This window comes from Humulus lupulus, chromosome 8 (genome assembly GCF_963169125.1).
Source record: "Humulus lupulus chromosome 8, drHumLupu1.1, whole genome shotgun sequence".
NCBI lineage: Eukaryota > Viridiplantae > Streptophyta > Magnoliopsida > Rosales > Cannabaceae > Humulus > Humulus lupulus.
The window spans coordinates 112784946-112857034 of NC_084800.1; the positions used below are offsets into that span (position 1 = coordinate 112784946).

The window sequence follows — 72089 nt, forward strand, 5'->3', positions numbered from 1 at the left end:
TCCATGTACTGACTGATCAACCACTTAGGCAAGTCCTGTCTAAACCAGAAGCTTCAGGTTGACTTCTTAAATGGGCTGTTGAGCTCGAACAGTTCGAGATCACCTACCACCCGAGAACGACCATTAAGGCACAGGCATTGGCAGACTTTATAGTGGAATGTACTGGTATAGCCGACGACGAGGTAATAACCACGGCCCACGAGCTGTGGAAACTTTACGTCGACAGCTCGTCAAATGAAAATGGAGCGGGGGCAGGGGTCATTTTAGTTACCCCCGCGGGAAGCAGATTTCATTCTGCCCTAAGATTTGACTTCAAAGCGTCGAATAATGAGGCCGAATACGAGGCTTTACTCGCGGGACTTCGTATAGCTAAGGAGCTCAAAGCTAAAGCTATACATTGCTACAGTGATTCCCAGCTCGTGGTTAATCAAATCCTAGGAGAATACCAGGCTCGTGGTACTAAATGGCAGCCTATCTGGAGAAGGCAAAATCCGCATTGGAGTGTTTCGAATTCTATACAATCGAACGGGTTCCCCGCGAGCAGAATTCAAATGCAGATGCCTTAGCTCGACTCGCTACGTTCGCCGAAAATGAAGAGCTGAATGTCGTACCCATAGAACACCTATCAGCGCCAAGCATTAACGAGCCAGAAGAGGAAGATGTGTGTATGATCGAAACAGAGCCGACCTGGATGACCCCGATAGTTGATTATCTCGAAAATGGAGTTCTTCCAAAAGATCGGAACCAAGCTCGAAAGTTGATGTATCAACTTCCCCGTTACACAATCTTGGATGGAAGGCTGTACCGAAGGGGATATTCCATGCCGTTACTCAGGTGCGTAACCCCTCCCGAAGCTAAGAAAATCATTGAAGAAATTCATGAAGGGTTCTGCGGAGATCACACTGGGGGGCACAGCCTGTCCAAGAAGATCATACGCCAGGGATATTTCTGGCCAACCATTAAAGCGGATTCTTTCGAGTATGTGAAGAAATGCGACAAATGCCAGAGATTCGCCACGATACCTCGAGCCCCACCATCCGAGCTGACCATGTTGACATCCCCTTGGCCTTTCGCGGTATGGGGCATCGACCTCATAGGCTCTCTCCCGACTGGCAAAGGTGGAGTGAAATGTGTTGTGGTCGTCGTGGATTACTTCGCAAAATGGACGGAGGCTGAACCGTTGGCAACTATAACCTCAAAGACGATCCTTGATTTCGTTGTAAAGAGCATCGTGTGCCGATACGGAGTGCCGAGGAAGATCGTATCCGACAACGGAACCCAGTTCGATTGCGACCTATTCACCAATTTTTGTGAAAAGAACGGTATAATAAAGAGTTTTTCATCAGTGGCTCACCCTCAAGCGAATGGCCAGGTCGAAGCTGTGAACAAAACTCTCAAGAGTTCTCTAAAGAAAAAGTTGGAGGAAGCAAAGGGACGGTGGCCCGAACAATTGCCCCAAGTCCTTTGGGGATACAGGACAACGGCTCGAACCTCGACAGGACATACCCCGTTCTCTCTAGCATACGGCTGCGAGGCAATGTTTCCCATAGAAGTCAAAATCCCAACGATCCGAACTCAGATTTACGACCAAAGTTCAAACCATACTCAGCTCGAGGAAACCTTAGACTTGATTGAAGAAAAAAGAGAAGAGGCCCAGCTGAGAAACGCTGCCTACCAGCAACGAACTACCAGATATTTCAACAAGAGGGTTCGAGATCGAAAATTCGGAATGGGAGATCTGGTGTTAAGATGCGTATTCTTGGCAACTCGAGATCCGGCAGCTGGAGTGCTCGGGCCGAACTGGGAAGGACCATACCAGATAGAGTCAGTCATCCGACCTGGTGTGTACAAACTTATGAGATTGGACGGGAGCCTAGTACTGCGAGCATGGAATGGCGAACACCTTAGACCTTACTATCAGTAGTGTAGGAAAAGTGTTGCCTATAACCATGAGTTTCTATTTGTATTAGTTTATTTGTTTTTGAATGCCATAAAATAAAAGATCCATTTCGTTCAAATATGTTATTTCTTTTTATTTTTGCAATCTCTCTTAATTTAATAACCTATGGTCACACTCATAGGATATTAAGGGGGCATCATTGGTACATATACCATCAGCTTAAAAAATAAAATAACATATACAAAAAAAAATATAAAGTATTTGGATGTAATGTAACCAAATACGTGAGCCTAGATAGTTCGGACATAACCGAATTATCAAAAACATATAAAGTATTTGGATGTAACCAAATACGCAAGCTTAGATAGTTCGGACATAACCGAATTATCAAAAATATATAAAGTATTTGGATATAACCAAATACGCGAGCTGAGATAGTTCGAACATAACCGAATTATCAAAAACCGAAAACGTTTGGAGTTAACCAGATGTGCAAACTTAACAGGTTTGGAACAAACCAGCCAAAAGAAAAAAAAAACTAATCGATGGTAAGTAGGAACCTAAACCTATTTCGAAATCGAGGCTGGAATATCTTAAAGAAAATAGTTTCGAACTCTTAACCTTGGAGCAAAAACCGAGGATGAGAAAAAGTGACCAAGCAAAAAAAAGATATAACCAAACCATCCACATTACATACCATATAAGTACTTTTGGGTTCATGGTTGAAGTAATATCCGACTTTGAAGAATAACGAGGTCGGAAGCGGATAATTTGAACAAACTGTGCATGAATGCATTGAGCTTCGAACCTAAATCCACAATATGTTTGTATGACTAAATAAACATAACTGATTCATCAATATAAAACGTGCCAAATATTTCGAGCCAAGAAATGTAAAGCATATATAAGTAATATTTAAAGAAATTGTATCAGCCCCGAGGGCATAAATTAAAATAATTACAGAAATAAGGGGATGCAGCCCCAATAAATGGTTCCCCCGAGATCAGAGTCAAGGAAGAGGAGTCTCCTTGGCCTTCTCAGCATCTGCAGCACCGGATTCCTCGAGACGAATAGCATGGCTATCCTCCTGGGCTCCCTCCGAAACGGTGTCCCGAGCAGCCTTTTCCTTCTCGAGCTGATCAGCCTTCTCCTTCTCGAGCTGCTCAGCCTCTTCCTTCTCAAGCCGAGCATTCCACGTTTCAAGAAGCGGCACCTCGTGAGGACCTAAGAAGCTGGTGTCCAGATCTTCATTGTAGGCCCACATTCGGTACATAGCAGAGTCAACCGCTTGATCCTTCTTCTCTTTGTATTCAGCAAGGAGGCGAGCTTTTTCATCCTCCATGATGTTGAAGGTGGCAGCCTTTTCCTCTTCAAGCTTCTTGTTGGTCTCCTGAAGCTGGGTGATCTCCTTCTTATGCTCCTCGAGCTCGGCTTTCAGCTTCCCGAGCTCGGTGGCCATGTCCTCACGTTCCTTGGCTCCTGCCTCAAGCTTCGCATTCGCTGCCTTCAGATCATCGCATGCTTTGAGCTGGAGATCCTTCGCCTCCTGAGCATGAGACTTGCTCGAGTGGATCTCATTGTTCAGCTTATAGTTGAGCTGGGCAGTGAAGGCAAGAGCCTGAAAAAGGAAGAAACCACCATTAGCTCCAGGTCAGTGTGATTATAAGCAGAAAAGGAAGGACTATAGAAGGATACTCACCGCGGCAGTATGCTCGATACTCTTCTCGTAGAGAACAGTGCAGTCTCGGGTGTCATTTAAGCACTTCCATTGGGGAGCTTCGAGACTGCCATAGCTCTGGCCGATCCGGGACATAACATCCGAAACCAGCGTAGATCCGTGGGACCCAGCGGCATTATCGACCACATATGCATCCATGTGGGTGGAAATTGATAGCTTCTGAGCTCGAGAAGCAGAAGGCCTTCTAGAAGGCGGACCTAAGGATGACTGACCTACCACAGGAGGTTGGGACTCAGCCATAATGGAGGGACCAACCAGCGAAGTCGGCGCCACAGCAGAGGCGACGACCTGCGAGGACGGCGCCGTTGTGGAAGCACCGGCCTGGGAAGTCGCCGCAGCGATGGAGCTCGAAACCGGCGGAGCAAGGGGAGGTGTTTTCTTGGACCTCTTGGGGCCCTTGCCCGGCTGGTCAGTCTTAAACGACCCCGCTCTGGGACACTTGCTCCTCTTGGCGCCAGCACCATCGATGATGTTGTCGAGGTCGGAGTCCATCTTGCCTGCACAAGTCACAACACAGAGTGAGCCAGTAAAAGAGAAGCATACAAGTTGTTTCAGTATCACAGACATATAAAGTGATGATAGAAGAAACCTAACTGGAACTCTCCCCCGAGCTCGAGCTTGGGGACCATGAAATTCCCCCGTCTTCAGAGGAGGCGGGGGGAGTGCCTTCCCTATGTGTGGGCGATAACCTCGAAAGGTCCCTATAATCGTTGGTCCCATACTGAACAGCTATCCCGTTCCACACCTCGTCCGTGGTATACATGGTGTCGTATTTCCCGAGCCCACTATTAAACCTATGGACACAGTCATCTACCCAACTCCATATGTAGAAGTGGTATCTATCCTGTGGGCACGAGACTAACCTATTGGGCCTGTGTTTTAGTAAGGTGGGGGACCACATTCTCGAGGTAGGGAGGACTTTACCTTCATCCGAATCCGAGCTCGAGGCTTCATCATTAGCCTCATTCCCAGACGGCGGACTCCTCTGGCGAACTGGAAGTGGTGGCCTCGTTTCTCCCCTCGGAGGGAGGGCGCCTGTGGGCAGGGGCACCTGCTCCCAGTGTTCATATTTTATATTGGACCAGTCAAAGGTGGACTGGCCCTCCTCCAAAAGTCCGCACTTTCGGAGCTTATCCTCGTGTAAAAGGTATAGGAGAGACCTCCTGCCACGGGGGAGTTGGAGCAGGGTCTCTCTATGCTCCTTCATTGTATCGTCAGGAGTGGGACGCTGAAAATTGGCTGAAAGATAACATATTTCTACTAAGTACGGATCTAAGAGCTAAAATCTCGAGCATAGAAATAAAGATAACAAGAATACTTACGAATCCACCTGAACGAGTAGTGTCGAGACGGGGACAGACTGTCTGTCCAGAAGAAGGCCCTCTTGAAATCAGGCAGATGATTGGGAAGATCTCCAAAGACCTTCTTCTCCTTGGGATAGCTCGAGAGGTAATAAAAGCCATCCCCTCCCCGAGCTCGGGAGGGGTTACTTTTCAGACAAAAGAGATACAAGATCTCTTGAGGCGAAGGTCCTTTCCACCCCATCTCGTGGTATAAGGACCTCAGGGCAGACAGTACCCTGTAAGAGTTGGTGTTGAGTTGGAACGGGGCCAACCCAACGAAATCCGTGAAGTCCTTGAAAAAAGACTTCAAGGGCAACAGAGCTCCTACCCTCATATGTTCCTGGCTCCAGGTCGCGTATTTCACACTGGCGTCGCGGCCCCCAAGGGCGAAGCAGCTTCGTTCATGGTCGACCGGAGGTCGACACTTCAAGGAGCCTGACAGGCTAAGGCCGTGGAAAGCCAGGATGTCAGTTATCTGACTAGTTGTGGTAACCGAGCTCCAGTAGTGCTCGACCTCAAACATTTCTCTCCTCGGCTGCGAGGAAGAAGGTTCCCCCATTAGTGAAAATTTGAGCTCTCCTGGATGGTATGCGACAGTAACCTTTAATGCAGGATCGAGAGGAATCGGCCTAGGTCCTGAATAGGATTCCGGATAGAGGGCCTCCCGAAGAACTCTCCTCTTCCCCTCTATGACCTCGTCTATCTGGCGGCGGTAGTGAGCTCGAATGTCCTCTTGCTTGCGCGCAAGCTCGTATTCTCTTATCCGACGTTGATTCCAGGCGAACAACAATTCTAGGCTCAGAGATTTGGGCTCGTAAGGGATTGCCAGCAACGACCCCCACCGTCTTTCCAGATTCTATGACATCTAGCGAGAAAGAAAAAATGGTGAGGGCCATGCATGCAAGAGTTTCGAGCTCGAACTTACGAGCTCGGGGTTAAGAAGCAAAGCAAGCTATATATTAAGACCATTATTAAAGAGTCAGGACGTGCGTTCCACGGGAAAGGAAGGAGAGTGGAAATTTTTTTGAAAATCCCGAAAATCAAAGGAAAAGAGAGTGGCGGTTAACCAGGAAAGGCAGCCTTGGGTTTCGTGCATTTGTCAAGGCCCATGTTTTTTACCCGAAAACTTAGTGTACAAGAAACATCGCCTAAAAAAATTTCAAAACCCAGAAAATAGGAACCTCACTCAAATATGAAAACTGGGTATAAGCCAGTGATGTAAATCCAGTATGGAAGTCTAAAAAGCATAAGAGCCCATCGGATCAAAACCTCCTATCATATTATGCTAAGGATGTAAACTAGCATATACACATACACAGCAAGAACAGCATGAATAAAAACTGACAAAATGGAAAACAAAGGTTGCATACTTACACAATAATGGCGATTGCAGAGAGATTGTCGATTGAAGAAGAGGTTGCAAATAAGAACTCACGGACTCGAACAGACCAGGGTTTCTTTGTTTCTTTGGCCGAGAAAACATGCACAGAATAGAAACTTTATAAAGAGGTCTCTGGTTTCGTTTTTCTTCTTTTCTTGCTTTTGGTGAACAAAGGTAAAAATGAAGATGAAGAGTGGGGTCTCGTATATATAGATGGAAAAAGGGGGATTAATCCGGGGCGTTGAATGAAATCCTTGCTAGATCGGACGGATGGGAATCAATGACAAGATGGCACCGAAAAGGTGGCAGACGGATGATCGTGGGCATGTTTCCAAGGTACTCAAGTACCAAAAATGAGCAGTACCCAGCTGACGCGTGTCCATTTTCAAAAGTGTGACGGTACAGTTCTCAAAGAAAGTAGTTCAAAAGTTTCCTTCTCTTAGGATTCGAACAAATACTTTTGAGGGGGCAAGATGTTACACCCAGATTTCGAGCTATGTTAAATATGACCTCGAAATTTGGATTCGCAAACAAGTGGACTCATAAGGTTGGAAATATGCTCCAGGATTAAATATCGAGCCTGCAGGACATAGATGACCTCGAATATGGTGACCTCGGAGTGTTCATGATCTCGAAAAGGTAGCTCCGGAGACGCATCCATCTTCAGGGATGACCCCGGATCAGAGGTCCCGAGCTCGACGCACATACGATCTCGAAAGATGACGGGAAACCTGGGAAGTTAAAGCCTTGGAGATACCTGATAACCACCTTGAATATATATAAGTGATGTCTATACGAAATGTAATCCTCATTTATTATTGTAAATCCCCTAGAATCGTGGGATATTATTTGGTCAGTTATACTTCCCCTGGTCTTCAGGGGACGTTTCCTTTTATATATGATTATAGGCATTTAAAGCCATTTATTTGATTTATACAAAAAGAGTAACTACCCAAAATATGTGGGATAGTATTCTTCGATCTTCTCTATAAATAGAGAGGCCATGCACCATTGTAAATGACCGAAATTTTGAACCTTGAGAGAGAACTCTGAAGAATTCATTCTTAAGAATTTTCAGAGATAATCTTGAGCTTAATAACAGAGACTCGTGGACTAGGCAGATTTAACTGCTCAACCACGTAAAAATCGTGTGTTTTGAGTTGTCTTATTTCAATTAGCCATCATCAGTTATTGTTTATGTGCTCTTCTTTCACTGTTTGACGAAAAACGGCGTCAACAATATTCAAATTCAAATTGCCATAAAACTTCAAACCAGATTAATCTTTATCAAAGTATCTAATAAATTAAGGGTAAATATCATTTTGGTTTATGTTTTGTACAAAACTTTCTATTTTATTAAATAATAATTTAGATCATGTATTTTATAAAATAAAACAAAATAATATTCTGAATTTAATTTTAATTAAATATTTTTTTAATAGGACCAAAATACTTTTAAATTAAAATAATTAACAATTAAAAATATATATTAAAATAATTAACAATATCAACTAATTAAAAAATAAAATTTTAATTTATCTTAGATTATATTTAATATTAAAAAAAATACAAAATCATTTTATTCTCTCTCTTCTCTGTAAACCCAACCAGCTCTAGAGAATTCATGGCTGCATAACAATGGTAGTGGAGCTACATTTTTCTTCTCTTTTCCTCCCTCTCTATCTTCTTATTTTTCTTGTTCTTCTTCTTCTTGTCATCATCATCATCATCATCTTCTTCTTCTTCTTCTTTCATCCTCACGTTTCTTTTTTGCAGGGCTTGTGTGGGATGGATGCTCAGCAGGGTTTGCAAGGCTTGCAAGGGTAGGAGTTGGATGCTCGGCAATGGTGCGGGGGGTCGACGATGGCGTCGGGGTCGAGGACGGTGCAGATGGGTTCCAAGCTCGATCACAAGGGGGTTGGGTTGGTCAACAAATTCGAAGGCTGGGGTTTGGATTGTGAAGGGCAAACTGGTGTGATTTTCTTTGGGCTTGTTGAACTAGTGTGATCTGGTGCGATGAGGGATCTGGCACGATTGGGAGCTTTGGGGCATGTGGACTGATTTGGGTTTGGTGGGGGATATGAACTTTGACAACTTCCATGGCTGTAGAATTGCATATCTGAGATGGAGATGGATTTTCATTTTATTTTTGGTTTTAGCAAGAATAATAATAATAATATGATGATGATGACTCTTTGAAGAAGAAGATGGAAGATGATAGATTGGGACTAAAGTTAAGGTTGGTTAAGTTTTAAATTCTTTAGTTTTATTTGTTTATTTTAAAATTATGTTTAGTGAATATTATTAAGGTTGATAGATTAGGATTAAGATTTCTAAACTATGTTTTGATTTATTAATTAAATCTGATTATTTTTGTTAATTTTTATAAAAATATTTATGTTAATTTTTTTCTTATTTACAATAGTTTTTTCAATTATTTTAAAAATAATTTAATTAATTTTTAAAAAATATATATTTTTCATTATTTATTTAATTTATTAATTAATAAAATCTGAGGGCATTTTTGTCATATTTAAAAATAAAATTGATCAAAATCTAGTCCAGAATACTCTTTTGTTCAATTTTGTAAAATATATAGTTCAAATTGTTATTTAATAAAATACAATGTTTGATTGGTAACTTTTGCAAAACATACAGTCAAAAATTGTATTTACCCATAAATTAATGCTACAATCATATTAATATTCAAACTTAAATTTAATAAATTTTTCTTTTAAAATCTTCTTTTAAAAATCTAAATCTAAATCAAAACCTGAATTTATTGTTCTTCTTCTTTCTCATGGCTATTGAAGTAAACAAAAATATATCCATAACATATTTACAACCAAATTTCAAAATCCAAATACACATATAAAAATACAAATCTATTATTTGTATTGAAAAACAAAAGTCACAAAACCTGAAACCCTAGAACTTGTATAAAATATCAATAGCAAAAATTCAAAGAGAAGTTTACATAAATACGGAAAAAATAAAAATAGTTTCTATATTTATGGGTATTTAACTTTTGCCACCAAATGTGGTAAGTTAACCCAAACCAATAAAATATACATTACCATAAACAAAAACACAAAATTCAATCTCTCACTCTCACTCCTCTCTGATTTTTTTTTCCTGATCTCTCCTTTGCGCGAGGTCTCCATCTCCGACTCCTCCTAGTTGCGAAGCCTTATGACCCCTCGCGAGGTCTTCTTCTTCTTTTTCTCGTTCTTTTTTTTTTTTTTTTCACATATGATTTTACATTTCAAATCTAAATTTTTATTTTAGATATGATTTTTTTTCTAGACTTAACTGTAACCGGTTACCATCATGATCTATTTAAGTTTTTTTATTAAGATTTGATTTTGTTTTTTTTTCATACCTAGCTAAGTAACTAGGTACCATGGTGAATGATTTTTTTTTTCAGATTTGATTTTTTTTTCCAGACCTAGTTGTAACCAATTAGGATAACGATTAGTTTAGATTTTATTATTTAATTTTGATTTATATTTTCACACTGAGCAAAGTAACCGGTACTATGGCGACTAGTTCTCTTTTTTCAGATATTTTTAGACTTATCTGTACCAGTTACAATAACGAACTGTTTAATTTTTTTTTTAGATCTATTTTTTTACACCTAACTATAACTAGGTACCATCACAATTTATTTCATACTTGATTTTCTTTTTTCTCAAAATAATATATTTTTTTTAGTGATGTGATAGTAACTAGTTACCACTATCACTAAAAAAAACTATAAAAGAAAAACTAATAGTGGTAATTGGTTACTACCACATAATTTTTTAAAAACTTATTAAAAAAATATGGTTAACAAAAATATAATTACCAAAATATGAGAAAAAATCATAAAAAAAATTAAAAAAATGTCATAACCCCATCTCTATCATCGTTCCTCTAAACCAACTGTCATCCATCACAGCCCCTAGCACCCAGTTATCAAGAAAGATGAATCACGAAGTCACCTACTGACCCACTTATGAACCTACGCCTTTGCTCGCATTGTCGTGTCGTCACCAGCCACAAATCTCAACAAATAAATAAGAGAAATTGGTGGAAATAGACCCTTTTAATAGTGCATTTTGCACAATAACCTATTTTCAAAATATTTTAGCTAAATAGTTTCTTTTATTAATGGATTTTTTGTATTACCCATTTTACTCTTGTCTAATTTTACCCTTGGTAATACAAAAAATTCATTAATAAAATATATCATTTAGCTAAAAACTATTGAAACTAGGTCAAAGTGCAAATTGCACTATAAAAAAAGATCATTTTGCCGAGGACCCCATAAATAAATAAGAAAATGTAGATGAAGATGAATGGTCGGTTGGTAGTGGTTTCATGGATGCCTAGATTGGTGTTCAACATTGTTTAGATTATTTGAGGCTTAATTTTAAGAGATTTGTTTGTGTTTATATTTTGAAGTTTTAAATTGTTATTAATGTGTTTTTTTCCTTCACAAAATATGAACACGTATTATAATTTTTTATATATATAATAAGAGTTTAATTTAATTTGAATTTGTTTTTATTTAGATTTTTGTTTAGTTTTTATTTTAAAAAACTATTAGATTTTTAGTGTATTTATTTGTTACAACTTATATTCTAGGTTTTATAATATATGTTTACTTAATCATAAACTATTTAATGAATAAAAATTATTTTAAGCCAATAAGAATAAAGCATGTGTATCTTAATTGAGAGTTAATGGAAGTTGACCTACGATCTCATTAAAATGGCAATGGAAGTAACTTTTGTCATAAAAAGAAAGAAAAAAGAAATTACATTGTGACTTAATTGTAATTTTTGAAACTAGTTAGTGACTTTCACCACAAATATATCTTGATAATATGTGGATGAATTTTTGTATTTTTGAACTTTTTCTAAAGTGTTTATCGTCTTCTCATAAATGACTTTACTTATTTATTTTATGAAAAATAAACAAACAGAAATGTTATTTTGAATTTTATAAAATTTTAGAAAATCCCTAAGAATTGGAGAAACCTCTGCTAGTTCGACAAATAAGACAAAAAAAAGCTCTACACCTAGTTGTCGAACATGTGGCAACAAGCCTTGCAAGCTCGGTAGTCTTTTTGTGGCTACTTTTGGTGTTTTGTTCTCTCCTTATTCAACTTTGTTCAGTAAAATATGTATAACTTTTTTATTTAATCACCAATTGTGATGATTCAAAATGGTATAGAAATCTAAGAAAGAAATTCACAACTTTATTTTGATGAGTTCTTCAAGAAAATGATGGAATTGTAGTCAAAATCAGACTTGAACTTCTAAACTTGTGAAGCAATGAAACGAGTCTATAAGACACTTGAGCGTAACGATATCAAACTTAATGTATTTCCTGAATCTTTTTGTGTTAAATACTCAAATAACATTATTCTTTATAATCTAACAAAACTTGAAGAAAATAAACCTAAAATTACCCTAAACTAATGCAAATTCTAAGAAAAAGTAATGAAAAACAACTATAATATGTATGTTTAAACAAAATAACCTAGTCCAAACTAGGCTCGAATTAAATTAGAACGTAGTTTAAACTAGGTCAAAATCTAGTCTGAACCAAACAACTTTAAATTATAGATTTCAGCCGAAAAATTCGTAATCTCACTATAAATTTATTTTTTTAATTTGTTTTTCAACCCAAAACAATTCGAAAAATACATAAAAACAATTTTAAAACACACCGACATAAACTATAAAAGAAAGAACTTGAATATAAGCTCTCAACTTCAAGGAAGGAAATCCAAAGAGCATAAATGTCATCTACCTTTCCAACAAAATCTTCAACCGGCTAACGTGAGCTGAAGCACCTCTTTAAGGCAAGGGTTCTTAAATAACAATATTACTAATACATTATCAATTACTTCAAGAACTCTTTAAACTTTTGAAGCTTTTTCAAAAGATGATTTGAATATATTGAGTGTGAATTTTCCCATTTGTGATTCGAAATTTGTTCATAAATCTCTTTGTGATTTAGAAAGTGAGTGTAATGATTTGAGAGATAAGAGAATGAGAAGATTTTGGTGGATTTCAAATTTTATAGGTATATTCATTGTTTTTTAGTATTAAGTTATGTTTTCAGAGGTAGTTAGACCATTTTAAGTGATAAGGAGGCTACCAATCACCAATGGAGAAACAACAAGAGGGAAAAAAAAACAGTAAAAAAGCTTGAACAAATTAAGAAAACTTTGTCCAATGGTTTTTTTTTTATGATTAGTATTTTTTTTTCTCTAAAAAATGTTTTAAATAATGTTTGCATTAAATTAGGTAAGATTCTCAATAGTGTCAACTTAAAAAACTCGTGAGAACCAAAATTAAAGAACGAACGACCTGTTGCCATCTACTAGGAAACATGTCGCTTGTATCATGGGTATACGACAGCAGGCGACATGCTGCCCCTCCCCCTCCCTAAGAGCCAAAATTACACTTATAGGGGACATGTTGTCTAAAGACAGATGACATGTCACTACTAGCTCTGAGTTGGAAGTCTTAATTTTGCCTAAATCAATCTAAGAAAGTCCAAATTACTTCCAACATCATTATATGTGTAACAACACTTCATTGTGCTCATCTAAACATAATCTGGGCATCAGGGCCCTTTGGAGATGCGGGAATGAAGCTTTTCACAAAGGGCACACTTCTTCTCCCAAAGGGCATACTTCTTCTCCTAAAAGCGTCATTAGGAGATTTGTTTCAGTATCTCAGGAGTTTTTGGACCTCTTCAATAGGTCTTCTCCTATTCCGCATCAAGCATTGCTAAAGTCGGGTGGTTCATCAGAAACTCCCTCCTTTCTAGTGCTTCCTGCTGCTGATACCTTGGTTGCAATCGTAAGGTGGTGGACTGGTGGTTAGCTGTGCCTCATTTCAAAAACCTCCCCTCATTTGAAAATGACTCAACTGTTTCTCAAGTGTTCGGACCTTCTTTCCTTCCAAAATGTTTCAGTGACTTCGAATACCTCGTTCTGTGAATTTTGTTGCACAATCTCTTCTCTTGCATCTTGGGCAGCAAATTGTGATAGACCTGGTATTTTCTCTTTTTGGGAGGTACACCCTCATGTGGTTACCAAACTGCTTGCTTCCTTTAATGAAATATCAGTTTCTTTCAGCAAATAAAAAATTAGGGGTATCTTTTTGCAAAAAGCATTATGGTTGCTATTTGGTCCCTCCAACCAAGCCAAATTTGGTGTAGTACTGTGCCAAATTGTAGTACTTTTCAGTTGCAAAACCTTTATTGCTCTTATTGCACTGAAGTAAACACAGTTGTTAACATGTGTGTTTCTTTTTTGAAAAAAAAAAACATAATATATTATTTAGTGTACAACTAAAAGTTTGGAAATGAAACAATAAAATAATGAGAAATATGCACCGAAATATTTCGATCTGAATACTCACTATCGCTTACATAGACCTAATGAAAGCTCTATCAAACCTCTTCTCATCATGAGAAATATGCACCGAAATATTTCTGACTCTAACAAAGGTCTTCTCATCATGAATAATAATATAATTTATTTTACTAAATGAGCTATGCTTACGTAGACCTAATGAAAAGGCCAAGACATTTAAATGAAAAATTGTACACTAAATCACTGTAGAAATTGATAAAAAAGAAAGGATCAAATATCAGCAAAGACGTGGCAAGTTTTTGAATACTATATCGCTGTAAAAATTGATCAAAAAGAAAGGATCAAAGATCAGCAAAGACATGGTAGGTTTTTGAATCTACTGCTATGAGCCTTAAGGCTGCAACTGCAGCAGCAAAAGACATACAACCAAAGAAACAAACGTTGACCCAATGCCATAGCTTTTGGAGAGAAGTTAATTTGTTCTTCTTTGCAACCAAGTACATATGATTCGCTAGGATGAACGTAAGAGGGAATGTACTGATGGCACCTGTGAGACTCATGAAATCTCCAAGGAAAGGTAAGAGAGCAGCAACTAATGTGTTAACGGTGAGGTAGCCACCTCTTACCACAATTCTGAATGACAAGTTTTTAATTGCTAATGCACTTCCTTTGATTCCAAATTTGGTATCAACATACTCATACATAGGACTCGCAAAGATCTACAAGCAAACCGAAGTTAATGTTAGCACAATTAGTGAAAAGAAGAAACTAAGAAGCTAGAGGGCTAAAAAAGAAATTTAGAGAATAAAATTACATGTAGGGCAATGACTGTTTGAAGAAAGGCAGATATGTTGGCTGCTGCTTTAACCCAAACAGGACCATTAACGCTATTGAGCAAGTAAGTTGATGTTGAGGATCCATAGGCCCAATAGCCAATAAAAGTAACAGCATACATGGGAAGAACTCCAGCTGTAAACTGAAAGTATAGAGCTTTCAACATGTTCCCTACAACAGGCTTCCTCACTGTCGCCTGTTAGAACCACATAGTGAAAACAGGAAGTAAGTTGCATGGTAATGATAAAGACAAAAAAAAAAAAAAATTACATAAGGACTTGGAGATGAAAGCTTGAATATTCTAGTTTTGCAAGTTGATGCCTGCACTTTGAATTTTGAAATGACGGGTGAGCGAAACGATCATCATCAAGTTTAAGAACTCTGAATTTTCTATTAAGAAAGCAAAAACAAATTTAGGGAGCACAGTTTGAGCCTTTCTTCATAGAGAAGGTTCAATGCTCATGCATTCGAAGGCAGAACTTTTATAGAATTTAAGAAGAAAATAAAACCATTAAAAGATTCCAGAACATGTTCTCTCATAACTTGTCTTAAATATAAGTTCAGGCCTACCTGTATCTCTGGAAGCATTCCTGTATTAAATGCAAAAACAAGATTTGCAGCTGCTCCTATTGTTGTAAATATTTTGCTCGTCGTTGTCCCTGGGATGCTATAATCCCTCTCTGGTGCTTTAATGCCTACAATGTTAAAATAGCATTTTGAGATAATAGAAACTCTTTCCAAGCAAAGCGATTCTGATAAATATGCTTACATCAGCATTGCTAATGCCTACCTTGACTTATAATGATCAAGCACAAAACTCCAATAAGATGGAAGCCCATATTTTATTTCCATAACTAGTACAGAAGATCAAAGTATGCTTACCATCTTGGAGCGAGAGCACAAATGCTGCAATGATATATACCAGGCTGAAAAAAGTTGAAAATGCCAACCAAACCCTCAGAGCTGACAAGTGTGGAATACCTATGGCAAACAATGCACATACAAACCCAGCTATAGCAATACAGTATGGGAGTTTCATTACACCATCATCTCTGAAAAGAACATATACAGCCTACATAGCAAACGCATGGACTAAAAATGTTCAGAACTAAAAAAACATGTCATGTGTATGCTTGTAAGATTCGCAATGAGGATTCTATCAATATCAATGGGAAAAAAAATTCATGCTTATCATATTCCACAACACTTTTCTTGTTTAGACAGTCCTGTGATTGTCATATGAACAGATTATCATTGAAAAAAAAGAAAGAACTGTGAATTAAGTTTCTATTCTATAAACTTGAAAACTTTGCTCTTGAACATGAATTCACCTTTAAGGCCTGACCAGCTAAGATGATAAATCCAGTGTTAATCATGAAAAGATTGACATATTGCAAACCCCATGTAAGGCGATAAGTCTTTTTACCTGTAAAGCAAAAGAGCCTTACTCAAGTTAAAGGAAATAAATATAACGGGTGACGTACTATACAAATTCCTATCCACTTTGTTCCACATACCGTAAATAAATCCTGCAAGATCTCTGTACCTAATATGCCTCTTCCCTCCAAATTCGTGAAGCTTGGCAATAAGTGTGTTTGCATACAATGATATAGCTGTGGCTAAAATAAGACCAACTACGCCAAATACCCAGCCCAGAGGAACCATGATGGTCCCAGAGTATCCCAGAACATATGCGCTGTTGATACCAGTCGTCAGGACGAAACCCACTTGAAACCATGAATCTATAAATCATTTAAAAAAGATTTAGGTTCCTCATGAGATTAAAACTCTATAGATCATAATGACCCGTTTTTCATGGAATAGGAAGATAGTTTTGCTTTGAGATCGTGAAATATTCGTATGTAATATGTTATAATAATAAGCACATATCATGTTTCCGTGCGTGTTTACATAGAATATTGGAGATGAACACTCTATTTCAGGAAAAAAAAAATCAAAGCAGCATTTTTTTAATAAAATTGTATTCGCCAAATTACAATACGAAAAAAATAAATTCATAAAAACAAAAAATCTCAATTGGGCAATATAAAAGGGAAGAATGGTATGAAACCTGTACTAATCTGGTGAGCGGTATCTGGAATTTCTACACCTAAATGATCTTCATCACGGACCTTGGGAAAACGAGACTCAAGTTCAGCGCCATGAGAGTCCATATCAAGCTCTAGAGAGCCTTGTTCTCCTCCCAAGAGCAACTGCGTGTTTTCCTCAACCACCTCGTTCTCCGAGGAAGATATATATATCACAGCAGCCAGCCTAGATATGTAAAATATCTCACTGATTCAATCTGTTGACGAATAATTCCTAAAATATAATAATAATTTGTCAAAAATTTAAAAAGAGTAAAATTTGAATGGAGTCCCAATTATAGAAAATTAAAATTGGGCAATACAGAAAGATATGGTGTGTTTCTGCATATTTTATGGTATGATTGAAGTACATAAAGCTCTGATTTTTATTTAGTTTTAATTGTGGTTTTTTTAAAAAATAAAAATTATCGTCCAATCATAGGTGATTGGTTCTAATTTTTGGGACACTTCACAAATTCACTCACTGCACGCAAGTTGGTGACGTGTCGGACATGTCAGAGAGGGAGAGAGTCAACGCGTGTGGGATGCGTTTCCCTATATCGATGACCCACCTTCCTCTCATTAGCGGTATTAGATAAAGATAGATCTCATACATTCATTGTGTTAAACGACTCCCTGTTATAATAAGCTTTCTTGTTGTTAGCTTCTTTGCTAACCATTTTGATTTTTATTATCAATTTTTTAATTGAGAAAAAATAATTTATCACTCTTCTGGTGCAAAAATTCTTAAATTACACTATTATTTGTTTTTAATTTTTTTTATGGAAATAATAATATGTATAAATAAGGATATTGGCGGCAATCGTACTCATTCATTTTAAAAACTTGTGATTTAGTACTCTTTTTTTTTTTTTGAAAAAAATACCTAATGTCTAGCTGGTCTCCGTTGGTACCCACCCTAACAACTTTGTTAAAATCTGACCGAGTGTATACATGGCATCTCCTAATTAGTCCAATTCATAATATATTTAAAAATTTTAAACTAAAATCTAAAATAGAAAAAATATTTTTAAAAAGCATTTTAAATATTAAAATAATATAAAATATTAAAACTAAAATCTAGAATTAATTAAAGAAGGAAACCCTAAATTTTTCCCTTATCTTTCTCTCTCTTGCCGACCCTCTCTCTCCCAAGCTCTTCATCTCTCTCGTTCCTCTCCTTTTTCCCCACTGCCAGCCATGACAGCTCCGACATGCGAGACCTCTTGGCTACACGTGCACCACCACCGTTGTAGCGTCCCAAATTTTCTAATAAGACTTATGGTCTTGATTAGTGTGTCTGGAGGGTAATAAGTGATTTATTATTATAATATGTGAATTTTGATGAGTATGTGATTAGAGATGCATGTGTTAGGTGAATTAAATATGCATGTGGGCCCCGTTTGGTTATTAGGGGTGTTGACGCCGTTTTTCGTCAACAGATAAAAGAAGAGAGCACGCAAACAATTAAAGACAATGGCTAAAACAAACAAACGAATCAGACACACGGTTTTTACGTGGTTCAGCAGTTAAATCTGCCTAGTCCACGAATCTCTGTTATTAATCTCAAGATTATCTCTGAACAATTCTTTAGCATGAATTCTCCAGAGTTTTCTCTCAAGGATCAGAAATTCGGTCCTTTACAATGGTGCATGACTTCTCTATTTATAGAGAAGGATGCAGAATACTATCCCACATATTTTGGGTAGTTACTCTTTTGTGAATAAAAATAAATGGCCTTAAATGCCAATAATCAGATATACAAGGAAACGTTTCCCAAAGATCAGGAAACGCACAACTGACTAAACAATATCCCACGATTCTTGGGGATTTACATCAATAAATGAGGATTACATCCTATATCTACAATACTTGTAGATATTCAAAATGATCATAGCGTATCTCCAAGGCTTCAGCATCTAAGGTTTCATGTCATTGTGCGAGCCACTGACATTTCCCGAGCTAACATCGCTTTCGAGATAGCATATCTAGCTCGAGACCCCTGCTCCGAAGTTGTTCCTGAAGATGAGGGGCTCTCAGAGCTATCTTTCGAGATCGAGTTCATTTCGAGGTCAGTACATTCGAGGTCTGTATCATACTTTGCAGGCTCCGATTTACAATCGTAGAGCATACCCTGACCCTCACGAGACCATTTAATGCGAACTCAGCTTTCGAGGTCATATTTGCTATGGCTCGAAATCTGGGTATAACATTTTTCCCCCTCAAAAGTATTTGTTCGAATCCTAAGAGAAGGAAACTTTTGAACTACTCTTTTCGGGAACCATACCGTCACACTCTTAAAACGGACACGTGCCAGATGGGTATTGATCACTTTAGGTACTTGAGTACCTTGGGAACATGCCCACGATCGTTCGTCTGACAGCTTTTCGGCGCCATCTTATCATCGACTCCCCTCCATTCGATCTGTTGAGGATTTTAATCAACGCTCCTGATTAATCCAGTTTTCCCACCTATTTATACAAGACCCCCTCTTCGTCTTCTTCACATTTGCTCATCACAGACCAGAAAAAAGAAAAACGCTCCCTAAACCTCTTACCACAGTTTATGCTCATTGCATGTTTTCTAGGCCGAAGAAACAAAAGAATCCTGGTTTGTACGAGTCAGTGAGTTCTTTCCTGCAACCTCTTCTCCACTCGACGATTTCGCTGCACTCCCCATCACTGTGTAAGTACGCCATTTTTGTTGTTCTTTTTATATTGTGTTTGTTGTGTATGTTAGTATGTGTTCTTAGCATGACGCGATAGGAGGGTTTGAACCGATAGGTTTTTAGGCTTTCTGGATTTTCACTCTGGAAGTTCGTCTCTGGTTTATATCCAGTTTCGACGTTTGAATGTGGTTTCAACTTTCTGGGTTTTGAAAATTTTAGGCTATGTTTCTTGTACACCAAGTTTTCGGGTAAAAACCCTTACTCTTGATAATTACACGAAACCCGAAAAAAGCCCTTTCCTGGCTAACCGCCACCTTTCTTTCCCTTGAACTTCGGGATTTTCAAAAAATCATCCACGTTCTTTTTCTTCCCTGTGGAATACGCGCTCTGACTCTTTAGTGAGGGTCTTAATATTTAGTTTCTTGCCCTTAGTTATCCGAGCTCATCTTATCGAGTTCGTGATCCTTGCATGCATGGCCCTCACCATTTTTTCTTTCTCGTTAGATGTCACAGAAACTGGAAAGACGGTGGGGGTCATTACGAGCAATTCCTTACGAGCCCAAATCTCCGAGCCCGGAATCGGTCTTTGTTCGGAACCAGCGTCGGATTAAAGAGTACGAGATCGCACGCGAGCAAGAAGACATTCGAGGCCACTATCGCCGCCAGATCGACGAGGTCATCGAAAAGAAAAGAAGAGTTCTTCGAGAAGCCATCTATCCGGAGCCTAACCCAGGACCTAGGCCAGTTCCCCTCGACCCTGCGTTAAAAGTCACAGTAGCATACCACCCGGGGGAACTCCAGTTTTCCCTAATGGCGGAGCCTTCGTCTTCGCAGCCTAGGAGGGAGATGTTTGAAGCCGAATTCTACCAGAGCTCGGTTATCACCTCCGACCAGATAACTGACATCCTGGCCATTCATGGCCTTAGCTCGTTAGACACACTGAAGTGTCGAGCTCCGACAAGGCATGAACGGAGCTGCTTCGCTCCTGGGGGCCGTGATTCCAGTGTGAAATACGCGGCCTGGAGCCAGGAACACCTAAAGGCAGGAGCTTTGCTGCCCCTGAAGTCCTTTTTCAGGGATTTCACCGATTTCGTTGGGTTGGCTCCATTCCAACTCAACACCAACTCATACAGGGTGCTGTCTGCCCTAAGGTCCTTATTCCACGAGCTGGGGTGGATAGGACCTTCACCCCAAGAGATTTTATATCTCTTTTGTTTGAAGAGTAATCCCTCCCGAGCTCGGGGAGGAGATGGTTTCTACTATCTTTCGAGCTACCCCAAAGAGACAAAAATCTTTGAAGACCTTCCGAACCATCCCCCTGACTTCAAAAGGGCTTTTTTCTGGACAGATGGTCTGTTCCCGTCTCGACATCGTTCGTTTAGGCGAATTCGTAAGTATTCTCGTTACTTTCTATTTTTGAGCTCGAATCTTTAGCCCTTGTATCCATGTTTAGTTGAAGTGTATCTCGCCTTTCAGCTAACTTTCAGGGTCCCACCCCCGACGAGACAATGAAGGAGCACAGAGAGAGCCTGCTCCGACTCCCTTATGGCAGGAGGTCTCTCTCATTTCTGCTACATGAGGACAAGCTTCGAGCTTGTGGCTTGTTGGGACAGGGCCAGTCAACCTCTGACTGGTCCAGTAAAAAATACGAACGCTGGGAGGAAGTGCCTCTGCCCACAGGCATCCTTCCCCCGAGGAAGGAAAGGAAAGCATCTCTCCCAATTCGCTCGAGAAGTCCGCGGTCGGGGAACGAGGCCAATGATGAAGCCTCGAGCTCGGACTCCGGTGGAGGTAAAACCCTTCCTACTTCGCGAATGTGGTCCCCCACTTTATTAAAACACAGGCCCAATAGACTAGTCTCGTGCCCACAGGATAGATACCACTTCTACATATGGAGTTGGGTAGATGACTGTGTCCATAGGTTTGATAGTGGGCTCGGGAAATACGACACTATGTATACCACGGACGAGATGTGGAATGGGATAGCTGTGCAGTATGGGACCAATGATTATAGGGACCTTTCGAGGTTATCACCAACTTATAGGGAAGGCCCTCCCCCCGCCTCTTCTGAAGACGGGGGAATTTCATGGTCCCCAAGCTCAAGCTCGGGGGAAAGTTCCAGTTAGGTTTTTTCTTCAACTGGTTTACATCTTTTCCCAAAGTTATTATCATTGTTTAACTCACTGTCATTATGCAGGTGCCATGAATCCCGACCTCGACGCCGTGTCTTTAGTGATGGGGGAGCTGGCGCCCAGAAAAGCAAACGCCCGAGGATACCAAAGAGGCCCGACCGACAGTCCAAAGTACCTAAACGTCACGAGACGACTCCCACGGCCCAGATCACTGTGGACACCTCCAAGGAGCCGACTGCCCAGGTCGATGGGTCAGGCTCAACTGCATCCATCTCTCAGCTTCCCACCGAGACCCGGTTAATAGTTGCTCGGCCTCCGAAGAAACCTTCTACCTCAACGGTTCAGCTGCCAACGGCCCGAACTCATACTGAGGAATATGTACTTGATGGCACCGCTGGGGCAGAAGGGGCGCTTCTCAGCTCGGACGTCCTTTCTCGGGTAGGTCAGAGCTTTTCTGGCTTTGGTGCCGACCACTGGGACCTCGTGCGCAAGGCCTCGGACTGCAACACTCTTTATGAGAAGAGTATCGAACTCTCCGCCGTGGTAGCCTTCTCAAACACTCTTTATGTCTTAGAGTATTTATGTCTCTGATTATATTTCTGATTCATTCTTTGTGTTTCAGGCCCTTGTTGTTTCAGCGCAACTCAACTACAAGCTGACCAACGAGGTGCAGACGAGCTTAAATCTGGCTCAAAAGTCGAAGGATCTCGAGCTGAAGATGATTGACGAGCTCAAAGACTCGAAGTCTGAAATTGAAAGATTGAAGACCCGTCTCGAGGAGCTTGAAAAGTCAAACGCGGAGCTCGAGAAGGCCAAAGACAAGCTCGAAGAGGAGAAGTCTGCCACCTTCGATTTCATGGAGAGCGAGAAGACCCGCCTCCTGGATGAGGCTAAGGAGCAGAGGGAGAAAGCGGTCGACCAGGCCATGTACAAACTTTGGGCCGACAATGCCGATCTTGACACCAGCTTCCTAGGTCCTCTCGAAGCCACATATGTTGAGCGGTGGAATGTCCGTCTTTTGGAAAGTACAGCTGCTCGAGAGGCGACCCAGCAGGATAGTCATGCTATTCGTCCTGGAGGGTCTGGTGATATTGATGCTGAGAAGGCCAAGGATACTCTTCTTCCTTAAATCCGATCTCGGAGAGATCAGCTATCGGGGCTGCGTCCCCTCATTCTTGTAACTATTTAAATTTGTGCCCACAGGGCTGACACAATTTTTTTATATGCTTTACATTTCTTGGCTCGAAATATTTTGCATTTTTCTTGCATTGATGAGTTATGTTTATTTAATTCATACAAACATAGTTTAGATTTAGGCTCGAAATTCGATGCATTCATGCATAGTTTATTCGAATTATCCGTTTCCAACCTCGTTATTTATCAAGGTCGTACATTACTTTAACCATGAACTAAAAAGTACTTATATGGCATGTAATATGAATGATTTGGTTAATCTTTTAGTCACTTTTCCTCATCCTTAGTATCTTAGCTCCGAGGTTATGAGTTCGAAACTATTTTAAGATGTTCCAGCCTCGATCTCGACATATTTCGTGATGGGTTTAGGCTCCCATTTATCATTGATCGATAATTTGGCTGGTTTGTTCCAAACCTGTTATGCTTGCACATCTGGTTAACTCCAAACGTTTTTGGTTTTTGGTAGTTCGGTAATGTCCGACCTATCTAAGCCCGTGTACTTGGTTATTTCCAAATACTTAATGTTTTTGATAACTCGGTTAAGTCCGAAATATCTAAGCTCGCTCGGTTAAGTCCGAACTATCTAAGCTCGCGTATTTGGTTATATCCAAATACTTTTTTATTTTTTATTTATTTTTTATTTATTTTTATTTTTTTTATTTTTTAAGCTGGAGGTATGTGTATGTATACCAATGATGCCCCCTTAATATCCTATGAGTGTGACCATAGGTTATTAAATTAAGAGAGATTGCAAAAATAAAAATAAATTACATGTGAAACAAAGTAGACCCTTTTCTTGAAATTCAAAAACAAACTGAGTACAGAAAATCATGGTTACGGGCGACACTTCCTTCACTATTGATAATATGGTCTAAGGTGTTCGCCATTCCATGCTCGTGGTATGAGGCTCCCATCTAATCTCGCAAGTTTGTATACGCCAGGGCGGATGACTGATTCTATCTGGTATGGTCCTTCTCAGTTTGGCCCGAGTACTCCTGCTGCTGGATCTCGGGTTGCTAAGAATACTCGTCTCAAAATCAGGTCTCCCACTCCGAACTTTCGGTCTCGAACCCTCTTATTGAAATATCTCATGGTCCGTTGCTGGTAAGCAGCATTTTTCAGTTGAGCCTCTTCCCTTTTTTCTTCGATCAAGTCTAGGGTTTCTTCGAGCTGAGTATGATTGGAACTTTGGTCGTAAATCTGAGTTCGAATTGTCAGAATTTCGACCTCAATGGGCAACATTGCCTCGCAGCCGTATGCTAGAGAAAACGGGGTATGCCCAGTTGATGTCCGAGCTGTAGTTCTATATCCCCAAAGGACTTGGGGTAATTCCTCAGGCCATCGTCCCTTTTCTTCTTCCAACTTTTTCTTCAAGGAACTCTTGAGTGTTTTATTAACGGCTTCGACCTGACCGTTCGCCTGAGGGTGAGCCACTGACGAAAAGCTCTTTATTATACCGTTCTTGTTACAAAAGTTGGTAAATAAGTCGCAATCAAACTGGGTTCCGTTGTCAGACACAATCTTTCTTGGCACTCCATATCGGCATACGATGTTTTTTACCACGAAATCCAGGATCTTCTTCGAAGTTATGGTCGCCAATGGTTCAGCCTCCGTCCATTTTGTGAAGTAATCAACCGCGACCACAGCATACTTTACTCCTCCTTTGCCAGTTGGGAGTGAGCCTATGAGGTCGATACCCCATACCGCAAAAGGCCATGGGGACGTCAACATGGTTAGTTCGGAAGGTGGAGCTCGGGGTATCGTGGCGAATCTCTGGCACTTGTCGCATTTTTTCACGAACTCGAAAGAATCCATTTTAATGGTTGGCCAGAAATATCCTTGGCGTATAATTTTCTTGGATAGGCTATGCCCCCCGGTATGATCTCCGCAAAACCCTTCATGAACTTCTCTAATAATCTTCTTTGCCTCGGGGGGAGTCACGCATCTGAGCAATGGCATGGAATACCCTCTTCTGTATAGCCTTCCATCCAGGATGGTGTAACGAGGAAGTTGATACATTAGTTTCCGAGCCTGACTTCGATCTTTTGGAAGAATTCCATTTTCGAGGTATTCAACGATCGGGCTCATCCAGGTCGGTTCTGTCTCGATCATGCACACATCTTCCTTGTCTGACTCAGTAATGCTGGGTGCTGACAAATGTTCTATGGGTACAACATTCAGCTCCTCATTTTCAGTGGAAGTGGCGAGCCGAGCTAAGGCATCTGCATTTGAGTTTTGTTCTCGGGGAACCTGTTCGATTGCATAAAACTCAAAAAACTCCAATGCGTACTTTGCCTTCTCCAGATAAGCTGCCATTTTTGTGTCACGAGCCTGGTACTCTCCCAAGATCTGATTAACTACGAGCTGAGAGTCGCTGTAACAATGTATAGCTTTGGCCTTGAGTTCCTTTGCTATTCGTAGTCCCGCAAGTAAAGCCTTGTACTCAGCTTCATTATTAGATGCTTTAAAGCCGAACCTTAATGCAGAGTGAAATTTGCTCCCTGCAGGAGTGATCAAAATAACTCCTGCCCCCGCTCCATTTTCATTTGACGACCCGTCGACGTAAAGTTTCCACAGCTCGTGGGCCGTGGTTGTTACCTCGTCGTCGGCTGTACCGGTGCACTCCACTATAAAATCTGCCAACGCTTGTGCCTTAATGGTTGTTCTCGGATGGTAGGTGATCTCGAATTTTCCGAGCTCAACAGCCCACTTAAGGAGTCGACCAGATGCCTCTGGTTTGGACAAGACTTGCCTTAATGGTTGATCTGTCAGTACATGGATAGGATGTGCCTGAAAGTAAGGGCGGAGCTTTCGAGATGAGTGGATCAGACTGAGGGCGAGCTTCTCCATCAGTGGATACCTTGACTCTGCCCCCAGTAATCTTTTACTGATGTAGTAGACGGGTTTCTGTATTCTCTCTTCCTCTCGGACGAGCACCGCGCTTATCGCGTGTTCGGTTGTTGAGAGGTATAAGAACAGTACTTCTCCCGTCTCAGGCTTCGATAGGATGGGTGGTTCGGCTAAGTGCCTTTTGAGCTCTTGAAAGGCTAGCTCGCACTCGTCTGTCCATTCGAACTTTTTACTTCCTTTCAATAAGTTGAAGAATGGGAGACCGCGGTCCGTTGACTTCGAAATGAACCTGCCCAGAGCTGCCATCCTGCCAGTCAAGCTTTGAACATCTTTATGCTTCCGAGGTGAAGGCATATCGATCAGGGCCTTTATTTTATCGGGATTAGCCTCGATTCCATGAGAGTTGACAATGAAACCCAGAAATTTCCCTGAAGACACCCCAAAAGTGCACTTCTGAGGATTCAACTTCATGTTGTACTTTCTGAGCACGCCAAAGCACTCTTCGAGGTCATCAACATGGTTCTTGTTAAGTTGAGACTTTACAAGCATGTCGTCAACATAAACTTCCATGTTGTTCCCTATTTACTCTGAGAACATCATGTTTACGAGCCGCTGGTACGTGGCTCCGGCATTCTTGAGTCCGAATGGCATGACATTGTAGCAGTAGAGCCCTTTATCTGTAATGAAGCTCGTATGCTCTTGGTCGGGGGCATGCATGGGAATCTGGTTATATCCAGAATAGGCATCCATGAACGACATCAGACCATGCCCCGCCGTGGCATCCACGAGCTGATCGATTCTCGGTAGGGGAAAACAGTCTTTCGGGCAGGCCTTGTTGAGGTCTGAGTAGTCAATGCACGTCCTCCATGTCCCATTGGGTTTCGGGACCAACACTGGATTGGCCACCCAATCAGGGTAAAAAGCGTCCCTTATAAAATTATTTGCTTTCAGCCTGTCCACCTCCTCCTTTAGTGCTTTCTTTCTGTCTTCATCCAGCTGCCTTCGCTTTTGCTGCTTTGGGGGAAAGCTTTTGTCTATATTCAATGCGTGGCTCGCTACATTAGGGCTTATTCCCACCATGTCAGAGTGGGACCACGCGAAGACATCCTGGTTTTTCTTCAGAAAGCAAATTAATTGCTATTTTGATTCGTCTAGGAGGTGTTTCCCGACCTTCACCTTTTTTGAGGGATCAGATTCATCGAGCTGAACCTCTTCGAGCTCCTCCAAAGGTTGGAGGTCAATCTTCTCTTCAATCCTTGGATCGATCTCCTCATCAATTTCTAAAATTGTCCCATCTTTATACTGTATGACAACAAGTGCTTGCGCGCTTGTTTGTTTCTTTCCCCTTAAGGAAATGCTGTAGCACTCCCTTCCTGCCAATTGATCTCCTTTCAATGTTCCGACCCCGCTTGGAGTTGGGAACTTAAGGGCTAGATGCCTTACAGATGAAACTGCCCCCAGCCCGACCAGGGCGGGTCTCCCGAGCAATACATTGTAGGCAGATGGTAACTCTACTACCACGAACTCCATCATCTTGGTCACCGAGACTGGATAGTCTCCCAAGGTCACAGGGAGTTCAATGGACCCCATACAGGCGGTTCCTTCTCCAGAAAAGCCGTACAAAGTGGTTGCACAAGCCCTCAGGTCGCGAAGGGAGAGTCCCATTTTTTCTAGGGTTGCTTTATAAAGAATGTTAACTGAGCTCCCATTGTCTATGAGAACTCGGCGCACTCTTTTGTTGGCAAGTTGTAGGGTGATGACGAGTGGATCATGATGAGGGAACTGGACGTGAGAGGCATCCTCCTCGGTGAAGGTTATAGGCTGAGTCTCAATCCTTTGGCTTTTTGGTGCCCTTGGTTCGGGTTCATATGGAGACCCGTCCCCTGTCTTCAGCTCATTCACATATCGTTTTTGAGCATTTCTGCCCCCTCAACGAAAGCACCACACAGGTGGATTAGGCGGGACCCGAGCTCGGGTACTCCTCTGAGGCCTAGAAGGAGCAGATGGCTCTGTTGGTGCTGGAGGTTGCGCTGGCCTCCTTGTGTTAGCATTTTTTCGTGGACGCCCACGGGGCCTCCGGGGAGGAACGTGCACGTCCCTTGGAGGAGGGACTTGGTCTTCGCGCGGAGGTGGGGGCTGAGCCACCTGCGCCTCCGCGGCTATCCTAGTAAACTCCTCGTTACGTTTGTTGGCATCTGCCAGTAGTTGTTTCAGCTGCCGATTCTCCAATTCTACAATAGGGACATAACGCTCAGGGTTATAATACATGTCCTCATCCCTTGGTTGTGGAGGTGGTCCCCGGGAATCGGAGGATCCACTCCTTTCTTCAGCGTCCGGGTTCTCCATCGGTTGTTTTCCAGGACGCCTTGGGTAATTTTCTTCAGGAGTGTTCTGATTGTTTGTAGCCATGAATCTCTCTGGGATGGATGCTTGAGGCTCTCAATGAAAGCACCAAACTGTTGACGCCGTTTTTCGTCAACAGATAAAAGAAGAGAGCACGCAAACAATTAAAGACAATGGCTAAAACAAACAAATGAATCAGACACACGGTTTTTACGTGGTTCAGCAGTTAAATCTGCCTAGTCCACGAGTCTCTGTTATTAATCTCAAGATTATCTCTGAACAATTCTTTAGCATGAATTCTCCAGAGTTTTCTCTCAAGGATCAGAAATTCGGTCCTTTACAATGGTGCATGACTTCTCTATTTATAGAGAAGGATGCAGAATACTATCCCACATATTTTGGGTAGTTACTCTTTTGTGAATAAAAATAAATGGCCTTAAATGCCAATAATCAGATATACAAGGAAACGTTTCCCAAAGATCAGGAAACGCACAACTGACTAAACAATATCCCATGATTCTTGGGGATTTACATCAATAAATGAGGATTACATCCTATATCTACAATACTTGTAGATATTCAAAATGATCATAGCGTATCTCCAAGGCTTCAGCATCTAAGGTTTCATGTCATTGTGCGAGCCACTGACATTTCCCGAGCTAACATCGCTTTCGAGATAGCATATCTAGCTCGAGACCCCTGCTCCGAAGTTGTTCCTGAAGATGAGGGGCTCTCAGAGCTATCTTTCGAGATCGAGTTCATTTCGAGGTCAGTACATTCGAGGTCTGTATCATACTTTGCAGGCTCCGATTTATAATCGTAGAGCATACCCTGACCCTCACGAGACCATTTAATGCGAACTCAGCTTTCGAGGTCATATTTGCTATGGCTCAAAATCTGGGTATAACAAGGGGCATGTTTGTAATTTTAGCCCGTTGAAGGTATAAATGTAATAATTATGAATATTGCGATATATTTGTGATATATCTATGCTGCACGATCCGAGACAGTCCTAGGGAGCAGTTAGCTAGAAAGTCACAACGGAGTCGAATACCCGACTCAGGGCGAGTCGAGGGGTATTTCGGGCATTGGACGTTTTATGTGGTTATCGAGTTATGGAAATAAATATTTGGAGATATATTTAAGGTTAGAATGTTTAGGAGGGAGTATTGGGGAAATTTAACATTTTGCCCTCGGGGACGTTTTTGGTACCCCAAGCCTTTGAGGTAACCTTAGAAACTTAAGTTAAATAAAAAAAAATTGAGGAAGCACTGAGAAACCAAGGAACCGACCCAAAACTCTCTTCTCTCTCTCTTGTTTTCTCTCAACCTTACCAAGGGGAACTTTGAGAAGATTAAGCTAGGAAATTCAGAACTCAAGGCTGGAGCTTGGGGGGATTGAAGCTTAGAGCTTAGGAGATTAACTCAGAGATTCAATTAAGCAAAGGTAAGCTTTTAACTTGATGAATTACGTTGAATTTATGCTGAGGTTTCAAAGTTATGCATGTGAGCTAAGTGAGAAATCATTCTTGAGTTTTAGATGAGGTTTGGGGTTAATTCTTGTTAGGTTTTGTTGCTGAGACCATAGTAGATCTTCTGTGATGATTGAATTGGATTGTTGGGTTGATCTTAAGGTAAATTGGCTTGGATTTGGTGGAGAAAATGGAGGATTTTTCTGGGTTCGAAGGGTCGGGCCGTGACATTGTTCTTGCTGAGCCGCGACCCTCTAGAACAAGTTGGAGGCCAGGAAGAGGGGCGGGACACGGCACACCCTAGCTTGGGTTGTGGCGCGCCTGCCCTGTTTGGGGTTGAGGATTTCTGGTTGAGGCGGGCCGCGGCATGGGTTCATGGGGCCACGACACTTAGTGTGTTTTTGGGCTTCAAGGAGGTTTTAGGCTCGGGAATCCAAAAGTTAAGGCTCGGAATGGATTTTATCACCCGGATTGATAGAATTCAAGGTCCCGGAGACTAGAATTATGACCCAAAGCTATTTAATGGATTAGAACTTGATGGATGGATGTTGTTGATGCATTGTGACTAGGTTTTTAGCGAGGCTCAGACTAGGCGACTGTGCTCGGGACATCGATGCTTAGAAAGCTCGGGACACAGGTAAGAAAATTGTTGTACCCGTAGAGTAGAGCAAGGCCCTATATGATTGTGTTGCAGGGCGTAGCCCCATTGATTCTGTTTATATGTGTTTAGGTATTTGTTTAGTTATGCTATGTGTGAATATATGTGAATGAACGGCAAGAGCCGGGAACGGCGAAGGCCGAGAACGGCGAGGGCCGGGAATGGCGAAGGTCGAGAACGGCAAGGCCAAGTACGACAAGGGGGCCGGGAGAAGCGTTTAGCACGCGGAGTGCGAGTTGCCAGGGCGAGACCCTATAAGATACTTGGGATATCCTCACGGTGTAGATTGTGAACCCGGGGCCTGGTAAAGCACCTAGGACGGCATGGCCGTATGTGTTTAGCCTGTTAATGATTGATATGCATATGTTATTTGCTTATGTGAGTTTTCTTGCTGGACTTCGACTCACGGGTGCTCTATGGTGCAGGTAAGGGCAAGGGGAAAGTCGACCAACCATGAGTACGAAGAGTGTGAGGCGACGCGTACATGTTTGGCCTATCTAGCTGCCACGACCAGGGGTATTTTTGGGAGATGTTTGTACTAAACTTGATTTTGTCTCTTAGTCGACTTTAATTACATTTTGAGTTGTAAATATTTCCAAGCAGTATAGTTTTGAATGAATGATGATATTTTCAAATTATGTGACTCTGTTTATGGTTTAACTACACTTTTATCTTAAAACCTCGATTAGCGAGTTAATTGCACGTTTTAAACTCACTTAGTAACGACTCTAAGGAAGAAGGGTATTACAATCGTACACCTCTCAACATCGTGAACTCCATCCCAAAGTTTGGAGGCTTGACTTGTCCTCTTCATTGCGAGTGGGAGTCGTGAACCACGGATGCAAAGTTCGGAGCTCCATCGTTGTTCATGGAGACTCTTTTTGTCCAAACTGTTGCTGCAGCTTTGCTCCCCACGCCGAGAGGAGTTGGGATCTTTGAGCTATGCGGGTTGAAGACCACAGAGGTGTGATCTGGGTTGATGTCGTTGTGGTTGGTGGAGCTTTGACGTGGCCCGAATCACCGACTGCCCATATGCAAGGATGGATGGAAGAAAAAGGGAGAGGAAAGAAGAAGAAGAAGAAAAAGGGAGAGGGAGAAGAAAATTCGGGAAGATGAGGGTTTAGGGAAGAAGAGAGAGACATTTAATTAAATTTATGTTTTTCTTATTTTTATATAATTTATTTTTTAGTTTTTTTTTAATTTGAAACATAATTTAAAATATACTTTTCTATTTTTAATTTAATTTTTTTAAAAAAAAATTATGAGCTGAACAAATAATAGTGTGACACGTGTCTAGTGAGTCACCACCTAATGGATCTAATGGAGTGGATACTAACGGAGACCAATGAAATTGGACATTGGGTACTTTTCTCACAAAAAAAAAAGATTGGGTATTAAATCACAAATTTTTAAAAATAATGAGTACTTTTGCCGTCGATATCCTATATAAATATATTCTGCCTCTTATTTAATGTGCATGTACCACTTGTTTGATATGTTGTCTTAGAAAAAAAAAATTCATTAGAAAACTGAAAACAAACACTAAATTTTTTAAATTTCATTGAATTGAAAACTTTTAAATGGAAGATATTTTTTCATTAATAAATATCTCTTGTATTTAACCATTTTTCTTGGTTTTAACGATTTTTTATTTTTTATTTTAAGAGAATATACCTTTAAAACAAATAAAAAAAATATGATTTTTTTATTCTTAAATGCATATTTTTTTTTAGTTTTTACTTTTTTACGATTCTTAATTTTTTTTTTCAAAAATACATACTCAAATTTTCAAAAATACGATTTTCAAAATTACAAAAATACAGTATTATAAAAAAAAAACTAAAAAGCAACTTGAAAACAACTCACTGCATCAACCGAAAATAAACTTTAAAAAATATACAAAAAAAAAACAATATATATCAGAACAACTAAACTTCAACAAAAAAACCTAAAAAAAACACACACAAAAAAGAGAAAAGACAAAACCGTAAAAATGTAAAAAATTCCTTAAAACCGTAAAACTGAAAGAAAAAAAATTGACCGTAAAAATGTAAATTTTTAGCGAAATTAAGTATTTTATGTAAAAAATCTCTAAAAAATATATTAGAATAAATATTTAGAAATTATATTAATATAAATTAAAATATTATAAAATATCATTATTATAATAATATTTAACACAAGAATAAATATTTAATAATTATGTTAATATAAATTTAAATGTTATGAAAAATCATTATTATAATAATACAAGACTAAATATTTAATAATTTATATTAATATAAATTCAAATGTTATAAAATATTCTTATTATTATTTTTTATTTTTTTTATGAAAGGAAAATTATATTGAACCACAAAAACAACAGTACAAAACAAGCTCAAAAGAGCCCCTCCAACCGAGTATTACAAAAGATTAACACTCTCAAGAAACCTTACATCCTTACTAGAAAGCTTAGATCTAGGCAAGTTTTTAACTCTAGCATATAAACTATTTTGCAACACAGTAAATACTGCGTTCACAGAGAAAGAACACTGATTATATAAGCAGTGATTCCTATTCCTCCAGACCAAGTACACCACAGCAGCTAGACCAGCAGCAAGTAGCTTTTGCTAGAGACCTTTCGGCTTCCCCTTCATCCACTTAAGCCATCCCTGGTAATGGATAGGCCAAACAACACAGTTCAGCCAAGAAGCCACTCTCTGTCTCACCATTTGCGAGAAAGGACACTGAAAGAAGAGATGACCATGACATTCTTGCTGCAACTCACACACAGGGCATAACTCTGAAGAAATCTGTAAATGACACTTTATTAAGTTGTCTCTAGTTAGTAAATTCCTCAAAGTAGCTTGCCAAAGTATAAACCTATGCTTGGGCATAGATAAATTGCACCAGACAACATGATAAAAAGGAACTCTGTCCTTGTGAACCAACAGATCATATAATTTGCTGGTATGTAACTTGTTCTTCACAGAAGCCTCAGCCAAAATTCCTGCATTGATAATAGTAGACAGTTTAATGAGTTTACGCCAATACCAACTTACATCCACTTGAAGCTTATAATCCCAAATTGACTGTCCTTTAAGGTAAATGGCATCTATCCATTTGACCCAAAGGACATCCTGCTTAGTAGAAACAACCCATATGTATTTGGCAAGCAAAACCATATTCCATTTAACACTATTCTTAAAACCAACACCCCCCATCTGTTTAGGAAGACAGACTTGGTCCCAATTTGTGAGATGTAACTTGCTCCTGTTATCATTCCTCCCACTAGAACCCCACAAAAATTTCCTGCAAAGATGGTCAATCTCAGCAATGACTTTCTTAGGGAGCATGAAGATACTCATCCAAAAGGCTTTTATCCCCAAAAGCACTGAGTGAATCAACTGAGTTTTTCCAGCAAAGGATAAATGTCTGTTAGACCAGTGAAAAAGCTTCAGCCTTATCTTCTTTAATATACCATCACAGTCCCCAGCTTGCCATTTTGTAGGTCTTAGAGGCACCCCAAGATATTTGAGAGGAAAATCACCTTCAGCAATCTGAATATCCTTCAAAATCCCGCTGGTTTCATTCACAGAAAGCCCCCCGAAATAAATTTTCGACTTCTCCAAATTTGCTGTTAAACCAGAAACAACACTAAAAGATTTAAAGCAAGCTTGAATAACCTGAACTGAAGTGTTGTTCCCCTTGCAAAATAGAACTAGATCATTCGCAAAGCATAAACTGACCAATCTCATCTTTTTGCATCTAGGATGAAACTTAAAAACTTTATCCTGAGTAGCTTGGATGAGGCTTCTAGTAAAATATTCCATAATAAGCACAAACAACAAAGGGGAGATCGGGTCCCCTTGTCTTAACCCCTTCCTTCCTGTAAAACACCCCTAAATTCTTCCATTTAGCAAAATAGAATAAGAAGAGTCTTTTAAGCAAGTCATAATCCACTTAATAAAAGGGCCTGGAAAACAAAAGGCAGTTAGAATGTCCTCCAAACAATTCCAATCAATTGAATCATAAGCTTTGCTTAGATCGACTTTCATCACACATCTAGGAGAGATATGTTTCCTCCTATAACCTTTAAGAATATCCTGAAAAATAAGGATATTATTAGCTAAAAGTCTATCTTTCACAAAAGCTCCTTGGTTTTGGTTTATTAAAACTGGAAGGACCATATTCAATCTACCACAAATCATCTTCGAAATGCATTTATATAATGCATTACAGCAAGCTATTGGTCGATATTCCACTGCCTTAGTGGGATTCGGAACTTTAGGAATCAAAGTCAACAAAGCATTATTTAGACCTTTAGGAAGTGAACCGTGCTGAAAGAAGCCTAAAATAGCATCTGAAATGCCATCACCAATTTCATTCCACATAGCTTTAAAGAACCCCGAACCATACCCATCCGGATCCGGACTCTTGATAGACCCAATGCTAAACATAGCATTTTTAACATCCTTTTTAGAAAAAGGTTTGATTAACTCCAACTGGTGCTCAAGAGAAAGAATGTTACCATGTATAAAACAGTCTTTTTGGATAGTACCCAATGTCTTACTGTTATTGCCCAAAGCATTCCGAAAATGCACTAGAAAATGATCCACCACCTCATCAAAATTCTCAACAAACTGCCCTGTTTCAGAAACAAAGGAGATAATACGATTAATTTCCTTCCGTTGCTTCAAACAAGCGTGAAAAAAGGCCGTGTTATCATCACCAAATCTGATCCAGTTCACTTTTCTTCTTTGTCTAAGGTAGCTGTCATATATTTTATACTGCTGGGCCAAGCCAGTAAAAGCTATCTGCTCTTCTATTTGAAAACCAGCAACATGAGGATTTTGCTGACATTGAATTTGAGTCCGATTATACCTCTCCTTAGCAATCTGAAAATTTCGATCAACATCTCCCACTTGCTGTTTATTAAATAGTCTCAGCACTCTAGATAGCCTTTTAAGTTGCACCATCACTCTTTCAAGACCAACAACCTGAACTGGTTTGTACCAACTCTCCAAAACAATCCTCTTGAAATTAGCATGTTCAATCCACATGTTAAAAAATTTAAAAGGCCTAAACCCCGAAACCACCTCCTGAACAGCCTTAATGAGACAATAACAGTGATCCGAAAAAATGTCCCATTTTATTACAACAATCGACTCAGGGAATAGATCAATCCACTCTTCATTCTTAAAAATATGGTCTATTTTAGAGTAAATCCTAGCTCTACCATCTTGGTTATTAGTCCAAGTATAGTGTGAGCCAATAGACCTAAGATCATTCGCCAAACCTAAAGATTTCCAACCTTGAGCATCAATCAATTCAGTTGCCATCACTGGCCGACCCCCAAGCCTATCATCACCATTAAACACTGAATTGAAATCCCCTGTCAGTAACCAGGCAGTAGCAGGGAACTGAAGATTCGATAAATCCCTCCATAACTGGTATCTTTCTTGGATAGTATTTTTGCCATAAACAAAAGTAATACAGTACTTCCTATTAGATCTGACCTCTTTAATAAGTGTATGCATAAATTGGTCACTCTCTTGAATTATATCCACAACTAGCATATTACTTTTCCACACCAACAGAATTCTACCATCATTAATATCCCCTTTATAAAAGCTCCAACCATTAAAATAGCTCCTCATCATATCCTCCACTTTTTCACCCTTTATTTTGGTCTCAAGAAAAGCACCTAAACCAACCTTATTCACTCTACAAAAAGCACTAAGGGATCGTTGCTTATCCCTCTTATTCAAACCTCGAACATTCCAACTAAGAATGTGGAATTCCCCCATTTAGTTTGTTTATTGACTTCTCATCCTGTTTCAAACCCTCTATTCTTTTCTCCTGTAACACATCATAAGAGTTCCTCAATTTATTCTGAACTTTATGACCCACTTTCTTCACCCCACCCACTCTCTTAGGGGTTACCCAAGCACCCTCCGGACCTGCATTGTTACCCGAAGAGCTCCTGTGTTCCTTATCCTGAACTGGTTTGGATATCTGTGTAGCAACCTCAGCATCAGTTGCTGGCTTCTCGTGATCAATAGGAATCTCCAAACTGTTATCCACCTGTTTAGAACCCAGACCAGCAACAGGCTCTGAAATAACAGAAGTAATGCCCTGTTGTGTCTCAGACGAGCTACCCTGTTTTATCTCCCCAGCTTTCGGCTCTTTTGGTTTCCACACCTCCTCTTTTTTCCTATTGCAGAGAGACATAGTATGGCCAAAGACTTTGCAATTCTTGCATTGAGTAGGAAGCCATTCAAACTCAACCAACTGTTCCATTAATTGGCCTCTTTCATTCATGAAGTGAATATATTTCGGAACCTCATCAGCTATATCAATCTCTACTAATACCCTTGCAAATTGCATCATAGATCTATCCTTTGTGACCTTATCAACTAGAATTGGTCTCCCAAGAGTACTCACCAAGGCACTTAGACATTTGGTTCCCCAATATTGCAAACCCAACCTAGGTAATCTAATCCAAACAGGGACTGATTTGACCAACCTCAAATGATCTAACTCAGTAGTCCAAGGTCTCACAATAACTGGCTTCCTATCAAAATGCAAAACCCCATTCTCTAAGACCAAATCTCTAGTGACTTCATCTCTGAATTTAACCAGAGTATGACCCACATTTAACCTTGCAATCTTCTCAATCCCCAAATTTCCCCACATTCTCTTTATGAACCCTGCAAAGATAGCAAAAGGGGGATTGGCCCCTAAAACCATACAAACAACAGCTGAGTTCCAAAAAGAAGCTTCAACAGCAATTTCCTCCAAATATACTTGAGCAATTCGATGGCCATCTTGAACCAAAGGTTCAGCAAATTCCAATCGAGCACCACCCTGATTTGGTAACAAATTTTTAAACGAAGACCATTTATCTTTGGCTTGAGTCAAAAAATCGGTGCCATCATCATCCCGTTCGCTCCATTTTAACCCAGCATCATGAATCGCATCATCATCCATCATCCGCTCCTTCAAACTCGAGCCACCAACCTCAGGGAACTCGGCCACAGTATCCTTAAAAACCTCCTCCAACTCAGCCGCAAGATCTTCATCCTCTTCTACTAGCAAGCTTTCCTCCGTTTTCTCATTCCCTGGTGTAATCTTCCCCTTATCATTTGTAACAGGCTTCTGGTGAACCTTCTTGCGCCTCGCCATGGAGAAGCTAGAAGAAAACCCTCACGCCTTAGAGATGATATATTCTTCTTCTTCTTCTTCTTCTTCTTCTTCTTCTTATTATTATTATTATGTTGACTACCTTTTTTGCTATCAACTTATAGGCAGAACTTAAAGAAAATAAAAAGATTGACAACGAGATTTTATGTGGTTCAGGTTATAAAACAACCATAGTCCACGAATATTTAGTATTAGTATTCTTGAAGTTTGAGAAGACAAACTTCAATGAAGATTTTCTCAGGCAGTGTATAGATTTCTCTGAGTACAAAAGTTGTGAACCCTTTTACAATGGTACTCTAGTCATATTTATAGAGCCCGAGGGTCATTAATATCATTTATTACAGATATTCTCCAATTATTTGGGGAGTCGATTGCTATTCAGCCCCTCCGAATATTCTAATTAAGACTGTGGGCCCGTGCGTATCGCACGGGGCCCAATTTGTAGGTTGCAGCCCACCAACTTTACGGGAGACACACCTCTGAAAGTAATAGAATGTGGGTGCATGTTTTCCTGTGCCAGTTGGCATTGTGGGAAATACCAATTGTCGAGTGTACGAACTTGACGCCACTACTCGAGGCACCTAAAAAGTTGTCAAACGATCTTGTGGTGGCCCAAGGCTACGGTGATCGACACCCGACGCTCTCTCCAGGTCCGAGGACAAAACTCCTAGACCAAGAGGACTTTCGAGTCAAGAAGACGGGAGGACCGCTAGTGTGGTTGTAACATCCCAAATTTCTTATAAGGCTTAGGGCATTGATTAGGGGGCCAAAATGACAAATTGTGGAATTATGTGATTATGTGATATATATGTGCATCATTATGTGATTATGTGAGTTATATTATAATATGACTTGATATGGATGTTTTGGTGTATTAAATATGCATGTGGGTCCATTTCTGTTTAATTGGGAAATTGTTGTAATTTGGCCCATTATGGGTGTATTTGGCATATATGTGGTATGTGTGTGGATATGTTTGGGTTACTCGGCACGAGACGATCCTAGGGAGTAAGCTAATGGGAAAGTCATAACGGGACCCATACTTGACTAGGAGTGAGTCAAGGGGTATATTGGGTATTTAGCACATTACCGGGATATTGGGTACTGGGAATGATTATTTGGTAATATATTGGGAATTATTGAGATCAGGAGGGAATTCTGGGAATTTTGACTATTTTACCCTGGGGGCGTTTTTGGGACCCCGAGCATAGGATTTGCTTGAAATTACTTAAGCTCAAAGTAACTTGTTAGAAACATAAAAGAACGTTTAGTACGTTCTCTCTCTCTCTCTCTCTCTCTCTCTCTCACTCATTCCCTTTTTGACGTTCGTTCGCCTTTTCGAAGGAAACTCGAGTTTTAGGACTCGGATTCAGGCAAGGGTCGAGGTATATCGATTCTAGGGAATATTATAAGCTTATTAGCAGGAGGATTTAGCTGGGAAACGACTTATTCAGAGGTAATCCAAGTTTTAAGTTTTGAGTTTTCGAGTTTTTAAGCTTTGATTGGATTTTACGTTTGAGGAGTTTTTGATTTGATTGAGGCTTGGGGTTTTATGATTTTGGGCCATTAGGATGTTTGCAAACTTTGTTTTTAAGATTTGGATATGTTTGGATAGGTTTTTGGAGGATTTCAAATGGGAGAAAACGTAGGAAATGGCTGAGTTCGAGGTTGGGTCGCGACCTTGTTCTAGCAAGTCGTGACCTAGGTGGACCTAGAACCAGGAGGGGTTTACCTGGGGGGTGCGCCACGACTCTAGAGGGCCAAGTCGTGGCCTGCACCCTAAAGCCCAGGCAGTGGGCTCTCTGTCAGGGAGGCGCGCCGCGACCCTTAGGACCAAGTCGCGACCTGCCTGTGTATTTTTGGCCAGATTTGGTTTTTAGTTGTGGGTACTTAACTCTAAGGGATCAGGATCGATTCTACTACCCGGTTTGGTAGGATTCAGCATCCTGGAGGCTAGGACTTGGTCTGGAAGTCTTTATTTACTCATTTTTTATAGGATTCTATTTTATGGTTGTGACTAGGTGTTCGTTAAGAGCTTGGAAACTGGATCATGCTTGAAGGTCATTTATTGGTAACCTGTGCTTGGACTAAAGGTAAGAAAACTTCACCTAGTATGTGATGCATGTGATACAAGTGGTTATGGCATGGCATGAATGTTGAATATGGAATTGATCAGAACTTGAGTCTCTGTAATTGTGCATGATTATGATTATGCTTGTGATTATTGATTAAGCATGCTGGATGCCTTATATATGGATATTTGACATATGATATATGCCTATTTGCATTACCTCACCGAGGAAGCACTGATTTATTAGTTAAGAAACAACAAGGGTGTTTACTACAGGTTGTAAAGCTCTAACTTATCAGTCATGATCGACAATAGTATTGAGCGCTAGTCGTATGGAATTGACTTATGAGTCAAGAGTGGCATTAGCGTATTGAACGCAGGCCGAAATGATTAGATATAATCAACATAAGCATTAAATGCTTGACCGACCTATTGGTCGAAGAAAACTAAAATGCTTGGCTATTCTAAGGCTAGTTACTCAGAGTCAGGGATAAAATGCTTAGGTGACTGGAACGTCACATGGCTTAGGGCGCAGGATCCCAGAGAGACTTATTAGTCATCTATTCAGGGCGCAGGACCCCAGAGAGACTTAGTAGTAATCTATTCAGGGCGCAGGACCCTAGAGAGACTTATTAGTCATCTATTCAGAGCGCAGGACCCCAGATTGACTAAATAGTCATATATTCTGGGCGCAGGACCCCAGATTGACTTGATAGTCATCCATTCAGGGCGCATGACCCCAGATTGACTTAACTATCATCTACTCATGGTGCGGGACTCCATAATCATTTATTTGTACTTGCCTGCATGCACGAATAGGGTTATTACCGCTAGGCTTGCTTATTATGATTTGGTGACACGTTATTATATGCTTATGAGCATATGCTTGAGTTTTTTTGCTGAGCCTCGGCTCACGGGTGCTATGTGGTGCAGGTAAAGGTAAAAGAAAGTTGGACCATCCTTGAGTTGGAGAGCTTAGGTGACGATGTGTACATATGCGGCTGCTCGACCACCACAACTGAGGGTTTAAAGAGGAACTAGGGTTAAACCCTATTTTGCTGCTTAGGTCGGTTGGTTGTAAATATTTTATTGTAATTAACCTTTTACATGTACTTTGGGATCCCAATGTATACAGTAAACATTTTAGTGAAACGTTTGTATCCTTGACCAAAATTTTTAACCCTAAACTGTTAATCACATTTAGTTACACGATTATAGCCAATTGACTCGTTTAATGAGTTTAGCACTATTTAAAATACACAGTGTAACGGTCCCTGAGTAGTAGGGTGTTACAGTGGTCCTCGAGACGTTGCCTCACTTGGAGACATCCACGTGAAATAAAAGGGATCATGGCCTGCTCGGAGGAGATTACACTCCAAGAAGCTCTTGACGAGATCTACAAAGCTTTATTATCTCCCAAGGAGCTCAATTACTTCTCTAATTACTTCCACGTGTCCAATGATGAAATCATGAACAACATTCGCCCCTCAATTCTTCACTTATCCTCGGACAGTGGAGACTTAGTTTGAGAGGAGTAAATTCAAGGGTCTTCGAGAAGTGATTCTTGGGCTCTCCATGACGTCATACTCGAAATATGCAAAGCCATGCGTTGACTTCTCAATATTGGGACCATCAATCAGTGCAATTAATGAGGAGTCTGTTCCACACCCAAGATGTCAAATCCGTACTCGAAGCATCCTTTCGCCCTGTATCCAAGGCTTCATTTTCCCATGCCAATGTTCATTATTCGTGCCTTGATAATCGTGACCATTGGACCAAGTTCGAGTGCCTACCCTGTAGGTGATCAACGGTTGGGGAGGAGTTGCTTCCACCCCAAGCTCTTCAAGTATAAAACTCGAGAACCGCCTCTCACATACTCACTTTGGCCATTTGAAATTCGAAAATACCAGAACCTTCAACTCTTCCAAAGCTTCATCACTCTCAAACCCCAAAAACCTTCACCAGTTCATGCATTTTTGACGTCATGGACGGCTAGAGGGAATCATCATTCTTCTTGTCAAACAACAAGAAATATTTTTGAGTCGGCACACGACACATCACCTACATGCGCTTTATATCAAGTAAGTATTTTTGACCCGTTCTTGCTTTAAGTTCTGGTTTGTTGATTGTGTAGTTGCATGCTTAGGGCTTTGATGTTTCTGGATTCCAGAGGTCTTTTTGACCTCTTTTTAGTTGCTTTGGGTCCATTTTGATGTTTTAAATGGTCATAATGGCTTGTTCTGCGCTTTATGCGATTTTTCGTGTTTCTGGACATTCAAGGACACCCCAGTCCCTTAGAATTTCTTCTCATCCACTCCCCGAGCAGTAGTCTTAGGGGTTCTGGTTTTGGCCTATCTTTTTTCTATTCAAGGCACTAACTACTTGGTTTTGTTTCAGATGTCCGAAGAGCTTCACCATCTTCACCGACAAGGATTCTACTACTTCGACAACAAAATATTGGAGATGGCCTGAGACGCGGGATGACTTCCTGAGAAGGGGAAATGAGTGGTCGTAGAGCAGAGTAGGGCCCTCGTGGTTAGGGAATACAACCCTTCGATGGCGGAGAGGCGCCTTTTACTTGGCATCTTGGAGGAGGAGGAAACATGGTTCCCCTGGCAGAGGATGGCAAATATATCATCGACGACTTCGAGGCTGAGGAGCTCTTAAGCAAGCTGAGACATCGGGGAGCTCTTAACAAGAATACAACCCACTCCAGAGTGGACACTCGGGACATCCTGGTGCATCTATCCTAAGAGAATGAAAGGGCACATGGGAGCGTCCATTGCCTCAAGGCGTGGAGCGCCTCCCACCTCTAGGTGGGAGCCACACTACCACTCCATCAGTACTATGTTGACTTCCTAAAGTTCATTAGCATAGCCCCCTTCCAGCTATCCTCAAATGGATATCGAGTGCTACCAGAGCTCTTCGTTCTATACAGGAGGCAGAACTAGCCTGCCCTTCTTCGGCAGAGATCCTTTACACATACAACTTCTGAGCTTGCTCTAAGAATGGGAACCATGACAAGTACTATACTTTGATGAAGTAGACATAGCTAGGCATGCCTTATATGTCTTCATGTGGCAACAAGAGCCATTGCGTGGGACTATAAAGACCACTTTTTTCTGGACGAGTGGTTTTCCTACGCAAACTAATCCAACACTACTCCTGGACTTCGCTAGGGTTGGTAAGTCTCTCTTTGAACTGTTTTCGTTTCATTGTCCTCCCCTTTTGATGGTCATTAAGAGTTGAGTCTTTTGCAGTTCCTTTCCACCACACTCCTCACGTTGATGCCTACAACAAGAGGTTTCAAAGAATGAAGGCCCTCCCAGACGAGAAGATGAGTCTCGCCTTCCTCATCACGGAGACTCATCTGCGCTAGTTTGGGCTTTTCTAGGAGGGTCAGCACATAAGCCCTATGAACCTATCCAGCTTCCTTGATGCGAAGAAATCACTGATGGATGCCAGGGTTCACATGGAGTATATGTTGGATTAGATTATACAGGATCTTTATTTATTTTCATGTATATCTAATATTAAACAAATTAATACAAGATAGCCTAAAACATGTTTCTAAAATTGAATTCAAAGAGAAACAAATAATATAATACTTACAATATACGCAGCGGAATTAAGAGTCCTTCCTTCAGTTTCTCTAACTCTTGTATCCTCTCTGTCGCAGAGTATTATCAAGAAACTGAACCGATCTTCTATTTTCTTCACAATCTTCCAATGTATCCTTAGAACCACCTAGACTAGTGTGGGCAATTCTCAACACATGAGATAGATATAGAAAGAAGAAGAGAAAATAACAAAGTGGCTTAGAAAAGGACTTGTGTTTAGAGAGAATATAAAACTATAAGAAAATCTGACTTGTGACTTATCTGTCTTCTCGAAAATCTTCTCTCTAAGCACTCCTTTTATAGACTCAATTAGGCCATTTAATTTAATTAAAAAATCAATAAAATAACAGCCATTTTGAAGCCCTAGGTCGAAATTATCATGGGCTATAGGCCCGTGAAATTTCCCATTTGATTATAAGCCCATTGGACTTAAAATCAAGGCCTGTATTATTTTCTATTGATTTAATTAATTAAATAATTATTTAAATCCTTTATCAAATTAATTATTTATAATTTGAACCTTGATTTAAATTTATTTATTAATTTAGATAGCAATTTATCTTAATTAATAAATCTGCCATAATTTCTCTTTTCTTCTCAAAATTACACAACTCTGTGAAACTGTCCAAAATTGACCTGGTCAACTTTGATAATTCTAATTGATGATTAAATCAATTAATTGAGACTATCTAGATGATTTTATCCAAGGTACAATGGGGACCATGGGCCTATGAAATCAAGCTCCAATAAGTTATCATAAATCTAACAAATAAATTTACTAACTTATTAATTCCTCGTGACTCCACTATAGACTCGGAATTGCACTCTTGAATTCATAGAACGCTCTATAACAAATATAGATACGCTATTAATTATCCATTGTTACAACCATAATTGTCACTTAATCCACTATAGACGGTCTACAATGAGATAGGACTAAAATACCGTTTTACCCCTCATTGTATTTTATCCTTAAAACACTTAGTTTCTTGTAAATGATATTTCAGTAAACTAATTTAATTACTGAAATGAGATCTCTATCATTTATCACCTTGAACCAAACTAAAAGGAAACCATCGTTTCACTTCTTCATCAGAAGCTATAGATGTTCATATCTATGATTAACACTCCCACTCAATTATACTACCGAGTTCCCAAGATGTAAGTATGGGCTAGTCCGTAGGGTAAGCTGGTAACGAACAAGTCAAAGAACTCAAATAATACAATCAGTTAGAATACTAACCACTCAGAATTGAGATTGAATTGACCTATGGTCAACTATATGATATGACTAGAATAGATAATAACGGTATGTTTACTTATCTTATCAACTGTCAATATCGGTCCTGTCCGATGTAACAAATACATCCGATCTTATCTACTTTGCTAATGTTCTGGAAAGAACATAACACTGTAATGTGTAAGTAGATCATATCGTAGATTGGCAAGTCAGTGTAAATCCGGTGCACTGACTAATCTTAGGACTAACTTATTTTTGAACATATAATCATATTTATATTCCACTGTGATTATGTCACTATAAATAAGATTAGCTATATGCTCAGGATTTAATAGAAGTTTATATTAAACAAACAATCATGAAAATAAAACATGTGAGCAAAGTGATTGACCAAGTCAAAAAATGATTTCTATTCTTTTATTGATAATAAAATGAGATTACAAAGAATTTGGGTTTTAATTAGGGCATAAAACCCCAACAGTATATGGCGGTGTAAGCGGCCCTCCAGTACCAGTAGAGGATGCACGTCGAGACAATGCTCGTCGTCCAGGCCGCTACCGAGGCCCAAGAAGAAGAAGAGCTCGAGGCGGATCTTGAGGCGGGGATAGGGTCTTCTTTTATGCCTCAAGGTAAATCCTCCATAACTATTTACCATGCTAAGCATGGAGGGGAGAGAGTTAGTCTCGACCACGTATGGGTTTCACCATCACTCCTCGAGTGCGGGCAGGTCTCGTAGCGTCAATGGACGGAGAAGGAGTTTCAAGATTACCAAGACTTGATTGATGTCTTCCTTCGGTACCTGAAGAAAAATCTTCACCCCGAGGATTTGTGCCTCTGGATGAGGTGACGTCCATGCATGTAAGGTGGTTTTGTCAATATGAGACAAACACCACGCATGAGATGGGTCGACTCATCCGAGAGTTTGCCCGCTCCACTCTTCACCTGGAGGAGCCTTATAGCGGTGGGGCTCTCAATGAGATTCTACACACATAGATCTTCCTGCATGCATTTTCATTTCATTTTCTTCATTATGTTTTTTGTCTTTCCTTCCCTCTGAGTGTTAACCAGCTCCTTTCTTTTTTCCAGGCCACATGGGCTTGTTTGACAACATCCGGGAAAAACGTCAGAAGGTGTCGGGGCCCTCTCAAATTGAAGTCCCAACAATACTAGGAGTGGTGCCTTTGTCCTTGGCGGCTGTTCCCCAAGCCTCGACGACTGTCCACCCAGCCCCGGCGGCCCCTGTAGCTCCTTTGGCCGCTGCACAGGTCCTTTCCTTGTGACCAGTGGTGCCCAGAGAGGTCATTGACCTAGAGGGGTCCCCCTTACACGATGAAGGGCCTTCTTGGAAGGGAAAGAAAATCCCTTCCTCCGAAGTGCCTGGTAGTCCTCCAGCCAGGACACCTTGCCTCGTCATCTTCCCGAGCACTACGAAGTGGAAGAGATGGAGAAGCATAAATGAGTGGTTGAATACTTCAATGCTTGCATTGATAAAGGGCATGAAGACTTCAAAGCCCTCGCGAAGTTTTTATGTGAAGACAGACCGCAGATCTCGATGCCGCCTCCCAGCCGCGAAGAGCTGGAGCCTCTCCTCGCGGGGAGAGTGGGGACCGAATAGCACCGCTAGTGGCGAAGCTTCTCCAGGGACTAGCGGGGTCCCTCTACGACATGCCATATCACATCTACGCTCACTGTGGTAGTGATAATGAGATATCACTAGTCGTCATTTGCGGCTACACCACTCTGCGGGTAAGTACCACTTGAATCTCTCAAAGTTTCCTTTTTTAGCCAAGTCCTTTCTTGGAGCTAACTGTTTTTGTTGTGTAGGCCAAGGAATTTTGTAAGAGGCTTGGGGACGTTGTCACGACAAGATCCTTTGAGATAAAGGAGCTCAGGGAGACCTCAGTTCCCCTGGAAGAGCACTTGCGGCTCCAGAAGGCTATGGAGGATGAGAAGACTCGTGCCTCCGAACTGGAGACCAAAGTGGCGATGGAGTGGTCCAAGCTGCAAACTCTAGAGGACACTTCCTTGAAGTTGCTGAAGGATGCAGCGGGTCACACCCAAGCCGTGGAGGAAGCCACTCGTAAGGTGTCAAAGGAGCTTCCAGCTATTTAGGAGGAGCTTCGCATTGCTCGCAAGGAGGCTGCGCAGGTGGCTTCAGAAGCTGAGGCAGACGCTAAGGAGATTGAGGGCCTAAAGCTTCAAACTGAGGACTTGAAGCATCATAATGAGGAGCAAACAAAAGAACTAGACATGATGGCCGAGGACACAATCTACGTTGTGTGGAAAAACAATAGGGAGATGGACCTGGCCTTCATGGGGAAGCTCAACATGAGGATGCTGCTCGAGGAGCATCTTCAGGTAGATGAGGCTAAGGTAGCCAAGACACAAGAGGCCACCGCAGTAGGTCAGACTCCCGATGCCGATCCCATGATCGAGCTTGTGATAGAGGTTCCTCTGGGCGAGTAGGACCTTGTAATTTTTTATTTTTACTTTTGATAGGCCTGCGTGCCATCCACTTTTGGGGTACAAACAAGTTTATCGCTTGAGCCCCTGAGCACAGTTATAAATGCTTTGCCCTTATTTCTTTGTGAATGGCTTTTTCTTGCACTATTCCTTTGCTTGATTACTTTATCACTTGACACATTTTTAGCATTTAGTAATTGTGCAATTTGGTCTTACAAATTTGACAAGGTTTTAACATCTAACTCAACGTAACTTAACGCCACGAGAATTTCACACCTTAATCTATCCACTACTTGTGGTCCTTAGTCTTCGAGACTTTGGACTTTATTACCCTAGTTGGTTCAACTAGGGACTTGTGATCGATTTCTAGCAACTCGAGTCTCGTTGACTCACTTAGCATTATGATGCTTTTAAACACTTATTCTTGCTTCCCAGGCTCGCGATCCTTGGGAGCAACTTTAGCGCACTGTCAAGTAGGAGCACTTAACGTGTCCTTACACCCAAGAGTTCCAATGAATCAGGTCTTAGGAGGCCATTTTACTTAGGGTTCGAAGAAAGAGTGTTACTCCTTAGGCGCGAAGTCCTCGGGAGGTTACACTAGGTCATTTTTATGGCTTCGCCCCCGAGTACATATTACTCGATTTATGGAAATTGGAAACCCGTTGCTAGTCCTCAGGCTCATAGTCTCCAAGACGTGGGCTAAGTTCTCCGCCCTTCTAGTCTAGGCCTTGTGATTGAGTTTTCGATGACTTGACGCTTGCGCACGAGTACGGGGGACTCGGGGTTTGATAATTGGTTACTACTCCCCAGGCGAGCAGTCCTTGGGAGGTAACTCAAGTTCACCCATTAAGTGGGTTTTTTAGGTTTTACTCATTTTCCTTGGTCATTCCATTCTTGCAATTCTTGACACTAGGCTTACTTTGCTCATGACAAGCTTAGTTTCCCAAAAACTACTCCGTGAGTATGGGTGGTTAAGTTTTTGGTAACTTGAAGCTTGCGCCCGAGTACTGTTGACTTGGGCTTCCGTTCACTTTTTCAAGATGTGGGAACTGGTTAGTGCTCCTCAGGCGCATGGTCCTCGAGAGATAACCTTAAGTTCACTCTCGTGTTACTTGGATTTTTTCAACACTAGTGTTTGTTCCCCAGGTTTTTTTTCTTCGGGATCCCATGACACTTGGCCTACTCCACTCATAACAAGCTTAATTTCCTAGGTCATGGATCTTCCAATACTAGGGTTAACTCCCTAGGTTATGACACTAGGCTTGCTCCGCTCATGAAAAGTTTAGCTTCCTAGGCCACATTCAGTGTTACTCTTGGGGCACATTGTAACGCCTCAAATCTGCTAATAAGGCTTAGTGCCTTGATTAGCATGCAGGGAAGGCAATAATTTATTTAATTGTATTATCACGTGATCAATTGCGATATATGTGCATTAGTACTTAATTACTTGAGTTATAATATAATGTGAATATATATGAATGTTTAGGTGAATTAAATATGCTTGTGAGCCCGTTCTTGCTAATATGGGCATATTTGTAATTTTTGACCCGTTGAGGGTATATATATATTTATGTGTGTGTTATGGTTGAGACCACGGTATTGTGGAGATATATTTGAGATGTGTGGTTTGAGGCGATCCTAGAGAGCGGATTAGCGGAATAGTCACAACAGGGTGAAATACCCGGCTCGGGATGAGCCTAGGGGTATTTTAGGAACTTAGCTTGTTTTGGGATTTACTGCGCAGCGGGTAGCTATTTAGCGGTTATTTGGGTATGCCGAGATTAATAGGGTATTTATAGGAATACTTAAGGAATTAGCAGGAATGTGACAAATGACGAATTTACCCTTGGTGGAATTAAAGTGCTAGAATTGATCTAAGGGGCGTTTTGGTCATTTTGAGGCTAAGGATAGACTTGGTTGGAATTAATCTCATTAGAATACTTAGGAAAGAAGTAGAACACTCTCACTCCATCTCTCTCTCTACTCGACTCACTCTCTTTCCCTTGGTTTGCTTGGAGGCTTATGGAATTCTTGGGGAATTGGCTCAGGATTTGAGGAACTTGAAGCTTGAAGTATTTAGGGTTTAGCTCAGGGTCGGATTCTCAGTGGAGGTAAGGGTTTTATGTTGATTTTTGTTGAATTTTCTGCTGTAATTTAGGTGGGTTTTCTTGAGGTTTAATTTTGGGCTAACTTTGGTTTTGGTGAGGGTATTGAGTAGTTTTGGGGTAATTATACTGATTAGGTTGTGTTGATATGAGTTCTAGTTGTGATTCTTGGTTTAGGTTTGGATTAGAGTGAATTTCAGTGTAATTGGATCGAGAAAACGCAGGCAAATTCTGGGTTCTAGAGCTTGAGTCGTGACCCAGTTCTACAGGCGCCGCGGCCTGCATGAACCCAAAATGCCTTAAGGGTCTCTGAAACCGTCCAGGCGTCGCGGCCCATGTAACGACCCAAATTCACTAATTAGGCTTAAGGGCCTTGATTAGTGTGCCTGGAGGGCATAATGGGAATTATGTGTGATTTTAATGATTAAGATGCATGATTATGATTTTAAGCATGTTATATGATTATGTGTATTATGTTATGTGATAATTATGATATGTGATTTGTACCACGTGGGTGCGGTGATTTCAATGTGATGCACGTGCCGAGACGGTCCTAGAAAGCTAGATAGTGGTAACTGGTGATTTGGTAACCTGTGTAACTGTTAGTAACCATAGAGGGTAACAAGTTTTGTTGGAGAAGTGGTAGAATTGTCAAGCTAGTAAAAGGACAAGTAAGCCCTTGAGGTCTAGTTAGAAAGGAATACTAATAGAGGGATAAATTGGTCTTTTAGCAGTAAATAGGTGAGTTTGAGCTAAAGGAAAATACACTTACGTATAGCATTTTGGGAAGTTGGTTTTATGCTGAATTTTGGAGACCTAGAAGTAGAACAAAAGAAAGATAGAAAAGGGAAGCTGAACTTTAGCTCTTGGAAGGAGAATCAAGGGGTGTTTGAAGTTATCAAGCAAGCTTAGGCCAAGAATACTCAGAGGTAAGGATTTAGCTATGATATGTTTAAGTTTCAAGTCTGGTTTTTAGATGATGAGTATGAATTGAAGCAAGTTGGTGGCTGGTTTTGCATGAATTCAGAGTTGGAATAATCAAAAGAGAAGGTGATTTGAAGCTAGAGTTGAGGAGAATTCAAGCTGGGTTCTTGACTGAGGTAAGAGTGTATCATGTTTAAATTTTCGTAGCTGTTATGGTTTAAGAATCTAAAGGGGCTGGTTTACACTTTTCTCAAGCTTTGGTTCAAGGGTTTGGAATCTGAATTTAAGTGTGAATTCTGTGGGTGGTTGTGTAATTGAGCTAGATTATAATGTTTATAGGTTTTTGGTTGGTCTATGTGGGGTTTTAAGTTAGTTTTGGGGCTTAGGTATGAAATTGGGATGGTTTGGAGTGATTTGGGTTCGGGAAAAACGCAGGGAAAACCCAGATTTTTTGGGCTCGCGAAGGAGCGCCGCAGCGCTGTTCTAGCGCGCCGCGACGCAAGGCTGTTTCTGGGCGGTGTGTGTGCTCTCTGACTTGCTAGGCGCTAGGCCAATTTCAGGATGTTAGAATTTGCAATTTTGAGCCTTTGCTCCGGGGGTTCGGGGGATGTCTTCAGTGCATTGTTTTAGGGATTTGGGGGTTCCGAGAGTGTGGGATTGGTTCCGGGGAGATAGCCTTGGATTGATTAGTGACAAAGGATGTTTCGTTTATGTTGTGATTATGTTTTCAGAGAGGCTCGGGGTAGAGGACCGTGCTAGCGGCTTCGTGGTATCAGAAGTTAGCGAATTGAAAGGTAAGAAAACTACACCCGGATGTATGATTGTGATGGGACTAAGTGCTCCCGAGAGTTACATCGTGTAAATGTTGGTATTACGCCATGGGACATGTAAAAGCGGTCTAAGAGTACCGTACATGATTTTAGCGCACGGGGCGCGAATTGGCCACTGGGAGCCAGGAAAAACGGGATAACAGAGGGAGCAGCCTGAAGGCGCTAGCCCTGGTTATCGTTTGTGAATCATGTATATTATGAATTGAAATACCTAGTATGTGGAGTACTTGATTATACTGACTGATGATATGGTAGAGGTTATGTAATGCAATGTGAGATTTTGACTTGTTTGCTAATTGTTCATGCTCTGTTGTTATTATGTTTTCTTGCTGGGCCTTGGCTCACGGGTGCTACGTGGTGCAGGTAAAGGCAAGGGAAAACTGGACCAAGCCTGAGGTGGAGAGCTCCAAAGTGAAATGTACATAGCCAGCGGTTCGACCACCACGGTCGAGTAGTGGACCAGGACAGGGATCACCTAACTGCTTATTTTCCCTTAGTAAGGCCAGTTGATGTACACGAACTTTGTGTCTTTTGTAAATGGTCTTTGAACTCACTATTTTTGGGATCCCATGTAACAGACAATACTTTTTAATGAAAATGTGGCTTTTGAGACCAAAACGCTTTTAACCCTAGTTCCTTAATAGTTCCAATAACACGATTTTATTTAAATGACTTGGTTAGCAAGTCTGGCACTTTATAAATACACAGTGTAGCGGTCTTGGCTATCCAGGGCGTTACAGCCCATGTCCCCCAAGTGAGAGCCTTGAGCTCTCTGACTTAAGGAGGGTCGCAACTCAAATGGAAAATAGTAGCCAATTTGGGGTTTTGGGCTTGGGAACTCAAACTTAGAGGCTCGGGAAGGATCCTACTACCCAATTTAGTAGAATTTGAGGTCCCAGAGGCTAGTATATTATTCTGAAGGTTTTTAATCGATTTAGATTGTGATTATTATTTATTATAACGTTGTGAATAGGTTTTACTGCTAAGGCTTGAGATTAGGGATTGTGCTTAGGATCGCCTGGTATTGTCATCTCGGGACTCAGGTAAGAAAATTGTTGGTGCCCGTAGAGCAAAGCATGGTCGGATTATTTGTGTTTAGGGTTATGTATGAATGTTTATAATTGTTATGCCATGTTTGTGTGTTTATGATTGATCAGTGAAGGCCGAGATCGGCAAAGGTTGGGATCGGCGAAGGCCAGGATCGACGAAGTTCAGGATCAACGAAGGCCGGGATTAGCAAAGGCCAGGAACGACAACAAGCATGCTAAATGCAAACCGAATGACAACAATCATGCTGAATGCAGGCCGCCATGGCATGGCCATCTAGGGTGTTGTACTCACCCGTTCGGTGGAGACCGTAAACCTGGTGCTTGGTAAAGCACCTTGGTCGGCATAGGCCTCTATGTGAATAGTCTATTGTATATGTTTAAGTTATGCATTTACTGGAATGAATTGTTATATGCTATGTGTGTGGAGTTTTATTGCTGGGCTTTGGCTCACAGGTGCTCTATGGTGTAGGTAAGGGCAAGGGAAAGGTCGACCAAGCATGAGTTGGAGGGCATGGAGTGACACATACATGTTTGGCCTACTTGGCCACCACGGCTGAGGTAGTTTTGAGGAACACTGTCCAAGCATTTGATTTTGTCACTTAGGTCGACTGTACCCTAACTTTTGAGTTGTAAATATATTTTAAAACAATATTTTTGGATCTCAATGTAACACTTTTATAATTTAAATGAATGTCCAAACTTTTATACCATAATCTTATTTAAATGTGTCTTTTCTGAAACTAATCACACTTTTTGATCTAAAATCTCGATTAGCAAGCTAATGGCACATTTTAAAATCACATGGTAACGAATCTAGGGTAGTAGGGCGTTACAACTTGGTATCAGAGTGTGCCAAGGTTTATGGTTCCTGGAGATTGACTGAACATGTACTCTCGCTGCCAGAGGCAAGCTCGACTCAGGGTTGGCCAGTATTAGGTGAATTATATGTTTGATTACTTGTCTGAGTTGCCTATTTGCCTAATTAATATAATTAAAGCATGATAAATGTATATAATTTTAGAGCATGGCCCCTTTGACTGCTATACGATTATGCTATGTGTGCATTGTATTGATTTGATATTTGTTGTTGATTGATTAAACTGGGATGTGGATTATTTGGATGTTGTTATCGTGCCTGATGTGCGACATCATTGATTGCAGACATATTGAAGTTATGCCTCGATGATCAAGTAGGGTCAGGACCCCCCACCTGCCCCACAGAACTGGCAACAAATGTTTCCAGAAATGCAAGCTAGACTTCAGAGAATTGAAGATGAACTTCATGAGTTGAGGCAGCAGGCTCTTCCTCGGGATGTTGGACTACAGGTCCCATAGGCTGTGGCACCAGTGCCAGCCCAGCCTGTGATGGAAAATAGGGAGAGCCATTGTATGAGAGGTTTAGAAATCAGCACCCTCCCACCTTTGAGGGCAGTATAGACCCACTGCGATCAGAGTAGTGGATGAACGTGATTTCTTCTATCTTGGATTTCATGAAGGTGGAAGGGAACAAGAGGGTGGCTTGTGCCAGTTACATGTTGAGGGAAGATGCCCGCACCTGGTGGGAAGTTGTGACTCAGAGGAGAGATGTGACTACCATGACGTGAGATGAATTCAGGGATGTATTTAATGAGAAGTATTATAGTGTTGCATTTCGAGCTGCAAATGTGGATGAGTTTACTAATTTGACCCAGAATAGGATGACTGTCATAGAGTATGCCTTGAAGTTTGATCAGTTGGCTAAGTTCACATCGAATTTGGTGCTTACTGACATGGCAATGAGATATCGATTTATATAGGGGTTGAATGTTATGATAGCCCGTGATGTTAAGATAACATTGGAACCGAGGACTACCACTTCTGCTCAGGTAGTGTAAAAAGCCCTTACAGATAAGGGTGCTGAAGATCAGATATGGAAAGAAGGCGCCGCAAGGCGTGATGCTCGGAGGAAGGTGCTTCCCTTCACTGGTTCTGGCCGAGGTAGTGGCCCCAGTGAGCAGAAGAGAAAGGGCCCAAATTCTTTTGTTCCTTCTGGTCTAGATAGGAGGGTACATGGTTCCTTTGGTGGTCGTTAAGGCAGGGGAGAGAACTGAAGAAGCTTACCAGAGTGTCCACGGTGCAGGCGATGACATCTGGGGGAGTGTAGAGTCAGAGCATGCTTCATTTGTGGGAGTGTCAATCACTGGAGGAAGGATTGCCCATAAGCCAGAAAAGAAGAACCAAAGAGGAGTGACAGCTTCACTCCAGCCAGAGTGTTCACTTTGACCCAGACCTAGGCTTAGGCTAGTCCCTTGGTCGTGACAGGTCAGATTTCTAGTGCTGGTTCTTCATTTACTGCATTGATTGATTCAGGAGCTACTCATTCGTTTGTATCAACTAAGGTGATAAACCATATGTGTAGACTTTGTGATCTGTATGCTAGGGGATTTAGGACTTTGTTGCCAACAGGGGAACTAGTAGTCTCTAGGATGTGGGTTAGAGCATTACCAGTAGAGATAGACAGTAGGGAGATTTTTGTGGATCTGATTGAACTAGTGATGGATGACTTTGATATGATTCTGGGGATGGATTGGCTAGCAAAGTATGGGGCGACGATAGATTGCAAGCGAAGGATGGTAACTTTTGAGCCAGAAGGAGAGGAAGCCTTTGTGTGTTGTGGGGACAGTGAATGGACCACGAGTACATATGATCTCTGCATTGAAGGCTAGAGACCTATTGTAAGAAGGTTGCATAGGATTCCTAGCGAACATAGTGGACTGGGGTTGTTTCAATTGGACCGGGTGAGACTAGGTAGGTGTGTGAGTTTCCTGATGTATTTTAAGCAGACCTACCAGGATTGCCACCACATCGAGAGATCGAGTTTGTCATAGAGTTGGCCCCAGGAGTGGAGCCAGTATTAAGGACATCTTATAAAATGGATCAAGCAGAGTTGAAGGAACTGAAGATTCAGTTGCAGGAAATACTGGATATAGGATTCATAAGACCCATCTTTTCATCGTGGGGTGCTCCAGTGCTATTTGTCAAGAAGAAGGATGGCTCCATAAGAATGTTCATCAACTACTGAAAGCTGAATAAGTTGACTATTAAGGATAAGTATCCATTGCCTAGGATCGACGACTTGTTTGATCAGCTACAAGGGAAGACAGTATTCTTTAAGATTGATCTTTGGTCTGGCTATCATTAGTAGAGGATTAAGGAAGAGGACATACCAAAGACTGTGTTCTGTACGAGGTATGGGCACTATGAATTCTTGGTCATGTCCTTTGGGTTAACCAATGCCCAAGCCGCCTTCATGGATTTGATGAATAGGGTATTTAGGGATTACTTGGATAAGTTTGCGATTGTATTCATCGATGGTATATCGGTGTACTCCCAATCAGAGACAGAGCACGAGCAACATCTTCGTTTGGTACTACAACTGTTGAGGGAGCATAGGCTATATGCTAATTTCAGTAAATGTGAGTTCTGGTTACCCCAAGTAACATTTCTGGGCGACATTATGAGTAAGGAGGAGATTTTGGTGGACCCAACCAAGATAGAGGCAGTGAGAGATTGGTCGAGGCCGAGCAGTCTACTAGAGGTTAGAAGCTTCTTGGGATTAGCAGGGTACTATCAGTGTTTCGTTGAGGGATTCTCTAAAATATACACACCATTAATTGAGCTGATGCATAAGAACACCATGTATGTCTGGACAGATAGATGTGAGAAAAGTTTCAAGGAGCTGAAGCAGCGACTGATCACCGCTCCGATACTGAGTCTTCCATCAGACAATGAAAAGTTTGTAGTCTACTGCGATGCTTCGAGGCAAGGTTTGGGTTGTGTATTGATGCAAGCTGGGAAGGTGATAGCCTACGCATCTAGATAGCTGAAGAAGTATGAACAAAGGTATCCCACTCATGATCTAGAACTAGAAGCGGTGGTATTCGCACTAAATGTATGGAGGCACTACCTGTATGGAGAAAAGTGCGAAATATACACTAACCATAAGAGTTTAAAGTATTTCTTTACTCAAAAGGATTTGAATATGTGCCAAAGACATTGGCTGGAGTTGGTAAAGGACTACGATTGTGATATTTTGTACCATCCAGGAAAGGCCAATGTTGTAATGCCCTGGTTAACCAAGACCGTTACACTGTGTGTTTAAAATAGTGCTTAACTTGCTAAGCAAGTCGTTTAAACTTAAATGTGTAATTAAAGACTAAGTCATGGTCAAGTATTAAAAGATTTGGTCAACAAAATGGTTATTTTTCATTAAAATAGTAAGTTTATACATGAGATCCCAAAATTATTTTACAGGCTTGTAAAAGACAAATAGAATATAGCTTAGCCATTCTAAGCGGCAAAACAGGGTTTAACCCTAGTTCCTCCCAAGTTATCTCGACCGTGGCGATCGAGCAGGCTGTTATGTACACACCACCCCTTAAGCTCTCCAACTCATGGCTGGTCCAACTATCCTTTCCCTTACCTGCACCACATAGCACCTGTGAGCCAAGGCTTAGCAAGAAAACTTAAACCAGCATGCACAACTAGGCAACAATATAAAAGCAGTAAACATAAATCATCAGATTCAACTAACAACAGGATATAAGTAACCAATCAACAATAATATTCAACTCAGCTAAGTGTATAAATCAAGCTCATCAATCAATAAAAATGATTAAGTGTGAACCACACTTTTGTTTATGGTATAATATCCAGGCCCGACGCCCTTAGGCCGAGTCCCCTAGTATCTTTGCCGACTCAGGCACCCTTAGGCCAGGTTGCATTTTGCACGCTTGCTATCGACCCCTGGCACCCTTAGGCCAGACTGCAAACATATATAATCACAAATACACAATGCATAGCAAGTAATCAATGGCAGCGTATACAAGCATGCCCATCCAAATATTCTAAGATACATATATATTTATATTCACAACATATTCATTAACAGGGGTTTAAGCCCCATTCACATCCCAGGTGCAATTTTCTTACCTTAAGTCTCGAGCTGCTAGCGTATGACAGTCCTGAGCACGATCCCTAATCCTGAGTTCTTACGGTATAACCTAGTCACAATGCGATAGTAGATAACCATTAAAATCCTAAACCAATTAAAATTTTTGGAATAAAATACGAGCCTCCGGGACCTCGATTTCTACTAAATCGAGAAGTAGAAATCATCCTGAGTGCTTAGGTTTAGATCCCCGAGCCCAAAGGCCTGATTTGGCTAAGGTTGCCTAGGCGGGTCGCGACCTAACCCTAAGGGTCGCGGTGCGCCTCCAAGACAGAGGCGCCAACCCCCAACCCTTACAGGCATGCGGGCTGCAACCTAGCCCTGAGGGTCACGGCGCACTCAAGAGACAGAAAGCCCCCCAGCTCCTGGGGCCACGCGGGCCGCGGCGCAGCCCCGTGAACCCAGAAAACCTAGCTTCTTTCTGTGTTTTCTCCCAATTCAAAGCCACATAATTCAACCTAAACATGTTATAGAGCCAAAATTGAGCCTACGACTCTCTATAACTCATAAATAGCACAAACAACCTGGAATCCATATCAAATCCTCAATCAAACTCAAAACCAAAGCTAGAGCTGAACTCAGCCAAAACAATACCCAAACCTAGAAATTCACAAAGAAAATTTAGATTGCACAACTTACCTCAACAAAGATTTGACCTCTAAGCTGAACCCCAGTAGTCCTTGCCTCCACCCTCTTCAATTTCTATGCAAATTCTTCAAAGTGTCAAGAGTTGCCCAAGGGTTAAAGAGAGAGAGAGATTCACGAGAAAGAGAGAGAGAGAGAGAGAGTGGGAGAGTGTATTCTCCTTTTGCCTTTGTTCAACCCAGCTTCTACTGAAGTCTAGAGCCTCAAACCAAGCCAGCCTATCTCTTGGCCAAAGGACCAAAACACCCCTTAAGCATTCTTTTTAACCTTAAATGGCCCAAAGGGCAAAATCATCATTTGCCACATTTCCCGCTAATCCTCGAGTGGTCCTATAAATTCCCAATCAATCTCGACATACCCTATTAATCACCAAATACTAACCCATTACTCAATAAATCCCAAATATACATTAAACTTTCCAAAATACCCCTAAGCTCACCCTGAGCCGGGTATTAAACCCCGCTGTGACTATTCCGCTAATTCGCTCACTAGGATCGCCTCGAGCCGTATACTACAAATATAATCACATTTATGCCCACAACGGGCCAATATTACAAATATTCCCTTACTATCAAGAATGGGTCGACATGCATATTTAATACACATAAACATGCATTTAAATCCATATCATCATATAAATCATTAATCACACATTTATTCAATTAATTTAACATGTATATCCCATTATGCCCTCCAGGCACTGTAATCCAGGCACTTAGCCTTAACAGTTAATTCGGGTCATTACAAATGTGGTGGCCGACGCCTTGAGTTGAAAGGGGCCAGGGAAGTTGTTCAATTCGAGATAGATATCAGAAAAGTTAGCTGAAGAGATGACGAGAGTAGGGATTAAATTGGTAGTTGGTCAACTAGCCAACATTACCCTTTAGTCCACACTCGAGAGAATCAGAGAAGCGCAGAAGGAGGATCCTCAGTTGAGGAAACATAGGGAGAATGTCTTAGCTGGACTGGCTAGAGACTTTTCTATTTCAGAGGTAGATTTGCTGAGGTATAAAGGTCAGATTTGCATTTCGATGGATTCTGGTATCAAACGAGAGATTCTAGATGAGTCTCATACCACTCCTTATTCTCTACATACGGGTACGACGAGAGATGTACCAAGACTTGAAAAATCTGTATTGGTGGCCAGGGATGAAGAAAGATGTGGTGGATTATGTGGCAAAGTGTTCAACCTGTCAGCAGGTGAAGGCTGAACATCAAAGGCCAGTAGGGTTGCTGCAGCCTTTACGGATTCCAGAGTGGAAGTGGGAGGATATCACCATGGACTTCATGGTTGTATTGCCGAGGGAAGTGGGACAACATGATTCTGTGTGGGTGATTGTGGATAGGTACACCAAATCATCCCACTTTTTGCTTGTTAGAACAACTTATATGGTGGAGCAGTATGCTGAGTTGTATGTAAAAGATATTGTGTGACTCCATGAGGCTCCGAGGTCGATAGTGTCCGAAAAGGACCCCACCTTCACATCTAAGTTTTGGGAGAGCCTGCAGAAGGCTATGGGCACACAGTTGAGATTCAGTACAGCTTATCATCCTCAGAAGGATGGACAGCCTGAGAGGATGATTCAAATACTGGAGGATATGTTGTGGCCCTGTGTGCTAGACTTTGGGGGATCTTGGAGTAAGTATCTCCCTTTGATTGAGTTTTCTTATAATAACAGTTATCAGGCAACTATCGGAGTGGCTCCATATGAAATGTTGTATGGGAGAAAGTGCAGATCGCCCATTCATTGGGATGAGACGGGTGAAAAATGGTACTTAAGTCCTGAGGTTGTTTAGAGGACTAATGAGGAAATCGAGAAGATTAGAGCCTAGATGCTCGCCTCCCAGAGTAGACAGAAGAGTTACCTAGACTTAAAACGTAGGAGTGTAGAGTTTCAAGTCAGTGATCATGTGTTTCTCAGAGTTTCTCATTTGAGAGGAGTGAAATGATTTGGAGTGAGAGGCAAGCTAAGTTCTAGATTTGTTGGTCCCTTTGAGATCCTGGAATGAGTTGGAGATGTGGCATACATATTAGCTATGCCTCCGCTTTATCAGGGGTCCACAAAATATTTCATGTGTCTATGCTCCGAAAGTACGTATCAGATTCTACACATGTACTGAGTTATGAAAACATGGAGTTGGATCAAGATTTGTCCTACGAGGAGAAACCGGTTCATATCCGAGACCGAAAGGACAAAGTCTTGCAGAACAAGACCACTGCCTTAGTGAAAGTGTTGTGGAGAAACAACAAGGTAGAAGAGGAAACTTGGGAGCTTGAGTCTGATATGCGGGATTGATATCTCGAACTATTCAGGTAAATTTCGAGGACGAAATTTCTATAAGGAGGGGATAGTTGTAACGCCTCAAATCTGCTAATAAGGCTTAGTGCCTTGATTAGCGTAGCAGGAGGGAAATAGTTGATTTAATTGTATTACCACGTGATTAATTGCGATATATGTGCAATAGTACTTAATTACTTGAATTATAATATAGTATGAACATATATATGCATGTTTATGTGAATTAAATATGCATGTGGGCCCATTCTTGGTAATAAGGGCATATTTGTAATTTTTGATCCGTTGAGGCTATATATATATGTTTATGTGTGTGTTATGGTTAAGACCATAGTATTGTGGAGATATATTTGAGATGTGTGGCTGAGGCGGTCCTAGGGAGCGGATTAGAAGAATAATCACAACGGGGTCAAATACCTGGCTCGAGGTGAGCCTAGGGGTATTTTGAGAACGTAGCATGTGTTCGGGCTTTACCGTGTAACGAGTAGCTATTTAGCGGTTACTTGCGTATGTCGAGATTAATTGAGGATTTATAGGAATACTCGAGGAATTAGCGGGAATGTGGCAAATGAAGGATTTACCCTTGGTGGTATTAAAGGGCTAGAATTGATCTAAGGGGTGTTTTGGTCATTTTGAGGCTAAGGACAGACTTGGTTGGACTTAATCTCATTAGAATACTTAGGAAAGAAGAAGAACACTCTCACTCCCTCTCTCTCTACTTGACTCTCTCTCTCTCTCTCCCTTGGTGTGCTTGGAGACTTAAGGAATTCTTAGGGAATTGGCTCAAGACTTGAGGAACTTGAAGCTTGAAGTGTTTGGGGTTTAGCTTAGGGTCAGATTCTCAGTGGAGGTAAGGGGTTTATGCTAATTTTTGTTGAGTTTTCTGCTATAATTTAGGTGGGTTTTCTTGAGGTTTAATTTTGGGCTAACTTTGGATTTTGGTGAGGGTATGGAGTAGTTTTGAGGTAATTATACTGATTAGGTTGTGTTGATATGAGTTCTAGCTGTGATTCTAAGTTTAGGTATGGATTAGAGTGAATTTCAGTGTAATTTCCCCTAGAAAACACAGGGAAATTATGGGTTTTAGAGCTCGAGTCGCAACCCTATTCTTCAGGCGTCGTGGCTCGCATGAACCCAGAAGGCCTTAGGGGTCTCTGAATCGTCCAGGTGCCGCGGCGTAGGCTAAGGCGCACCATGGCCCATGTCCCCCAGGCGAGAGCCTCGAGCTCTCTAACTTGAGGAGGGTCGTGGCGCCCAGAGATGGGTCGCGGTTCAAATGGAAAATAATGGTCAATTTGGGGTTTTGGACTCGGGAACTCAAACTTAGAGGCTCGGGAAGGATCCTACTACCGGGTTTAGTGGAATTCGAGGTCTCAGAGGCTAGTATATTATTATGAAGTTTTTTAATTGATTTAGATTGTGATGGTTATTTATTATTACGTTGTGACTAGGTTTTACCGTTAAAGCTCGGGATTAGGGATTGTGCTCAGGATCGCCTGGTATTGTCAGCTTGGGACTTAGGTAAGAAAATTGTTTGTGCCCATAGAGCAAGGGATGGACTGATTATCTGTGTTTAGGGTTATGTATGAATGTTTTTAATTGTTATGCCATGTTTGTGTGTTTATGACTGATTGGTGAAGGCCATGATCGGCAAAGGCCAGGAACGGCAACAAGCATGCTGAATGCAGACCGAACGGCAATAAGCATGATGAATGCATGCCGCCATGTCATGGCCATCTAGGGTGTTTTACTCACCCGTTCGGTGGATACCATGAACCTGGTTCCTGGTAAAACACCTTGGTCGGCATAAGCCGCTATGTGAATAGTCTGTTGTATCTATTTAAAGTTATGCATTTACTGGAATGAACTGTTATATGCTATGTGTGTGGAGTTTTCTTGCTGGGCCTTGGCTCACGGGTGCTCTATGGTGCAGGTAAGGGCAAGGGAAAGGCTGACCAAGCATGAGTTGGATGGCATGGAGCGGCGCGTACGTGTTTGGCCTACCTTGCCGCCACGGCTGGGGTAGTTTTGAGGAACACCGTGCAAGCATTTGATTTTGTCACTTAGGTCCACCGTACCCTAAATTTTGAGTTGTAAATATATTTTAAAACAATATTTTGGGGTCCCAATGTAACATTTTTATAATTAAATGAATGTCCAAACTTTTATACTGGAATCTTATTTAAATGACTATTTACAATCACACTTTTTGATCTAAAACCTCGATTAGCGAGCTAATGGCACATTTTAAAATCACATGGTAACAGCTCTAGGGTAGTAGGGTGTTACACACATGGTTCTTGAGAGGTAACACCGAACAAAGTTTCCCCCTAGTATAAATGACTTGGGGGTCCGTTTGCCTACTAGAATTCAGAAGTCTGTAGTTGGTTCATGGGACACAACTCAAGATCTCCGCCCATAGGTTTTTGGTTTTTTATTCTGCTTACGCCAACTTTAACACTAGGCTTGCTCCGCTCATGATAAGCTTAGCTTCCTAGGTTGCACTCTGCGAGCCTGCTACCCTGCGATGAAACCCAGCTATGCCCCCCAAGTGATCGGAGACTTGTCTACGTTCACTTGTCCATGCCAGCGAGTGAGTACACCTCAAGAAGCAAAATTACTAAATTAAAATTTAACATACAAGAAGTTTCTATTAATTTCATCTACCGAGTTTTGCACACACGTTTTCCATTAATTGTGCCCGGAGGCTACGAAATTATTACAAAACTTAGAAAATACATTACTTATATCACTTGTAAGAAGACTCTTCGTAACACCAAATATCCAACCTTGAATTCCTATCCTTCACTTTAGAGTTAAAATATCTAGTGACCTTTTGCTGGTAGGATGCTACTCGCAGCTGTGAAGCTTCACGGAATTCCTCCCCAAGGTCTAGAGACTCTCAGAGTAAAGCATGGTTTGTGGTCGGATTTTACGCATCTCGTCGGTGCGTGGAGATTGCCGCCTTGACTAGGAGCATGTATTCATATTTGTAGGACATAGAGAATGGCGAGTGGTCGTTAGAGGACCTAGCAGTGGTGTGATAACTCCACAATTCCTTAGGCAGCTCCTCGGGTCCAGTACCTTTCGCCTGTTCCATCCTCTTCTTTAGGGTGGCTTTAAGCGTTTTATTGACAGCTTCCACCTATCCATTTGCTTGCGGGTGAGCTACGGAGGAAAAGCTCTTCATAAATCCATGCCTTTGACAGAAGTTTGTGAACAACTCACTGTCAAATTGCAAGCCGTTGTTGGAGACTATCTTTCTCAGGAGCCCGTAGCGGCAACAATGTTCTTAATGACGAAGTCTAGCTCCTTCTTGGAAGTTATTGTAGCGAGAGGTTTGGCTTTGACCCACTTCGTGAAGTAGTCGACTGCCACAATAGTTTACTTCACTCCCCCATTTCCAGTGGGCAAGGACCCGATAAGGTCAATCCCCCAGACTACGAAGGGCCAAGGACTTGTCATCTGGGTGAGCTCATTTGGAGGAGCTCGGGGTATGTTGGCGAAGCATTGGCACTTGTCGCACTTCTTGCGTAGTCCATCGCATCACTATTCATACTGTGCCAGAAATACCCTTTATTTTGAAAAATTGATAATGCAAGTATACGTATCGTTTCAAGTAATACAGTGCACAAGCACGGGTATCGTCCTAGGAAGACTGAATTACTAAGTACCAATATTTAATTTCTAATCTCTATTTAGCTAACGAAAAATTGTTGAAAAAAGAAAACTAAAACATAAAAATAAAAACTACGAAACGCAAACAATTAAAAACTATAAACTCTAAACAAATAACGATGAAGGCATTTAATTAATGGATGAAAATTATGGAATTTAATCTCGTCATCTTTCCACTCTCTATTTCCATAATGAATTATTCTCATAAGATTTTCTTCTAATTGAGATAACAAGTTACAAAAGTATTCTATATTCATGTTAAGATATATAAAACTCAACCTATGTGTGAATTTTCTATATTTTTATGATAAACTCAACATATAGGAAGCATTAGGCATAAGAACTTATAAGCTACATATACCATATTGATACTTTTGTTCAATATTGAAATCTATGTCTAGTCAATTATACCATGTTGGAATCTCACCTTTCAGATTTTGAAACAAATTCATATATATCATGTAATTTATGGCCAATAAATCACAAGCATTAAACAAAATTGAAAAGATCTCAAATAAGAAGAACAAAACATAAAATTACATTAATTCATAGAAGAGTTTCAAGAGACTCAATTAAAAACCCTAAAACTAGATTTAGTTCATATTCATACTATTGAAATCCATGAAACTAACAATCAACATAAGATAAAAGAAAATAAAGAAAAGAAGAAAAACTCTAATTAATCCAATGTTTCTCCAAAAGTCTCCAGCCGTCTTCTCTACGTTCCAATTCTGAAAAACTAGGGTATCATGATGAAAATTGCATTAAAATACGAAACCCTACGTTCTCCCCAAGTAAAATGACCAAAATGCACTTCATTAAAAATCTGCAGAATTCCTCACTTTCCAGAAACCTAGCGTGGTCGTACTCTGTAGCATGGTCGCACTACCTGCTTCGAATCACCATTTTTCGATAATTTTTTGTCTTTTTGTCAATTTTAACCTCTTTTTCGTTCCAAAGCATCCCGAGTCCTTCAAAATCTAAAAACAAAAAATTTAAATTAAAAAATAAAAAAAAACGTAAAATAACACAAAATAACCCTAAACAACTAAAATACTTCCTAAACAGACACACTAATATGAGTCTAAAACTCATTTATCACCCTTGTCTTAAGATTTTCTTAACAAGGCTCTGCCCCCCAGTGTGGTCCCCGCAAAATCCCTCATGTACTTCTTGGAGTATAAGGATGGCTTCTTGCTTGGACACAAAACAGAGAAGGGGCAATGAATATCCTCGCCTTTACAACTTGCTGTTCAGTATAATGTATCAGGAGACTTGGTAAAGAAGCTTCTGAGCTACTTTCTTGTCTTGTGGTAGCTCTCCGGAGACTAGGTGCTTCACAATAGGCTCTAACTATCCATCCTGAGGCTGGATTGCTTCCTCCTCCTCGGGGGCTGAGATGTTTGGAGCAGCCAAATAGTCAATCAGGACCACGTTGATTAGCTCAACGTCCTTGGTTGTAGAAGGCTTGGCCTGGGAATGAGCGTTAGAATTCTGTTCCCTTGGCACTTGTCGGATAGAAAACTTTTTAAAGTTGTATAGCATTTCCTGGACCTGGGCTAAGTAAGCGACCGTCTTTTTCTCCTGGGCCTGGTACTCTCGGAGGACCTATTTCACTATGAGCTTAGAATAATTGAAGATCTCAAGGCCCACGACCTTGAGCTCTAGGGCCACTCGGAGTCAAGCAATGAGAGCCTCGTACTCAGCCTCATTGTTCGAGGTGTCAAACCCAAGCCTTAGGGCACTGTGAACCCTGTTCCCTTTAGGGGATACCAAGATTAGGCCTGGTCCTGCACCATTCTCATTGGAGTAACCATCTACATACAACTTCCACGTGGGCCCAACCACTAAGGCATTCCTGGGTTGCTCATATGCTCCCGTGCACTCGACAATGAAATTCACTAGTGCATGTCCCTTTATGGCAGTCCTTGGGTGATAAGTGATGTCAAACTGACTTAGTTCGACAACCCATTTTAGGAGTCTCCCTGAGGACTTCGACTTTTGGAGGACTTGCCGCAAGGGCTGGTTAGTGAGGACCTTGATGGGATGCGCTTGAAAACAGGGCCTTAGCTTCTGAAAAGCAATCGTTAAGCAAAAAGTTAGCTTCTCTATGAGTGGATATCTGGATTCTGCCTTGAGGAGAATCTTACTTACATAGTACACCGGGTGCTGGACACAGCCTTCCTCGCGGACTAGGGCGACACTGATGGCTTTCTCCGAAACAACCATGTAGAAGAGGAGGGGCTCTCCCTCCATGGGCTTTGACAGGATCAAAAAATTATCTATATGCGCCTTCAGTTGCTGGAATGCCTGCTCGCCTTCCTCCGTCCACTCGAATCATTGACCTCCTCGGAGGATGTTGAAGAATAGGATGCACTTATCAGTTGCCTTGGAGACAAAGCGACTCAGCACTGCTATCCTCCCGGTGAGGCTTTGTATGTCTTTATGTTTTTCAGGGATGGAATTTCTGTCAAGGCTTTGATCTTCTCAGGATTTTCCTCTATTCCACGTGCGTTAACTATGAAGCCCAAAAAAATTTTAGAGGCAACCCCAAAAGTTCACTTTTGGGGATTCAACTTCATCCCAAATCTGCGGAGGACGGAGAACACTTTCGCTAGAACTCTCACGTGGTCGGAGGTTGTTCTAGATTTTACCAGCATGTCATCTTCATAAACCTCCATGTTTCGATCAAGCTGGTTCTTGAACATTCAGTTTACCAATCTCTTATAGGTGGCCCTAGCATTCTTGAGCTCGAAGGGCATCACTTTGTAGCAATATACCCCTTTGTCGGTACAAAAGATGGTGTGCTCTTGATCCGCAACATGCATGGAAATCTGGTTATATCCGGAGTACGCGTCCATAAAAAACAAGAGCTTGTATCTGAAGGTAGCGTCGACCATTTGATTGATATTGGGCAAAGGAAAATAGTCCTTTGGGCAAACTTTGTTGAGGTCAGAGAAATCTATACAAGTTCTCCAAATGTTGTTTGGCTTGGGCACTAGGACTAGGTTGGACAACCACCTCAAGTATTGAGCTTCTTGGATGAACCCGTTTGTGAGGAGCTTATTAACCTCTGTCTTTAAAGCCAGTGCTTGGCTCGGGTCAATCATTCTCCACTTTTTCTGTATTTGAGCGACGTTAGGATCAATGTTTAATGCGTGGCATATGATGTTCGGGTCAATGCCTGTCATGTCAGAGTAAGACCAAGCAAAGACATCTTGATTGTCCTTGAGAAAGCTCATTAAGGCTTCTCAGACATCTGCCTTGAGATCATGGAGGCATCAAGGACCACCTCCTCTGTCTCTTCCATGGGCTCGATAGCCCTTTTTTCCTGAACTCTAGGATCCAGCTCATTTGACTCTCTTTCTTCTTGAACAGCCTGGACCTCCATCTCATTGGGAGGAGGCTGTTTGGGGGTTGCTGCCTTAATTACCATTACTGGATGCTTGAGGGACATATTGTAGCACTGTCTGGCCTCCTTTTAGTTTCCACGGGCTGTGCCTATTCCCGCCTGTATAAGGAACTTCATGCACATGTGACAGCTCCAAATTCTACTAGGGTCGGATGCCCCATGATGGCGTTGTACGGGGGAGAACAGTCCATGACCACAAAGGTGCAGTACCTGAAGGCTTGGCAAGGGACTTCTCCAAGCATCATTGGCATTTTAATTTGCTCCATTGGAATGAGACCTTCTCCCGAGAACTCGTAAAGATTGGAGGTGCAAGTGGACAGGTCACTAGCGGTCAGTCCAATCTTCTCATGGGCCAGCATGAACATGATGTTCACTGAACTCCCGTTATCCACTAGGATCCAAGCCACCATCTTGTTGGAAATCTGGCTCTCGACCACCAAAGGATCATGGTGGGAAAAATGTACCCTCTGAGCATCTTCCTAGGAGAAAGTGTTGGCTTGGTCAGTGATTCGGGAAATCTATGCTGGTAACTGGATTAGCGCAAACACTTCATCGCCATGGTTTAGGGCCCGGGCATACCAATTCTACGAGCCCCTCGACATGCCCTTAGGTGGGGTCCTCCAAATATAGTCCCTACTCTCCCGTTCACCAAGGGAGGTCCATGGGCTATGTGCTGCTGGGGGGACGCCAACACTTGAACCAAGGGCTGCATAACCACCTGCTGAGGAGGCAATCTTGTGGCAGGAGCCTGGGCTGGGTGCGTGCCAACCCTAGCATATTGGTGGAAGTGCCCCAATTTGATGAAACTTTCAATCTCATCTCTAAGTTGTCTTCACTCGTTGTTGTGGTGCCCCACATCATTGTTGAACCAGAAAAACTTTGTCGAATCTCTTTCCTCCCGATCCTTCCGCATAGGTGGAGGTTTCCTGTAGTGGTCCTGCTACTCAATGGCCAGGAAAATATTCTCTCGAGTATCCATCAGGTCCGTGTACTCGGAGTATTGTGGAGCATACTTCTTGTCGTGGGTGGCCCCAGTTCTCTTGGGATTCTTGCCCTTGCCTTTTTCCATGCATTTTCTCCCACTAAGGGTCTTGCTTGGTGTCGCGGAGTGGGCCAGACCTACAGTCTCAGCAGTGAATGCAAGCTGAAAAGAATTGTATCCAGTGGGAGCTGCTCCATAGCTTGTCATGGCAGCACTAAAAACAACATTTGGCATGGTGCTGAAACTAGCTGGTTGAACAACAGGGTTGAACTGTGGAACGCTCATTTGGGTTGGAGTGTATAGTAAGTACTAGGTTCCCAGAGCCACATCATTTGGGAACAACAGAGTGGGGAAAGGGATTGGTACTATGAACGCTCCAATCTGAGCCTCCTCCCAATTAATGTACTCTTGGGCTCGACGTATGAAGTCGTCAAGCTTGCGGCATCCTCTTCATTGGAGGTCATCCCATAGTGGGGAACTTGCTTGGATGCCATCTTGCAGGGCCATCAACTGTTGGCCATCATCAACCCTCTTGGTCCTGGTTGCTTCTTCCTTAAAACGTTTGATGTAAGCTTTAAGGGTCTCAAGTGGCCCCTGCTTTATGTTGGCCAAAGCATTGACCTCAAAATTTACCTTCCGCGCAGCTATGAATTATCTTCGGAAGGAGGAGGAGAGTTGGTACCAAGAGTTAATGGATCTTGGCTTGTGCTTCTTAAACCATCATCTGATGATTTTTTCAAGGTCAATAGGAAAACGTGGCATTTGGCATCCTCAGAGATGCAGTAAACCGACATCAGTCTATCAAACTTTGAGAGAAGGTCAGTGGGATCCATGCCTCCATTTTACGAATAAATTTTTGGCATTTTGAAGCCTAGAGGTAGTTGAGCCTCCACAATATGGGGAGCACAAGACACCCAATGCTCTTCCTTAGAGTCTGAGTCATGACCTCGTCTCTGAGCCATCTTTAGCATTATCCTTTTCAAACTCTCCAATTCTGCACGGAGAGGATCATGATTTTGAATGGCACTATGTGCCAAGTGTTCTCTCCTCCGAGCATTAAGGTCATCTTGGAGGTTTGGTTGTTGTTGTCTCCCAGGATTGTCCTCGGGAGCTGTCCTGCCCCTGTGAGCGTTCAAGTCATCTCGCAGGTCAGGTTGTGCTTGGTGGCGACCACCATCTTCGGGGTATCCCACTTCTGTTTCCCCCTCGGAGTCAACATATTCATTATTGACCGAGACACTAATTCCTTGTCCTCGGTTGGAAGATACATTTCTCATGTTGGCCCCCTGGCCAGGGTTTCTGTGATGCTGGCGAGGTGCCGGCAGGACACCACCTCCAAGCCTAACACGATATATCGCAATGCGCCTAGGCAGAACACCCTGGGCTCTGTGAATACTAGCGGCTTGGTGGTTTCCTTGGGATCCACGCCCTTGGTTATCATTGGCCCTCTTTAAGGGCTAAATGGGCTCGGAAGCCTATTGAGTTCTCTTCAATCCCTAAGCATGAACTTTGTCTACTTTACCGTTGCCACGGTCTTACGACGTAGGTGGGGCTCCAGCTCCAACTGGGTGTGTAGATGGCACACCAGCTAGCGAATCTGGCACCATGACAGCGGGGTGCTCAGTGTAATGTGCCGGCCTTGATGGCACGTTACAAGCTAGGATGGCGCTCGGTCAGATGCGCACGCGAGGGTGCAGGCTGGTGAGCATGCTGATGCCTAGTTTGTACGGCAGTGGCATTTTCGTAAATATCTTCAATATTGCCCGGAAATGGACGGGACTTGGTAGGTTCCATATTGAAGGGTCAATGAACGCTATGGTATGATCGGATTTGGGAGATTCGGAGAATTGGTGAGCTGGAAGCCAAATATGTCTCCCAAGCAAAAATCATATATGTTCCTGGTAGAAGGCTAAAAGCTCAGAAGGCTCTTTGTAGGGGGAGCACCTGGTGTCAGCTCTCCACCACCCCCTGGCGCAGGTGCGTCAAGTGAGCTACTACTAGTTGGAAGAACTAGTAGGGCGGACATATGAGGACCATGAGGGGACTCATATGTCTCCATGAGTAGGAGTACTCATGGACATTACCGGGTCGTCCCGGTAATGCGTCAAAGTGTGCTGCCAGAGGTTTAAGGGTACGGTTCCCTTGGCTTGCCGGGATGCTGCTTGCATGGAACGTGGCCCAAACCTTTGAGAGATGTCGTGGTGCGCCATGGCCACGAATCTCGACATGAGATGGCACGGGAAGTCATTCGTGGGACTTGTTAGCATGCAAGCATTGTTAGGTGAACTATGCTTGAGCAGGACAGAGGTCCAGTGTGTGCTACTAGTCTGGCAGCCAGTCTCGAGGGCCTGCCAACGTGTACGATGGTATGGTGCCTTGAGGAGTGGACCATGGACATATGGGAGCCCTTGGTCTGTGACGTGAACTAATCGGATAGTACCGAATGGGACATGATGGGAGGTGTTGGCACGTCAGCTTGGTGTTGGCTCTTAGGCACACATGCTACCTTCACTTGCGAATGTCTGGGTGAGCATTGGTGTTGGGATTTGCCTTGCCATAGTGAGAACCTATGGACAGTGTGAGTGTCTTGGCTAGATAGCCTTGATGCATGATTGCACTCATAGATGCTTGAGAGCATGACTCGGTGAGAGTTGTTCGAGAGACGGAAGTGTGTAGAGGCACACGGTCGCGCGAAAAATGTGCCCATTGTTATTCGAATGGTTGGAAGGCTGACCTTGGCTCAGAGGAGTCAAGGTGCCGCACGGGAATTTCCGCTGTCAAAATGTCAGCCCGTGACAGTTGGTATCAGAGCCAGGTTCATCTCAAGTTGGGGTTAACCTGGTTGGCCCATCCTAGAAAGGATGTAGGCGTGCTGAAGGACCATAAAGTTCTGGATGCTTGGACAGATGTCGTTGAGCCTTTTAGTCACCTAGAAAGGATTAGTAGGCTGAGATGGGATGAGACTTGGTAGCTCTTCTTCGTGGGAATACTGGACATCCTAGAGAGGGGGCAAGTTATGGTTGCTTCGAATCAAAGTTCAGAGATGCTAGAAAGACAACAACCACGTACAATTGTGGAGAGGTGCTACAAAAGAGTTGGAGCTCATTGACACGAGACAAGGTTTGATCAAGAGGTCAAGGTTTTATGCTTGGTTCACTAGTTCAGGTTTGCCTGAGTGACAGTGTAAGTCGCGTGGAGCGCTGTTGTTGAAAAGGGAACTTGTACGCAAGAGTGGGTGAGCATAATAGTGGCCGTCAGACTCTTGTCAGTCATGACAGAAGTCGAGAGTGGATAGCTTTGGGGAACTAGATAAAGATGAACATGGAATGCTTCAGTTGCTTCTTGTGTGCCAAACAGCATCACATGGAGACCAAGGTGGCCGTGGCCGCGATTGTCAGAGGGCATTCGTACTTGGAGGTGTTTGCATGTTATCTTGGTTCGCCCAAGAAGGGAGGCGCTGAGACAATTGAGTGGAACGTGTTGCCTCATAGTGATTAGCTGGTGTGGGCAATACTGTGGCATCGTGGGAGATGCTGAGTTGTGGAATACATGCATCAAAGGCCAGCAGGGCCGAGTAGACCGCGCGCAGTGGTCAGAATAGTACTAGAGTTTCGAGAGCGCTGGAGGGCCGCGTCAAGGAAACTTAGTACTACAAGAAGGATTAAGGAGGCAGAGATGGTGCTGGAGTTCAAATGTGGGCCGGAGGGCCTTGCTATCGGGATTTAGTGACCATAGAAGCCTAGAGAAGCTGCCCGGAGGGGAGAGATGCTAGCATGTGGAAGACGGATAGCTATGTGGAGAGCTCACGCATAGGGGAATCGACAATGGTGCTACATGAATTATTATGTGTAGGCAAGTTGTCGAGGACGCCAACAGTTGAAGTGGGGGAGAGACCTTCACGGTTCAAATATCCAAATAGCAGACCAATGTTCCATTACGAGTGCATCGAGATGAGTTATCATGGAGATCGTTAGTTGTTCAGAATGTAAAGTCAAGGAGACTCAGAGACAAAGACAGAGACAGTTACCTAGGTTGAAAGTCGTCAAGACTCAGGTACTAAGGTAACATCAGTGCAACGTTTGCCTAAGGTGAAAGTCAACAAGACTCAGGTACTAAGGCAACGTAGAGATGTCGAGGGGCGAATAGTTAGAATGGCTGACACATTAGTTCAAAATCATCTTCAAAAAGTGATAAATAGAATGAGGGACTGCACGAGAAAATCGGTTAGCTTGCGAGCTATACCTTGAGAGGTACACCTCGAGAAGAGAAGTCATTCCCAAGTTGAAGTGGGGGAGCCCACTAATTCATATGTTCGAAGAGTCAGGGTACTTGTTCATTTTTGGTGTGTGAATCTAGAGAGAAACACAACAACAGATGGGTTGTACAGTGCGAAGACATGCATGTCTGATGCGAGTAGGTCGGGTGACCAATTGAAACGGTAGATAGACAGTATGCATGGGCGTGGGCTGAGACCAAGATTGGGCAAGCTTTGCAGCATATTATGGGATATGCTTAGTGTTTTATGGGGACACGTGTTTATGAGAACACAAGCCGAATGATTCAGAGAACATATGGCGAAGGGAGATAGCGGATTGGGACAACTTCAGACCTCAAG

General features: G+C 41.8%; 3 protein-coding genes across 3 annotated transcripts in view; 1 reads left to right on the forward strand and 2 right to left on the reverse strand.

The window, feature by feature from the left end:
• The window catches only part of LOC133795952 (O-fucosyltransferase 28-like), a gene marked incomplete at its 3' end in the record, with an annotated part of 12603 nt that extends 10175 nt beyond the window's left edge, over positions 1-2428 (forward strand). The window contains exon 9 of the mRNA XM_062233437.1: positions 2406-2428. Coding sequence (XP_062089421.1) covers positions 2406-2428 — 23 coding nt within the window. The remainder of the gene's footprint in view (positions 1-2405) is intronic.
• Positions 2429-13880: 11452 nt separating this feature from the next.
• Positions 13881-17015, reverse strand: LOC133798330 (proline transporter 2-like). The gene is made up of 7 exons (XM_062236567.1): positions 16649-17015; positions 16095-16319; positions 15909-16003; positions 15460-15649; positions 15148-15272; positions 14558-14773; positions 13881-14462 (listed from the first exon to the last, which is right to left on the reverse strand). Exons 1-7 carry the CDS (start codon positions 16749-16751, stop codon positions 14085-14087), a joined length of 1332 nt encoding a protein of 443 aa, XP_062092551.1. The 5' UTR covers positions 16752-17015; the 3' UTR covers positions 13881-14084.
• A 15370-nt stretch (positions 17016-32385) lies between these two features.
• LOC133795953 (uncharacterized) lies at positions 32386-35622 on the reverse strand. The gene is made up of 3 exons (XM_062233438.1): positions 34056-35622; positions 32601-33851; positions 32386-32492 (listed from the first exon to the last, which is right to left on the reverse strand). The coding sequence occupies exons 1-3, from the start codon at positions 35620-35622 to the stop codon at positions 32386-32388; spliced, it is 2925 nt and encodes a 974-aa protein (XP_062089422.1).
• Positions 35623-72089: the final 36467 nt, after the last annotated feature.

Coding starts and splice junctions, on each gene's coding strand:
- LOC133795953 (XM_062233438.1), bottom strand. CDS start 35,622: ATGAGGAGCTATTTTAATGGTTGGAGCTTTTATAAAGGGGATATTAAT. Junction 33,852..34,055: donor TTTTCAGGATATTCTTAAAG/GTTATAGGAGGA, acceptor GGTGTTTTACAG/GAAGGAAGGGGTTAAGACAA. Junction 32,493..32,600: donor GATGAAGGGGAAGCCGAAAG/GTCTCTAGCAAA, acceptor CTGTGAACGCAG/TATTTACTGTGTTGCAAAAT.
- LOC133798330 (XM_062236567.1), bottom strand. CDS start 16,751: ATGGACTCTCATGGCGCTGAACTTGAGTCTCGTTTTCCCAAGGTCCGT. Junction 16,320..16,648: donor CGCTCACCAGATTAGTACAG/GTTTCATACCAT, acceptor AATGATTTATAG/ATTCATGGTTTCAAGTGGGT. Junction 15,273..15,459: donor TGTGCTCTCGCTCCAAGATG/GTAAGCATACTT, acceptor TTAACATTGTAG/GCATTAAAGCACCAGAGAGG.